At 39.0% G+C, this 72,089-nt stretch overlaps 2 protein-coding genes across 2 annotated transcripts; both read right to left on the reverse strand.

Annotated features, from left to right (window-relative positions):
• Positions 1-28,885: 28,885 nt before the first annotated feature.
• Positions 28,886-30,600, reverse strand: LOC149147629 (RING-H2 finger protein ATL52-like). Its single transcript, XM_089440508.1, has one exon. It carries the CDS (start codon positions 30,211-30,213, stop codon positions 29,200-29,202), a length of 1,014 nt encoding a protein of 337 aa, XP_089296634.1. The 5' UTR covers positions 30,214-30,600; the 3' UTR covers positions 28,886-29,199.
• A 6,421-nt stretch (positions 30,601-37,021) lies between these two features.
• On the reverse strand, positions 37,022-37,879 carry LOC149147630 (RING-H2 finger protein ATL52-like). The gene has a single exon (XM_089441900.1). It carries the CDS (start codon positions 37,877-37,879, stop codon positions 37,022-37,024), a length of 858 nt encoding a protein of 285 aa, XP_089298026.1.
• Between the last annotated feature and the right edge of the window lie 34,210 nt (positions 37,880-72,089).

A 72,089-nucleotide genomic window follows, 5' to 3' on the forward strand; every position in this document is an offset into this window, starting at 1 on the left:
GGCAAAGATTGGGTGTTGTTCCTCTTGACTCCCTCCACTAGCTCTTCCTCAATAATCAACAACCTTCCTCAAAATTCAAAATTTGAATGGAAAAACAATATTCTATAGTAAAAGTTAATAATTTATCTGAGTTCAAATTCCAAATTTAAAGCCAAGATTCTCAAAGAGTCGCATTATTCGTTGTTAGTCGGATATGTAGGATTCTTTAAAACCTACTATAATGCACACTAGTCATTTTTTTTGAAGGGAATGAATAATGATATTCAAAAATATGTAGCAGAATGTGATAAATGCCAGAGGAATAAAAATGAAAATATTATGACACCTGGACTACTTCATCCTTTAAATATCCCAAATCAGAAATGGGAGGAAATATCAATGGAATTAATTGAAGATTTACTTGTGTCTGATGGTAAAGATAAAATTATTGTAGTAGTCGTCAGATTCACCAAGTATGCTCACTTTATTGAAATGAGGAAATCAAACTCAGCGAAACAAATCTTTGAGATATTTTGCAATTGTTTTTACAAATTACATGGATTTCCCAAGGTCATTGTGAGCGATAGAGATGCCAAATTCAAGGGTAATTTTTGGAAGGAATTTTTCAAACATATAGGAACCTACCTCAACATGAGTTCAACCTACCATCCTCAAACAGATGGCCAAACAGAGGTTGTCAATAAATGTTTAGAAACCTACCTATGTTGTTATGCCATAGACAAACAAAATAAGTGGGATCAATGGTTACATCTCGCTGAATGGTGGTACAATTATACTTACCACAAATCAGCGAAAATGACTCCATTTCAAGCTCTGTACGGTTACAAACCTATAAAATGGAAGGATTTTTCTATCATCAAGATGAAACTTCCAACGGTTAAATACCAGTTAGAAGAAACCCAAAAAGTCATCCAAACTCTAAGAGAAAAACTAAATAACGCAAGAAATCGTATGAAGCAACAAGCTGATCAAAACATAATAGAGAGAGAATTTGAAGTTGGAGAATGGGTATTTGTTAAACTTCATCCTTACAAGCTGTTGCCCTTGAAATAGAAGGCAAAAACAAATTGGCACCAAGGTTTTATGGACCATACCAGATCAACAAAAAGATCAACCAAGTAGCATACAATTTAAGCCTTCCTGATAAAAGTCGCATTCAAAATTTTCCATGTATCCTGCCTTAAAAAGGTGCTTGGTGAACATCAATCAGCACAAACAACACTTTCAACTTTAGATGATGAAGAAAGGGTCATTCTAGAACCAGAAGGTATTATCTCCATCAAGGAAAAAAAGTTGTGATCACAAGTAATCAAAGAATACCTGATCAAGTGGAAGGACTTACCAGAAGAATAAGTTTCTTGGGAGACAAAAGCGTTTCATCAACGACACCCATTTTTACGTATGCTTTGAGGAAAAATCATCTTTTCAAGAGGAAGGCAATGTTATATAAAAATTAATCAAGTCTGTAATTATAATTAATCAGGCAAAGGGCATGATCCGTGTTGGCATTATGATACAGATGTTGTCCTTGATGACAACTCACTCAGATGACAATTCACAGTGCAGTGGACTAACAAGAAAAGATTACAGATCAAACTCCAAAGGATGAAGAAAGAGAGGTATACACAGGTTCACTTTGTCCAAGTAGTGTATACACGTGGGTTATAAAGAACAAAATGAGCGTATAACGTATACACGCACTTTCACAAGAGGGAAAGCGGTGTACATGTTGGAAAACTAAGTTTTTGGTCTAAGGTAATTGGTCCAAGGTATTTTGATCCAAGGTATTGGTCCAAGGTATTTGGTCTGAGGTATTGACCCTAGGTATTTGGTCCAAGGTATTGACCCTAGGTATTTGGTCCAAGGTATTGGTCCTAAGTAGTTTTGGTCCATGGTATTGAGAAAGGCCTAAAACTATATAAGGAGGAGAAGATCATTAGGCCAAGTGTGTGCAAGTATTGAATATCTGATGAAGTGTGAGATCTAGTAAGCAGGTTATCGACTTATGGTGCTTTGCTTGATCTAAACCAAGGATAAACCTTAACGGTTGATGAGGGATAAGACCTAATGATGAATCAGGATATTAAGGCTTGAAATGAATTATCATTATGTGGTTTGATCATGTATAGTCTAGATCTGAATACTGACACATGTGTTATTCTATAAATGATATGATCTGGGTATGACTGAAGTCTGGAATAGCTGCAAAATTATGAATTAATATCTGCAGATATGTATGCTGGTTGGCTTTGGTAAAAGCGCGTATACACGCTGGTTCAACACATCTAAGTAGCGTATACATTATGAAATATGATATTTGAAGTTGCAGTTGGATCTGGCTGTTGTTGCAGAGTTTTGGGTTTTGCTCTGGTGACTGTGTTTAGATGACAGTACTCTAAACGTTCAAATTGATTGATTGTGATTTGCTTCAGTGATGATGGGCATTCAGTGATTAAATTGTGGGTGATTTAGAGAGTGATGATTGAGTTTCAATGATTGGTTAATGCAGATGTATTTGATGGTTATATTGCAGTGGTGATTAATTTTGAGCTTCAATGTTGTTGATGGGTCCAGTATGAAAATTGGATGAAACGTGGCCTTCAGATTGTGGTGTTGTGTTCCAGGAGTATCCAGTCTGAAAATTTATGAAACGTGGTCCCTGGAGGAAGAGAGAAGGTCGTAGCCTTCTGTTGGTCGGCGCCTACTTAGTAGTAAACATATCGGCTGGTACAAGAGCTAGGGGGTTGTAGCTCCCTTCCAGTAGAAGTTGGAGAACAAGAGAAGGTTGTAGCCTTTTGCAGGTGGGTGCATGCGTACTGGTATGAGTCTGCACCAGTACAAGATTGTAAACAGGTTTTTCTTATATTAAAAGAAGACAACAGCAGGTGGTTTTTGTCCCGCATTGGGTTTCCACCTTAAATCTTGGTGTTCATGTGTGTTTCTTATGTGTGATGGTTTGTTCTGATATTACTGCACATGGTTACTGTTTATATGGTTAATGAAGTACTGATGCACTGATTAAAGATCAACATATGATGAATTAACTGAATCATAAGTTTGCTGGATATACGTTGGTTGCCTTAAATACAGTTGCGTGTACATGCGAGTTACATTCATTGAAGTAGCATATATAAATCAGAATATGAAAAGAAAAAATTATTGATTTGCTAATACTGATTCACCCCCCCCCTTAGTATTCTTTCCAACAATTGGTATCAGAGCAGGTCCTTCAGAAGAAGCTTGATCGCTTGAAGGGAGATCCATCATCATGAGTAATCAAGAAAGCGTGGGATCCATCAGAATGTCAATCTTTGATGGGAGCAACTTTGGTTATTGGAAAATAAGAACCACAACCTATCTACAATCACTTGGAACAGATGTCTGGGAAATTGTGGAAGGAGGATATACATTTCCAACATTAATTCCTACAGATACGGCAGGTAAAAAGCAATATGAAACCAATGCCAGACATGGAAAATTTTAGGGGTGAATGTTCGCCCTTTGGCGAAATTAAGGGGTTTTAAATTTTTAGTGGGCGAATATTTTGTATCATAGTACATTATTACAAATCACCTCAAATAGCCCACCTTATTTTAAGGGAGAGGGTAAAAAAGGTAAATTTAGCCCTTGAAATTAGAAGTTACAACCTTCCATTCGCCCTAATTTTCAAGAATAGGTTTTATTTAAGTGAATCCTATGGGCCAAATACCATATTTATAAAAGAGGTATGGTAAATTAATAAAAATATAAATAAATGAGAGGTATGGTATATATATATATATATATATATATATATATATATATATATATATATATATATATATATATATATATATATATATATATATTTTATTTACTCCATAAGTCACCTTATATACATGCAAGGGTGTAAACAAATAAAAATATAAATAAACTAGACGTATGGTAAATAAATAAAACCTCTTTTTATATTTAGTCCATAACCCTCGTTCTACTTATGAAGGCTCAAAAAAGAGGTTTTATTTAAGTGAATACTATGGGCCAAATACCATATTTGTAAAAGAGGTATGGTAAATTAATAAAAATATAAATAAATGAGAGGTATGGTAAACAAATAAAACATTTTTTTATATTTACTCCATAAGTCACCTTATATTTACGAACACTCAAAAAATGCGTTATATTTAGGTGAAACCTATGGGCAAAATACTATGGGACAAATACCATGGGCTAGATTATTATTAATACCATGCAAAAAACATTATTAACCCTAATATTAGTATTAATAAAAATAAAAATGGCACATGGTATTGACCCATGGTATTCACCAAAATAGCACATGGTATTGACCCATGGTATTCACCTAGAATGTAGCCTATTTAAAGGGGGGAAGTAAACCAGCATAGATCCATCTTTACTCTGGATCTACTAACCCTCGAGAGGGATCAAATATCGTGATATGCAAACTAGCATAGAGTGAAAAAATATTTGATCCCTCTCGGGGCTTGGTGGATGAAGAGTAAAAATGGATGTTGTAATTTAATGTATGTTAAACATTTTAGCTTGGTTAAAATAAAAATCAACTATTAATTTTATTAATTTTTATAAATTACTAATAGTAATTTTTAAGCTCCAGGTTTATGATAACCCATGGTATTGACCCATGGTAATACCATGGTATTCATGTGAGCATAGACTATTTAAAGGGGAAATTCTATCATCTTAGATCCATCTTAATTCTGGGTCTAGCAAGTGCTCAGAGGGATAAATAGATTTCATCCCCCTAAGAGTGGTAGATGTGGAGTTAAGATGGATATAGGTTGGTTTTTATGATAATGAAGATATTAAATAGACTTAGGAAATTATATTGTAAAAACATCTTAAGGTGAATGGTTAAAGCATAGACATTGGACAAGTATATTTGTATACTTCTATTTTTAAACTGAAACAAATCCAGGGATAAAAGGAATGGATTGATTGCACTAGTCATCCTTCTATAACTTTCCAACATAGGCTGGAGTAAACGGATTGATTGCACTAGTCATCCTTCTATAACTTTCCAACATAGGCTGGAGTAAACAGATTGTAATTTGGGTAATTTTTCTAACAGCAAACAGGGACATACTTGTGTATTGGCAGGGTGGTTACGAGGTCCCTAGAAGTGATGAATTTGAATTTTTCTTGGTTTTATATATAGTATTAGGTTTTTCCTCATGCTTTCTGTGAATGACACGGGTGAATTTTATCCTACACCCACTAGGTTATCGATATGTAATTTCGGTAATTTTGATTTCAAAAATATTTTAAAGAAATGCAATGATTGCATTTGTGTATTCAATAAACACAATATTCTAATGGAATTCTGCATTTGTGGTTTACCTATACAGATTCCATGGGGAAGTATTAGTGGTGTGACATCAATTGTCCTCAAGCAGAGGCTTTAGTTTTACTCTTTTCTAGAAGCAAATACTTTCTTCCAACATTTTTGAGTTCCATGAAAAATTTGAAAGTCCTAATAGTATTCAATTATGGGTTCAAGAGAGACATAGTATTCAATTATGGGTTAAAGAGATCCACACTGAATGATCTATCAGTCTTATCTTCACTTAGTTTAAGACTATTCACTTGGAGAGGTTGCATGTGCCCCCACTTCAAGAGCATAGTAAAGTCATGTAGAACTTAGAGAAGCTATCTTTAAGCTTTTAGTGAAGATTGGAAAAATGTCTGGGTTCAATAACATCCAGTCGAGCATTAAGCTTCCAATAATGCTAGATTTTAACTTGGAGCACTTTTATGATTTGGAGGAGATGCCCCCTCGTATTTGTGACACATCTTCAGTTGTGAATTGGACTATTACTAACTGTCATTTCCTTTGAAAGTTACCTGATGACTTGGGGAACCTCAACACTTTAAGAATTTTAAGGAAGGAAAGAAAGTACATTATGCTAAGTTCTCTTATGCTTTTCAAGTTTTTCTTGGATATCTACAACGTTTCAGGTAGGAAAGTACATTCTGTTAATGAAAATTTGTCTTGATAGAAAGGCCTAATTTCAAATTCTAATGCTTTCAAAAAGCATTGTATAACTGTAATGTTTCTAAAAGGAAAGCATATTTTTTCAATTTAAGTATCATGATCCCATATTCCAACTTATTTTTCAGTAACCCATTAGGCTTTGTAGCTTTGAATAAATCCATGTCTTTTGATAAGATCCTCTTCCAAATTAGTGCACAGTTTCCTTTTGGCAATAACCACATACAATGTCTTGATTTTTTTATTGAGAAAATAGAGGTTGTGAAACAAGCCTGTGCCATACAAGGACTTGATTCATTGATTATGTATCAATTATGGCTCTTTATGTAACAATGTCTTGATTTTGTTGCTTGAAAATAGAGGTTATGCTTTACTATTTCACGAAATTTCTTACAATCTTTCCATAAGTATTGATTTGTAATCTCAGTCACTGAGGGATGACAGTAATGACAAAGGTAATATTCCATGGTTTGAAGTTCCCCTCTTACTAAATATTTAAATATATCACCACAATTTAACTGTTAGTTAAAGGAGTTATATTTGATTTGTAAACAATTCGTTGCTTGATTTATAGATTTTGATTTTTTCCCTTTTTGATTTTTTTCTCAGATTTGGTATGAGATATCTTCCAAGATTTGGGTTCCCTAGTTTCCCCAACATAGCTACGAGGTTCAGATGCTATTATTAAATATTCTCGGAATATTACAACTTTTCCAGTAAGTGTGCTTTGAAACATTGTTGTTGCTTTTCCATGGTGTTAATGCAAATAAGCACTACAACTAGTGCCATTATTTAGATTAAGTGCCGAAATGTAGGTGGTCTTGTAATGATGGAGTGATTGTTTTCTAGCTACTAAGGCCATATGCAATTTATCTCTTATGTTGTCCTGAGATATTCAAATTCAGAATAAGAATTGAGGTCTTTTCCATTGTAGATTGCAATCAATTTCTTGAACATAATATATAGTAGATTATCTTTTACTAATCAACCATGGATGTGATCCCTCGCAGGAAAGGAAATTCAAAGTGACTTTGATTTCACATTGATTTGTCAAAACATCCACAAAGGAAAGGAGATTCAAAGTGACACTGATTTCACACTGATTTGTCAAAATGGAGGCAAGAGAAAAGGAAACTTTGTATTCAACAATGCTCTTAATTTCATATGTACATGCACAGACATATTAATAGAAAATATTGAAGGGTTGCCTAAGTAATATTTTCCATTCCACTACATTCTTTACAGCTTGTAAATAAATAACTTGGAGCAATTCATTACACTACTTGTTATTCTTTATTAATCAGTGGTTAAGATTTTGATATTGAACTGGCTAAGATTTTTCTTCCTTTTGTGAAATTGTGTTCTATAATGCTTCTTTTCCATTCACTATGTATAGCATATAAAGTGTGTCTAATGGAGTAGGAAGATTGGAAAGTCTTGTGATCCTTGAACTATGTTACAAGGCAGAAACCCAACGGGGCAGGGTAGGTGCATCCCCACAAAGGGGTCACAAATACCAAAGTTGGTATTGGCTAGTGCCTTGAGCTAGAAAATTTCCTTTACCCTTGGATTAATAGTGAATCTGGAGAGGATTCTAATATTATCTTTATAAGATTTATATCAGTTAAGATTGATGAATAAAATTCATGAGACATGAGCTAGGATGGCCTTGCAAGGTGGTTGTTGATTATTGGAAGCTATGATGGCCATTATGTTAGGCCAGGTGGTCGCACTCCCTTGATTGTGAGCACGATTGTGATCAAGATGGAAGACTTCATAGTCTAGATTGATTGTTTAGCAGTGATAGTTAGTGGGCTCATTCACAAAAGCTTCTATTTCATTAATCCTTTTTATAGAGTTGTCAGATTCAATTTCCAAAGGTTTTAATTACACTATAGAGTTGAGTTCTGAGAGAGTTGTGATTCACAGTGTTAAGTATAGCAACTATGACACTTGAATGAAGACAAGCATAGTAGAGGTATCCGACTCTGTTATAATCTTACCTGCATATTATAAGGGACTTGGTTGACTTTTTTATAATTTTATAAACAAGTTCCATGTCGTAGAAATGTGAAAAAGAAACAGTGTTATTGCCACCATGTGGCTTTTGTCATATATGGTTTTATACTTTTTCAAAAAATTCTCTAAGAGTTCACAATGCTAAGATTCACTAGGACTTTACAAAGTTTTATTATTTAGTGAAAGACTCGCCAAGATCTTACAAGATTTTATAATTGAGTAAAATATTTGCCATGCCCAGTGAGAGATTCGCCAAAAAATTATATATACATATTATATTATTGATTAAATCACCTTCCATTTTTTCTATATACCATGGAGATTCGCCCATTTATTATACATATAAATTTAGGGGGGGTTCTTAAAATTTTCCCTGATGCTAGAGCTGTCACTACTTTATTGGGAAGTTTGTCAAAATCAGAGTTTGTCAAAGTCATGCAGCTCAAATCAGCCAAAGAAATACGAGACAAAATCGTTCTAAGCTACGAAGGAGACTCTCAGGTAAAACGTGCTAAGCTTCAAACTCTTAGAATTCAGTACGAAACTCTTAAGATGCATAGTGATGAAATCATAGCTAGTTACTTCCTATGTATAGATGAGGTTGTCAATCGTATGAAGAATCTAGGTGAAGAAATTAAGGAAGTTACCTTAGTTGAGAAAGTTTTGAGATCCTTGTCTGCTAAATTTGAACCCAAAGTGTCTGCCATAGAAGAAAAAATAGGATCTACAGAATATCACTATGACGCAGCTTCACGGAATCTTAACTGCCTTTGAGATGCGAAAAGGAGGACCATCAGATATGAGAGAAGCCGCATTGAAAGCATCAGCAAAGGGAAAAGAAAAAGAAAAACACAATGAATCAGGATACATTTCAGAAGACAAAGCTGAGGTAAATTTTGTCAAGAAGCTTCAACGGGGTTTTGGAAGGTTCAAAGGTAAGCTACCTTTCAAATGCTTTTCTTGTGGTAGAGTTGGTCATTACGCTGCTAGATGCCCTCATGTCAAAGGAAAGATGTCTGAAGAAGGTAATAGAAGTTATTATACTCATGATGATAGTGATGGCTTGTCGAATAGTGATGAAGATGATCAAGAAATTAAACTACTCATGGCATATGAAAATAATGCCTTAGAATAGGAAAATTTCCTTAAAGAAATCAGTCAACTTAAAATCAGTTTGGCAGAAAAGGATACAGTCATAAACATAGTGACACATCAACTCATTGAAAAGGACAAACACAATGAAGTATTAGAATGTGAAGTAGTAAGTCTAAGAAAAGAACTTGAAAAGACAAAGACTCCGAATCTTAGATTTGCTAAAGGATCAAAAAAGTTAGATGAAATCATCAAAGTTCAGTGTTCGCCCATTATAAAGACTGGTCTTGGTTTTCATGAATCTGTTGAAGGTGAATCTAGCTCACAAGGTGAGGCAAGGAACTCTAATGCAAAATCTGAAATGCTCAACAAGGAGATGAGAGGTGAACCCCATCAACAACCAAGGAAAGAAATTCTTCAAAGAAAATCTTTTACTCCTAACTGTGGAAGTGATAGTCGGTTATTTCCTTCAATGAATGATGTTGAATGTTTTATATGTCATAATTTTGGACATGTTGCAGCCAGATGCAGAAGTAGAATGGTTCAAGACTGTCATACAGAAAGATCATCATGTTCCAGGTACTTTAAGGGATATTGTTTTGCTTGCAATATGTTTGGTCACAAGGCTATTGATTGCAATAAAAGGAATATGAAACATGTAAGATGCTATGCGTGTAACAAGTTTGGACATAAAGCAAAGGAATGCAGAAGCAAATTTCGGACACCAAACCAAAAGGAGCATACATCATCACAATCCAAGGTATTGAAGAAGATGGAATTATTGTTAGAAAGATGTGGCATAGCTCAGTTTACAGACATAACAGATCCAAGGGAAGTTGAAAGTGTAAAACTTCAGTATTCCAGTTTTCATACACAACTATTATGAAAAGAAGTTGCGTATATATGTGAGTTAGAAGCTGCACAGTGGCGTATATGGTGTTTTGAGGAAAAAGCAGCAGGACAGACTCAGGAAAAGGAGTCTGATATGGTTCAGTCACTTATCTGCTCTATTTGATGATGGTTACAATGTGCTGATGATTTGTAGAAATGTGTTGGTGCTAAAAAGTTGATGTATATCTTATTAATGATGATACCTTGATAACTCTCACTGATATTTGCAATGATCAGATCTGACAATGAACAATTGGCACAGGTTCAGGGGGAGCATATGATTCTAATAATGCATTGTTGGCATTATCTTAGAAGATCTTGGTACAGATCCACATAGTTGTTTTGATTTAAGTGACTCTTTTGATGATAGAAATATACAGGTTGTTGATCCTGATGCTGCTGATGGTGCAGATCATATATGGTGTATGATAGTTGCTGATGACTATCATGGTCTTGTTTAGATTGCTGGTCCTTGTTATAAATGTCATGTATATCATTTGATGTAAAGGTCATGAAAATACCTAATTTGTAACCCCACTTTGCATGGGAAGGATGATGTAATAATTTCTATTTTAGTCATGTATAAACATTTGGTATATCCCTACTTGGTTGGGTGGATGAGTCAAATTGGTGTATCCCCACTTGGTTGGGAGATTGATGTATGTATGAGTCATTGGTGATAGGAAGATCATACTCACTTAGTTGAGTTATAGAGTCATGTTATTCTTTTGAAAAATATTTTTCCAGACTCTGCATGTGCTCAGGGGAGCATGGACAGTTTTAGTGCATCTCAGCATGTACAAACAGGGAGCTCAATCAGAGAATATAGCATGTACTCAGGGGGAGCATGGACAACATAATGTATATCAAAGGGGGAGAACATCTTGGTCCGCCCTTTGCCCTTGATGTCAAAGGGGGAGAGTAACTTGGTGTTGTTGTTGTTGCCATCAAGTCCAAAGGGGGAGAATGTTGGCATTATGATACAAATGTTTTCCTCGATGACAACTCACTCAAATGACAGTTCACAGTGCAGTAGACTAACAAGCAAAGGATTACAGATCAGACTCCAAAGAATGAAGAAAGAGAGGTATACATAGGTTCACTTTGTCCAAGTAGCGTATACACGCGGGTTAATAGAACAAAATGAGCGTATAACATATACACGCACTTTCACAAGAGGGAAAGCGCGCAGATGTTGGAAAACTAAGTTTTTGGTACGAGGTATTTGGTCCAAGGTATTGGTCCTAAGTAGTTTTAGTCCATGGTATTGAGAAAGGCCTAAAACTATATAAGGAGGAGAAGATCGTTAGGCCAAGTGTGTGCAAGTATTGAATATCTGATGAAGTGTGAGATCTAGTATGCAGGTTATCGACTTATGGTGCTTTGCCTGATATGAACCAAGGATAAACCTTAACGGTTAATAAGGGATAAGATCTAATGATGAAGCAGGATCTTAAGGCTTGAAATGAATTATCATTATGTGATTTGATCATGTATAGTCTAGATCTGAATACTGATGCATGTGTTATTTTGTAAATGATATGATCTGGGTATGACTGAAGTCTGGAATAGCTGCAAAATTATGAATTAATATTTGCAGATATGTGTTATCACTCAGGTTGTCCTTAAGCTCCGGAAAAGGATACGGCCGAGGTAACCACAGACCAACTTTGGACTGCAGGTTCTAGCCAACCTGCAATCAGAGAGGGCTCTCTCTTTATGATTTAGCTTTGTTGAAAAGGATTTTAGGCTAGGTTTTGGGTTCAGAGGGTTTTGTTTTGTTTTTAGTGGGAAAATTGATGTTTTCAAATAGAGAGGCAAGGCATAGTCTGGAAGTTTCAAACCATTGGGTGTGGAGTCGAGGAGGAGAACTGCTGGTGCATTTCTTCGGTCACAAGAGAGGGAAAGTGGAGCAAGGTAGCTGCGCATGAAACAATATTTCAAGTTTAAATGATGGAAAGAATGTTAAGTAATGAGAGGAAGTTAAGAATCTCTCAAACAGCTTAACAGATGGAGGTAACAGAGCTCTACCTAGGGGCAGTGAAGAATCCCTAAATAATTGGCCAACACAACTGAATCGGGGTAAACATGAGCCAGGAGGAATTCATATTCATAACCAATTCAATCAGAGGAAAACATAAAGAAATAGCAGAAATTGAGCATAGAGTGTATTTAAACAAATTCTAAGCTATTCTTTCTTTCTGCTATTTAGATAGTGGTAAACATTAAACAGAGGTAAGATGCACTTATTGCTTCAGGCTGCAGCACAAGAATTCCATCTTCATATCTCCAAAAACATTCATTTACAACAGACAGTTTGCTCTCCAAGCTTTCAGCAATCTTTGATTATAGAAAAACTCAGGTATACAATGCGAGTCTCTAGTCAAAATTCTCAATTTTCCAACCCTTGAAACAATGTAGAGGGAGGTATATATAGGGAAAAACTCTCTACAACTGCTTATATTACAACTTGACCTAAACAGGTCTGAAAGAAAGATGATTACTTAACCTAATCCTATCCAGAAATAAATGAGAAAAATATCTCGGGCTGCGCTCAAGGCTGCCATACCAAAACTGAGTAAATGATGTAGTCCTTGGCGGCTTGGTGCAGTGTTTCCTGCAATAAATGTGTATGGGTTTCTGCTTTTTCGCTGTCTGTCTGCATTTAAAGCTTTAACTATGATTTGAGGGCAAGGATGGGCTTACGCCTCTTGATTTGACTTTCTGGGGGGCTCATCAATGTTCAGGTGCTTCGAGCCCCTAAAAAAAATCTTCGGCTGATACTCTTTGGCTCTTCTTCTTCCTCTGATACTCTTTGGCAATAAACCGATGTTGTTCTGACGTGCTATGGGTCTAATCACAAATTAATGGTTGTTGTTCGGCCTCTGTTTCCTTCAAAACTGTTTTCTGCTCCTTTCTGAGTGCTTCGCGAAGAAAAATGGTTCATTCGGCGCCTTTCGTGCTTCCTGGGGGCTGCAAAACGAAAAGATTCCCTGAAGATTCCCCATTATGGCCCAAAAAATCTAGCGATGGCGCAAATCGCTCATCAAAAACTGCCTCAGAAACTGATTCCGGGGCTCCGAAGTGCGATTTTTGCTCCTTCGCGCCAAAAAAGTGCTAATGACGTCAGCATGACGGGACGTTGTACGGCGGGTGACGTCAGCATGATGATGTGGCAAGATGACCTCAGCGGGTGATGTCTTCATGTATGGACGGTGACATGGCATGTACAGTGGCAGGGTACGGTGGCAGGAGGCCACGTGGCTGGTGACTCGGCGATACGGCGGCAGGGGGGGGTGACGTGGAAGGTGACGTGGGGCTTACGTCACAGGGGAGGGCGGTAAGAGGTTTTGGGCGCACCGCCTTAGCGCCTGGGCGGTTTTGGGGGGAGGGGCTCCGCCACACCCTAGAGCTTGATGTGTGGCGGGAGTACGGCGGGTAATACCGCCCATCTCCCAGACGCTAAGCTTTTGGCGGTTCGGGGATGTGACGACCCATCAGCCGTAGATCTGCGGGGCGGATGATCCAACGGCTGGCGGCGATGGTAAGTCGGCGGGGGTATACGGGCAGGGAATATGCGCGGGATATTCCAAATTTAATGCGGCGCAGCGGTAGGGTTTTAAAACTTAGGTTTAGTGGGTTTTATGGTTTTAAAATCAGCACGATTAAAGTATTTACAGTTGGGGCTTAGGGATAAGGGGTAAATCATGGTTTTTTGCGCGCGGGTTTAATGATTTATGCACAGAACTTTGGTTTAGGGGCGGAAAGAGGGTTTTTTTGAAGGTTTAGGGCTAGGGGAGAGGTTATTAATCTGGCCAGGTGTCAGATTAATCCCTGCTTGGACACCGATGGGCTAAAAGCAGCCCCAGATGGACTGTTCTTTCCCTGACTTAGAAAGAATATGGCTATATTGCCAGGGGGGGATATTTACATAGGGGAATTTTATATACAAAGTTTTAGTAGGGGAAAGGGGAAAACTGATAGGGAGTTATATAATACTGTTAGTAGTTAATATGAAGGTGATCAGCAGGCGCTAAGGTCAGGGACCTTAGGCTATTTTGGGGAAAAGACCTTGAAAAGAAATAAAATCCTTGAGTGAAGCAGATCTTCACCAAGGAAACTGATATGGATGATGATGAAACTAAGAGGAATCAAGCAGATCTTGACCTCTTTGGGAAGTTAGTAAGTGATTTAGGGAATTAGAAGAAAGGGGAGTTAGTGATGTCCACCTTTGAGCTCTTGTGAATGCAAAACTACCTGCACTGTGATCTGTAAAGATATAACACTTCAAAACACAAAATTTATCATAAATCACCATTCTGCAACCTCACAGCTACCTACCCGGCCTACTCACCTAACATTTTTTCTTCTTTTTGGTTTGGGTGCACTTAGACTTGCAGACCCAGATTTACAATTTTTCTTTTGAATGTTTCCTATCTAAATCTGCACTTATTTCTGCCAGGGCCCAGATTAAACAGTTGGGTCCCTATGATTCTCTACCTATCTACAAATCTTCCAAGATTAAACTGTTTGGACAGATATCATTTTCTATATTCTAAAACAGGAAATTGAAACCTAGGGAGACCAATATTAAACTGTTTGGACCTCCCTTAAATGAAAACTCTTCAAAACCAGAACAACTCATCAAAATTGGAATCAGTAGTGGCATTTGGACTAGCACACTTCATGGCTTTCTTCTTTGGTCTCTTCTAGAAATATGGAACATTGCAGCTTGCAAAGTATGACATATTTGGCATATAAAAATGTCAATCATGAAAAATGAAACCTTGTTGCAACAGGAGGCTAACAGTGGCTCCACTTGGGGATGGCTTTTCCTTGTGAAAAGCCAAGAACAGCAGGTCAGACTGCCTTGATCTTCTGTGGTTATTGTAGACTGGAAGCATTTGTTCTGGCTGCTAAAAATATAAACTTTGAACTATGAACAATCTCCTCCTCAATTGAATTACTGTGAACTGTACAGCATCGACTGCTTTCTTCTGCATGCTTGATAATTATGTACAATGCTGCTGGAACATGCCTTTGATTGCAGATAGTTCTTTTGTACCATGAATTGCTTGTGATGTGACAGTTTTCCTTTTACTGTTTTGTGCATTGGTGCAAAGACAAAGTTTTCAGAACTGGGGCACTTGCATCAGCGACGTCTTCACAGAATTTACTGCTGTTTTTTAAACAATCGGCTTTCTTATAAAAAAGAAAACAAAGTGTTGATATATACAAATAAGACTGTACAAAGATATATACAAAACTGCATTGTGTCCCTTTAAAAGGGGTCATGGTAATGCTTCAGCATACGGCCATTGACAGGGCCTTCTTCAGCAGAACAATCCTCTACAGATCTGAGAAAATAAGTGTTATTTCCCTGAACAACAGAAATAACCAATGGACCTCTCCATAGAAAATCAAACTTGGCATGTTTGCCCTTGTCTTCCCTTCTTGAGTCCCATCTTAGAACTTTGTCACCAACATTGAAATCCTCAGCCTTAGCTCTCTTATCAAACATCTTTTTGAGCTTTTCTTGCACAATTTGAGCTCTGTCATAAACTTGTTCTCTGGTTTGCTGCAGATGGATGGTCTGATTGATTCTTCTTTGAATGTCATTCGGTTCAGCCTGAATCTCTTGTAACGGCTTGATAGTAGGGATGCCCAAGGATGAAGGAAATCTGGCCTCCATGCCATATACTAGCTCATAAGGGCTCATCCCAATTGATCTTTTGCTTGAAAGTCTGTCTACCCATAGGGCATTTACCAGTTTTTTGTGCCAGTTCTTCTTGTTTTCTTCCAGCACTTTCTTTATGATGTTGATGAGGCTTTTGTTAGATGATTCGGCCAAGCCATTACCTTGAGGGTAATAGGTTGTGGAGTGGCCCAAGGTAATATGAAATCTGTGGCAAAAATTGATCATCTTTTTGGACTTAAAGGCAGTGGCATTGTCAGTGATGATTTTCTCAGGGCAACCAAATCTAGAAGGGATATTGCACTCAAGGAATTGGATAATGATGGTGTCATTGTCTTGTCTACAGGGAATGGCTTCAACCCACTTAGTGAAATAGTCGGTGGCTGTTAGGATCCATTTGTGCTGGCCTGAGGAAGAGGGATGGATTTCTCCAATGAAGTCAAGACCCCATTGTTGAAAAGGTTGGTTGGTTGAGATGGGCTTAAGGGGCAGGGGTAACAACTTTCTCTTGCCCTCAAAAATTTGGCATTTGTGACATGACATGGCAAACTTCTTTACATCTGCAAAAAGAGAGGGCCAATAGAAACCAGCCCTTAGAATTTTATCAGCAGTGGACTTCCAATATAGATGTCCTCCACAGTCACCTGCATGGAATTCTTTCATGACATTGTTAGTTTCATTCATGGCTAAACAATTAAGCAATATACCTTCATGATTTCTCCAAAATAATGCGCCATCTATAACACAAAACTTTAAAGCCTTCATTTTCAAAAGTCTTTTCTTGGTTCTGGACAATCCTGGGGGAGCACACAGGTTTAACAATACAAAGCATATATCAACGTACCATGGGGACTGTAAAAAGATTTCACTGATCTGTGGAGTCGCCAGCTCCGGTTCATTGTCCAGCTGGTTAATCTCTAAGGCTTGAAAATTTGTTTCGGACATCAGTTTAGCTAAACCTTGTCCCTTTATCAGCTTGGTTGGTTTTATTTCTATGTCATATTCAAGGATATTTGCAATCCACTTGCCTCTTTTGCCTTATAATCCCTCTTGAGTCAATATGTCCTTTACAACAGCATGTGGGACATAGGCAATCACGTGTGAATATAAAATGTACACTCTGAAATCCTTGATGGCCTTAACCAGTGCGTAGGCCTGTTTTTCCATGATTGGGTATTTCAAAGGGGCGTCTCTCAGAGCTCGGCTGAAAAAAGCGATTGGTTTTTCAGCTCCCTGTTCATCCTTTTGCAAAAGGACAACGGCTATAGTGTGATCAGATGCAACCGAAAATATGATAAAATCTTTATCAAACTGTGGGCTAGTTAGGACAGGGGTTTGTGTTAAGGTTGATTTGATACTCTCAAATGCTTGCTTGGTTTCAAGAGACCATTTTACCTTGGCATCCTTCTTTAACATGTTGCTTAACAATCTTATCAGCTCAGCTAGATTTGGAATAAATCTTCTCAAGAAGTTGATTTTTCCAAGGAATGCTTGTAGCTCTTTAATGTTTCTTGGAAATGGGATTTGTAGGATGGCTTGTATTCTTTCGGGATCAATTCTGATCCCATCCTTTGATATGATGTGGCCAAGTAATTTGCCTTCTTCGAGGCCAAACATAGACTTCTTGGGGTTCAAGGAAATGCCATATTTCCTACATGTCATGAAAATTTGCCTGAGATGCTTGAGGTGTTCTTCATCAGATTTGGAAAATGGGGTCAAGTCATCAAGGTAGACAACTAGAAAGTCATATATTTCTTTGGCAAAAGCAATATCCATTGCTCGTTGAAAGGTTGCACCAGCGTTTTTAAGACCGAATGGCATCTTTACATACTCAAATGTTCCCCACGGTGTAGTAAAGGCTGTTTTGTCTTGGTCGTCCGGGTGACCAAGTATTTGGTTAAAACCTGAAAAACCATCTAGCAAAGAGATTCTAGATGATCCCACTACTCTTTGCAAGATGTGGTCCATTTTAGGCAAAGGGTAATGGTCTTTTAAGGAGACTTGATTTAAATTTCTGAGATCTACACAAAGTCTGATTTCGCCTGTCTTTTTTCTGGTAGGAACAAGATTGGACACCCATTCAGAAAATTTGATGGGTGCTATGATGCCTGCTTCAAACATCCTCTTTACTTCCTTCTCAATCGGGGGAAGGAGCATAGGGTTAATTCTTCTAAGTTTCTTCTTGAAGGGTTTCTGGTTTGGTTTTAAAGGAATGGTGTGTTGGATCACCGAGGTGTCATAGGATTTCAAATCTTCATAGCTCCAAGCAAATACATCTTGGAACTCTTTGAATAAGTCAATATACTTGGGCTTCTGATCAGGCGGTAAATTTTTGGACAGTTTGATCATTTTTGGCTTTTTTGTTGTCCCAATGTTGTGTTCCTCTATATCAGTGTTTATAGGCTGCAATTTTGGCTTTCTTGGCACGTCATTAGCATCAAACATGTCTTCTAATGGGGTTAGGCCAGCAGGTAGAAAGTTATCCTTTAAGTCAATGATGTCTGCCTCTGTTTTGGCTATATCTTCCAAGTGTATTTGTTTCAGCTGTTCTATGTTTTCTTTGTCAAAAATAGTTGGTTCCAGGATTTTCTTGACTGTTGCAGCCGTTATATCTTGCTGATTTTCATTTGTTTGGTGTTGGGAGCCATTCATAGCATCCATGTCGATGTTAATATTCGAAAACTCATGCTCAAGGGTGAGGAAGTTATTAATCTGGGCATCATTTTCGAATACTTGCCAATCTTTAACGTTATTTGGGACAGTGGGCCTATGTTTTATTTCAGCTGTAAAGTGATGGTTTGGGTCAAAAGGAAGCTTGCATGTACTAGCAAAGGTGGCTAGGCTGTGTGCATGAATGTTGTGATTTCTGGAAATCTTGTCAAGCTTGAATTCAGTGAATGCCTGGAGTATATTAGTAGCAGCGGTCCTATAGGCTCTCATTCTGTTGTCATTGGTTACAAAATTGCCTTTCATCTGTTGTATTATTAAATCAGAGTCTCCTAAAATAGACACTTTTGCAGCTCCTAGAGCTTTGAGGAGTTTAAGGCCTAAAAGCAGAGCCTCATACTCTGCCATGTTATTTGTGCATTTGAAGTTCAGTCTGTAGGCATGGCCTTCTGCATGGTTGTTATATGTGTTGTGAATCCATACACCTGCCCCTGCTCCTAACTTGTTGACAGAGCCATCAAACTCTAAATACCATGTGATTTCCTGCTTGTGGTTGATGCCTAAAGTGTCAGTCAGCTTGGGATTGGGCAGATTCGAAACTTCTGTTTGGGGAACTTCTTTTGATAGGCTGGTTGCATCAACTGCTGTGACAGTTTCGTGGGTATGTGCAACCGACTCTTCGTTGATGTGTGCTTGTTGCTCTAGAGCGAAGGGCTCATTATCAATTGAAACATTTGTATCATCATTAAACAAAATAAAGGAATCCATATCAGAGTGGATTGAGTAAATGGGAAAATTTTCAGGCTTGCTCTCACTACTTACCACATATTTCATGAGAGTTTCTCTATACAGTCTCTTTGGTTGCCCAAAGACTGAAATGGTGGCATAGGAAAGGTCTAATTGAAGGGATCCTTGGAGCTTTGCTCCCCATGATCTTGACAGGAGCATACCATACTTTGGTGGAATGTCAGCAACCACTACATCCATGAGGATGGTCTTGTTGGGATATTGGACTAAGGAGACACACAAGTCTTTGATGAGGCCTAAATATTTCACTTGACTTGAGTCAAATGAGTACAGATCTTTGTAAGGTCTTGTAACATCAAGATTCAGTTTTTCCATAACTGCTTTGGGCATAAGATTGTGCGATGCCCCTAAGTCAAACATAGCGTTGTGCAAAACTTTGTCATGTATATGCAAACTGACATAAAAGGGTGGGACCGGTCCATGTGTTGATTTTCCGTTAACTTCTGGGCCAAATAGCAGCTCTGGGGTGTCGTCTAAAACATTTACATCATCCTTAACCTCTGGCATTTGAAGTGATCTTTGAATTTGCTGCCTATATACATCGTGTTTGGCAAGTTCTGAGAGGGGAATGGATATTTTTAACTTAGATATTTCTGTCTCTAAGTTAAATGGCTTTTCCAGTGGAGTCTTGGTGTTGATAATGGCAGTTTTTTTCTGTTTAATTTGAATTGTCTGCGTTTTGCTATTGTTTATCAGCGTTATGGGAAGTTTTTGCTTGCGGTTTTTCAACTTCAGGAAAGTTTTTTGGAACCCTGTTCGAGCTTTCTTTCGAGGAAGAAGGTGGCAAAGGCTGATCTATGGAAGGCTGTATTTATGTTATTTCTTCTACAGTCACTTAATGCGGGTTTGGAATAGGTATATCAGCTGGTTCTGTTATGACAGCCTTGCCTTTAGTCTTGTTGGGTTGTTTACCTTCCTTTGTTTTACTAGGTTCGGAAATGTCAATGGTCCTAGTTCTCAGCTTATATTGTTTGTGTACTTCATACACAGCGGTATCATAACCTTGTTTAAAATCAAAAGACTCGTCAGACCTAGTCTGAAACTGATTGTAATTGGGTTCATTTTGGTCTTCTTGGGACAGGACAGTTTGATGCTCGCCCTTTAGATCCATTAAGTTCATGTGAGTGTCCTCTATGGGTTCACTAGAAGTAGATCCTTCAACATAATTATCTTGGAAAGGGGGTCTTATATCATGGTCTTGGTTAGGCCTACCAGCATTTGTGTTCTGCGTTTTTCTAAAATTTGGGTTCCTTATGGTATTAGACTGTTGTCCTTCCCATGATGCTTTTCTCTCCACATTTTCTACTCTTTCTCCCAGCCTTTGCAGGCCACTGAAGATAGCATCAAGCTTTTGATCAAAAGCTGAGGGTTCTTCCTTAAAGGTGGTTCTTCTTTCCATTCTAGCTCTGTTTCTTTTGGCAATTAGATTGGCTTCTACGCTAACAGCAACATTTTGCATGTCCGCAAGGGTTTGAGGAGCTCTTTCTTTTAACTGGTATGCCATATCAGGGTCAAAACCATCAGGAAATTTGTACAAGGCCAGATCAGGGGGAGGCCTTAGGTTCTGTGGTATTGCGTTATACACATTATTGAATCTTGCACAGTACTCCAAAATAGTCTCTTGAGGACCTCATTTGATCGTATCATATTCAGCTAGTATGTGCAAGGGGTCTTTCTTTTTCTCCCATCTGTTGGTAAAGGATTGGTAAAGCTCATCTGGGGTGGTTATGGAATTTGCAGCAAGTGATCTGAACCAAGTTCTTACATCACCTGTTAAACTCTGAACAAAAATTCTCATTCTTACACTATCATCATCTATCTCGTAGTTTTCAAAATAGTCTTGCATCTTTTTGGTGTGCTGAAGGGCTGTGAAAGGACCGGTGCTGTCAAAATATGTGATTTTAGATTGGTACTCTTGAGGTAAAGCCCCAGCATTAGCAGGTAGTTGCAGGGGTGCATATCTATTAGCCATATTGGCAGGTATAAGTGGAACAACGGGGATAAATGGAACAACTGGAGTAACGGGGATCACAGGAGTAACTGGAACACTGGAAACAACAGTAGTGTTAGTATGTACAGTGAATGAAGGTGTGGAAGGAGTACTACGAGATGTAGATGATGAACTAAGGGAAATAGGGGTTGAACGGAACAAAACCTTGACAGGAGTCGGAATACTGCTAGGGTAAGTTGTTTCAGGGCTCAAATCAGCAAAATTTTCCTGTCTTTCTTGCTTCCTTAGGATTTTCGGGATTATGTAAGGGTTTTCAAAAACAGCTGGAGGGTTGGGATCTGGATTTGATCTAGTATATCGCGGATTTTTCTTGGGAGCCAGCTTCCGAATTGTTTTTTGGGTATTTTTCCTGGGAATGTTTTTATAATCGACAAGGGACTAATTAAAATATGGGACAGCTTGTTTGTAACTTAAAACTAGCATGAAGATTGACTGAAGCAGCATTTATTTACTCCTGTTGATGCAAAGCAAAAAACAGTTTCAAAGGCTTCCTAGCTGACGCTCAGGCTTCATCTGTAGTTTTAAGAGATAAACAGCAATTGGAAAGTTTGATTTATGGTCTCAGCGAAGCTTTCTTACCTTCTTTGTGAAACTATCTGAGGAAGTTCCCCAGTGGAGTCGCCATTATGTTATCACTCAGGTTGTCCTTAAGATCCAGAAAAGGATACGGCCGAGGTAACCACAGACCAACTTTGGACTGCAGGTTCTAGCCAACCTGCAATCAGAGAGGGCTCTCTCTTTATGATTTAACTTTGTTAAAAAGGATTTTAGGCTAGGTTTTGGGTTCAAAGGGTTTTGTTTTGTTTTTGGTGGGAAAATTGATGTTTTCAAACAGAGAGGCAAGGCATAGTCTGGAAGTTTCAAACCATTGGGTGTGGAGTTGAGGAGGAGAACTGCTGGTGCATTTCTTCGGTCACAAGAGAGGGAAAATGGAGCAAGATAGCTGCGCATGAAACAATATTTCAGGTTTAAATGATGGAAAGAATGTTAAGTAATGAGAGGCAGTTAAGAATCTCTCAATCAGCTTAACAGATGGAGGTAACAGAGCTCTACCTAGGGGCAGTGAAGAATCCCTAAATAATTGGCCAACACAACTGAATCGGGGTAAACATGAGCCAGGAGGAATTCATATTCATAACCAATTCAATCAGAGGAAAACATAAAGAAATAGAAGAAATTGAGCATAGAGTGTATTTAAACAAATTCTAAGCTATTCTTTCTTTCTGCTATTTAAATAGTGGTAAACATTAAACAGAGGTAAGATGCACTTATTGCTTCAGGCTGCAGCACAAGAATTCCATCTTCATATCTCCAAAAACATTCATTTACAACAGACAGTTTGCTCTCCAAGCTTTCAGCAATCTTTGATTATAGAAAAACTCAGTTATACAATGCGAGTCTCTAGTCAAAATTCTCAATTTTCCAACCCTTGAAACAATGTAGAGGGCGGTATATATAGGGAAAAACTCTCTACAACTGCTTTTATTACAACTTGACCTAAACAGGTCTGAAAGAAAGATGATTACTTAACCTAATCCTATCCAGAAATAAATGCAAAAATATCTCGGGCTGCGCTCAGGGCTGCCATATCAAAACTGAGTAAATGATGTAGTCCTTGGCGGCTTGGTGCAGTGTTTCCTGCAATAAATGTGTATGGGTTTCTGCTTTTTTGCTGTCTGTCTGCATTTAAAGCTTTAACTATGATTTGAGGGCAAGGATGGGCTTACGCCTCTTGATTTGACTTTCTGGGGGGCTCATCAATGTTCAGGTGCTTCGAGCCCCTAAAAAAAATCTTCGGCTGATACTCTTTGGCTCTTCTTCTTCCTCTGATACTCTTTGGCAATAAACCGATGCTGTTCTGACGTGCTGTGGGTCTAATCACAAATTAATGGCCGCTGTTCGGCCTCTGTTTCCTTCAAAACTGTTTTCTGCTCCTTTCTGAGTGCTTCGTGAAGAAAAATGGTTCATTCGGCGCCTTTCGGGCTTCCTGGGGGCTGCAAAACGAAAAGATTCCCTGAAGATTCCCCATTCTGGCCCAAAAAATCGCTCATCAAAAACTGTCTCAGAAACTGATTCCGGGGCTCCGAAGTGTGATTTTTGCTCCTTCGCACCAAAAAAGTGCTAATGACGTCAGTATGACAGGACGTTGTACGGCAGGTGACGTCACCATGATGATGTGGCAGGATGACGTCAGCGGGTGACGTCATCATGTACGGACAGTGACGTGGAATGTACAATCGCAGGGTACGGTGGCAGGAAGCCACGTGGCTGGTGACTCGGCGGTACGGTGGCAGGGGGGTGACGCGACAGGTGACGTGGGGCTTACGTCACAGGGGAGGGCGGTAAGCGGTTTTGGGCGCACCGCCTTAGCGCCTGGGTGGTTTTGGGGGGAGGGGCTCCGCCACACCCTAGAGCTTGATGCATGGCGGGAGTACGGCGGGTAATACCGCCCATCTCCCGGACGCTAAGCTTCGGGCGGTTCGGGGATGGGAGGACCTGTCAGCCGTAGATTTGCGGGGCGGATGACCCAACGGCTGGCGGCGATGGTAAGTCGGCAGGGGTATACGGGTAGGGAATATGCGCGGGATATTCCAAATTTAATGCGGCGCGGCGGTAGGGTTTTAAAACTTAGGTTTAGTGGGTTTTATGGGTTTAAAATGAGCGCGGTTAAAGTATTTACAGTTGGGGCTTAGGGATAAGGGATAAATCATGGTTTTTTGCGCGCGGGTTTAATGATTTATGCACAGAACTTTGGTTTAGGGGCGGAAAGAGGGTTTTTTTGAAGGTTTAGGGCTAGGGGAGAGGTTATTAATCTGGCTAGGTGTCAGATTAATCCCTGCTTGGACACGGATGGGCTAAAAGCAGCCCTAGATGGACTGTTCTTTCCCTGACTTAGAAAGAATATGGCTATATTGCCAGGGGGGGATATTTACATAGGGGAATTTTATATACAAAGTTTTAGTAGGGGAAAGGGGAAAACTGATAGGGAGTTATATAATACTGTTAGTAGTTAATATGAAGGTGATCAGCAGGCGCTAAGGTCAGGGACCTTAGGCTATTTTGGGGAAAAGACCTTGAAAAGAAATAAAATCCTTGAGTGAAGCAGATCTTCACCAAGGCAACTGATATGGATGATGATGAAACTAAGAGGAATCAAGCAGATCTTGACCTCTTTGGGAAGTTAGTAAGTGATTTAGGGAATTAGAAGAAAGGGGAGTTAGTGATGTCCACCTTTGAGCTCTTGTGAATGCAAAACTGCCTACACTGTGATCTGTAAAGATATAACACTTCAAAACACAAAATTTATCATAAATCACCATTCTGCAACCTCACAGCTAGCTACCCGGCCTACTCACCTAACATTTTTTCTTCTTTTTGGTTTGGGTGCACTTAGACTTGCAGACCCAGATTTACAATTTTTCTTTTGAATGTTTCCTATCTAAATCTGCACTTATTTTTGCCAGGGCCCAGATTAAACAGTTGGGTCCCTATGATTCTCTACCTATCTACAAATCTGCCAAGATTAAACTGTTTGGACAGATATCATTCTCTATATTCTAAAACAGGAAATTGAAACCTAGGGAGACCAAAATTAAACTGTTTGGACCTCCCTTAAATGAAAACTCTTCAAAACTGGAACAGCTCATCAAAATTGGAATCAGCAATGGCATTTGGACTAGCACACTTCATGGCTTTCTTCTTTGGTCTCTTCTGGAAATATGGAACACTACAGCTTGCAAAGTATGACATATTTGGCATGTAAAAATGTCAATCATGAAAAATGAAACACTGTTGCAATAGGAGGCTAACAATATGTACGTTGGTTGGCTTTGGTAAAAGCACGTATACACGCTGGTTCGACACATCTAAGTGGCATATACATTATGAAATATGATATTTTAAGTTGCAGTTGGTTCTGGCTGTTGTTGCAGAGTTCTGGGTTCTGCTCTGGTGACTGTGTTTTGATTACAGTACTCTGAATGTTCAGATTGATTAATTGTGATTTGCTTCAGTGATGATGGGCCTTCATTGATTCAGTTGTGGGTGATTCAAAGATTGATGATTGAGTTTCAATGATTGGTTAATGCAGATGTATTTGATGGTTGTATTGCAGTGGTGATTAATTTTGAGCTTCAATGTTGTTGATGGGTCCAATATGAAAATTAGATGAAACGTGGCCTTCAGATTGTGGTGTTGTGTTTCAGGAGTATCCAGTCTGAAAATTTATGAAACGTGGTCCCTGGAGGAAGAGAGAAGGTCGTAGCCTTCTGTAGGTCGGCGCCTACGTACTAGTAAACATATCATCTGGTACAAGAGCTAGGGGTTGTAGCTCCCTTCCAGTAGAAGCTGTAGAACGAGAGAATGTTGTAGCCTTCTGCAGGTGGGTGCTTGCGTACTGGTATGATTTTGCACCAGTATAAGATTGTAAACAAGTTTTTCTTATATTAAAAGAAGACAACAACAAGTGGTTTTTGTCTCGCATTGGGTTTCCCCTTAAATCTTGGTGTTCATGTGTGTTTCTTATGTGTGATGGTTTGTTCTGATATTACTGCACATGGTTACTGTTTATATGGTTAATGAAGTACTGATGCACTGATTAAAGATCAACATATGGTGAATTAACTAAATCATAAGTTTGCTGGATATACCCTGGTTGCTTGAAATACAGTTGCGTGTACACACGAGTTACATTCATTGAAGTAGCGTATATAAATATGAATATGAAAAGAAAAAGTTATTGATTTGCTAATACTGATTCACCCCCTCTCTCAGTATTATTTCCAACAGCCCATTCACCAAGAGACACCCAAGGTAGTATTTAAGCCAGGGTCTCCCACAATTGTAATCATCATTCAATTATTTAATAATAGATATGTGTGTGTGTGTGCGCTCCAGTTTAGTTAACAATTTTCAATGTGTTGATTTAGCCAAGAAATTTGTCAATATGAAATTTATCCAAAAAACCACAACATTGTAGATGAAAGTTTTCGTTACACTCAAATAATATAGATTCAACGCACTTTGATGTCGAGGAAATGTTATAGTCACTAGTGAGGCAAATGTAAAATATTCGTGATTTCTAATTTACAAACCGCTTTTTCTAATTATGACTATTAGATTACGAATTAAAGTTTATGTTCCTAGTTAAACTAAACTGCTCTCCCACACTGCTAAATATGTAAAAGTTTTAAATGGAAAAGAGTCTAAAATTAATTTCGTGCCTATGCAAAGAAGTTCCCTTTGCACCCCAGTTCTCCCCCACACACCCCATCCTCCGCACATTTTTCATTGCGCACATTCACAACTCTATGCAATTGTTCTCCCACACAGTTAAATATGTAAAAGTTTTAAATGGAAAACAACTTAATGAAATAATAAAATATAAACGCACTAGCAATACTTGTCTTGTTGTAAGTGTCACGCTACTAATTGAAGGAATGTCCCCCCTTCCTCCCTCGTTCTCCCTCACATATTTCATCCTCCACACATCCTTCATTCCGCACAGATTCATATCTCTATGCAACTACTCTCTCCGGCAGCTAAATCTATAAAAGTTTTAATGCAAAAGAGTTTAAAATTAATTTTGTGTTTGCACTAGCTCTATCGCACATACCCTGTTCTTTGCACATCGTTATGGATTTGCAATCTTTCAATTCTTTGCATAACATGGACTAATTTCATAATATGCACAGGAAGGAGAAACGACGTAGGTAGAAAGGGTGTGCCGGAAAGTGTATACGGTAGAGTTTTACATTTTCAGAAGTATAACGTTCCTGCCTTTTATATATCTTAATTAGGTAGATAATAGTATAGTTTAAGTATTAAGATATAATGTCCTTATATATCACGTTCAATGCACTCGACAAATGACTTAGTTCTTTGCACTAAATGTTGCAAATTGAAAGCTACTTGCCATGCATGTTCAACAATTAATGTTTTTACCGCATTAAAGATAATTGTTTTAATTTTATGCAGTGTCAAAGGGCATTGAACATTTTCATTATGCAGAGTACGAAAGCGGAATCGAAATTTTATTGACCGAAACAATCATACCTTAATCAATTTGTATATTAAGCAAATTTGTATGTATGTAATAGACAAATGTGAAATATTATTGTATGTAATAGACAAGTGTGAAATATTATTGTACATTGCAAATTAAAGTTTATGTTCATAGTTAAATTAATTACATGTCCACGGAATAAAATTCCCTCTGCATCCCTGTTCTCCCGCACTTCCTTCATTTGGTACAGATTCATAGATCTATGCAACTACTCTCTCACATAGCTAAATCTATAAAAGTTTCAAATGGAAAAGAGTTTAGAATTAATTTCGTCGCTGCGGAATAAAGTTCCCTTTGCACCCTCGTTCTCCTACACATACCTCGTCCTCTGTACAATTAAAGTACTGCACAAGGAAACATAATAATATTAATTGGAGATTTGTTTAGCGCCCCACTCCCCCCTATACAAAAGAACCTACGACCATGTCAATTATGGCATCATTGGGCATAACAATAACATAACGCCCTTAGTGTCAATGTGCACTCACCAACAAAATGACGACTCACGAAATTAGTTTTTTTTAATTATTATTTTAAAATGAATTGTTAGGCATTGACGAATAACGAAAAAAATGTCTTCCACCAAAGGAATTATGTTTCATTAGAGCTCACTCCATCAATTGAAAATTAAAAATAAGATTTGCAAATTTTTTTTTTTTTTTTTTTTTAATTTATAGGAAAATAGAGATATTAAACATTTTACCGAAACTTTTATTAAAATTACAAAAACACAATAAAATAATACTCAGTCAACGCACTTTGACCATGAAACAAAAACTATAATCCATCACGAGGCAAAGAGTAATAATAAAAAAACTAATTATTTACGTGATATGTGTTTTGAAATCAAATAAAAATATATATTGAATATATGACTTATGTGTACACGTGAAGGATACATATGGTACATGATTGCTTTTGAGAGGGATTCTATATGACCCAACTCTAACTCGCTCAAGTCTTTAAAGAAGTTATCGAGTGAACTTTTAAGATGATTTTAATAGTCATTAAATTTTAAAAATTAAAAATAAGTTCAGTGTTAATTTTTATTGTATTATTTTATATATAAATAATTTAAATATTTTTAATATAAAATTATAAAAAATGATTATAATAATAAGAGCTGAATTTTTTTTTAAGAATATCAATATATATATATATTAATAACATTATATTGAAATAGTTGTCTAGATGAGGGTGTTTCGAGCTTTATTACACCTAGGCAAATATATCTCTTGAAATTACACCGGAATGAAAAAGAGAACACAGTGAACACAAACACTCGAATTACTAAAAGGCAAGACATCTTTCCCAAAATATTATATAGCGTACATATATTAGATTAAATTTATGCTACATATTGTTACTCCCATTGAGTTGTGCACCATTGCATGTGCTAAGATTGAACAGTTCACACCTCACATATACTATTTCAATGGCAATCTCAAATAAATTGGTGGAATGCGTTGATCAAATAAACTGGTGGAATGCGTTGATCAATTAAACTAGAAAAATCTGGCAGAGTAAGTCAAATCCAATGTTTGTCAGACAAATTATGTCAAGAATCTGTAGGAAATACTTGTCATAATTAATTGCAGATAAGACAAGAAACAACAACTACTAAACATGTTGGCTGTGAGAAACTATATTGAGCTTATGGATTTTGTGTACAGATTTGAAGCATAGATGATTCAAGAATATAGAACAAAACCAGCATAGATGATACAAGAATATAGTACAAAACAACACAAACCCATCTGTTATCCTACTGAGAAAAGAAAAAAGGGAAAATTTCTCTATGCAGAACAACTTTACAACTCTCAGAAAACCATCAGTGTTCTGTTCTTCACATAAATTTTCCCCCAGCCAACTGAAATGCTCCTGATGACATCAATCCAAACATCTCACATCAATACTAATGGATTAGGAAACTGTTATGGTCATCATAGAGGAAGAATGGCATTTGATCTACCTCTGTTGTTCCCAAAGAACAAGAAGGACCTCTTTATCATATTACTTGAACCAGCACTAGTACCATACACCACTAGATCATCCTCATGGAGATCTATGCAATATCTATGAGATGATGAATCCATTGAGAATGATCTCCTCATTGCCTGCAATGGCTCTTCACACAACTGTTTTTTCTGATAAACACCTGATCTCTGCATATTGCCTGCAAAATCACTGACTGTTCTGTTGTGTTTTAAGCTTTTGGGCACTGGAGTTGGAGTTTTGTCTATCTCATTATCCTTCTGTTCCCTAATATTGATACTTATGCTTGTGCCAACATCCAGTGTAGTAGATTCGTTTCTAGATCCAGACTGGTTAGTATTAGCCATTTCTGCATTCACATTATTTTGCAGATCAGGGGAACTTATCAATATCTCGTTGCCTATGAATTGGGTATACTCAACTCCAGGATCCATGATATTAGCCCGACAGAGGGGGCAGTTGGAGTGGGATTCCAGCCATGAATCGACGCAGATAAGATGGAATGCATGATTGCATTTGGGCAGGAGCCGAAGGGGTTCCTCTTCCTCAAAATCATTCAAGCAGATTACACATTCTGTCCCTTCAATAAAACGCTCCTTCTCTGTGTAATTGAACATCGGGATTGATCGGATCACTGATGCATCGAGCCCATCGTCATTAAGATCCCATGGCTCTGTTAGAGAAAGCTCTGTATTGGGATCTTGTTGGCTAACCCAACTGGTGCAAAAGCTGCATTTGGCCACAATGGCGTAGTAGCTTATGACTAAAAATGCAGTGGCTAGTATGCCTAATATTGCTATCAACAGAATGGAGAAATCTGGGTTTGTTGTTGAATGGGATGGGGGGGAATTAATGGTATCTGCAAATGGCAGCATTAATGGCGGACAGGCAGGCCAGTCTGTATGGCACGACAAGCCATTCTTGCAGCACGGTGGAAACTGCCCATTTCCCTGCAAAGCCATCTGGGCCTTCTTCTTTATAGCTGCATATGGATATAAACAGGCCTTTAGTTCAATACCCAGTGGAGAATGTTGGGGTTCACAGCAATGGTGAAGTCAATGCTCATGAGCTAAAATTGGAACTGATCAGATCTGTGACTGGTACCAGTAAGAGCAATGTACATACAAGAACAGAGTGGAGCAGTGAGAAATAAGAGGGGCTTTCGATGCAGAAACCATTGATGTGAACATAGATTTCGGTTGACTGTATGAACACAGTTTTTTAAGGTCTCCATTTTCATGTGGGTGAGAGGCGGGGAAGTTGGCACAAGCGTACGGTAAAAGGTTTTCACATCGTGATTAAATTACGCCTGCAAACTTTATTTCCGCGTTTGACGCGCAAATACGTGGAGATTATTACGTGTGCTTCTTGGTTGTTGCACACCATGTGGAATGCTTGTTTGTTTTAAAAGGGGAGCTTCAAAGGGTCTCATTAGGGTTTTTCTTTTTCGTTTGGTCTATTTTAAAAGGAGAACTTCAAAGTGTCCCATTAGGGTTTTTCTTTTGAGAGGGCAGCTTCAAGGGTCCCATTAGGGTTTTTCTTTTTCGTTGGGTCAATTTTGGTAATCACATCTGCGTGTAGATCTTTTATGTTTTTATGCATTCACACATGTGGGTAATTTTCAAGTAACAAATACGTTTAATGTTTAAAGTCCCCTTATATTGCCTTTAATCATTAGTCTTTTAAGTAAAAGTTGCTTTCACGTAACTTTTTGAGCTTTGCATAAAAATTCTCAAATGGGATATAATTAGCATTTTCATCAAAAGTGCATGGTGTTTTTGGGTTGTTGGACGTGAGAATATATATATATATTTTGAAATAAAAGGTGAAAGGACTTGGTAATGAAAATCATAATCCTCTCACTAGAAGGATGAGTGGGCTCACCTACAAAATCATCATTGGTCTGAGAGATCTCTATGATATCATCAAATGGCCAAGGTATATATCAAATTAAAGTTGTAGTCTACTTGTTTGTAAATTCATGACCTATTCATATCATAAATCAAAATAATTGTAAATTGGTCTTTTTTAATAACATAATTTTGGAACAAAATTTATAATTTGATCAAGCTAGATCTATGACCTAGTCAAAGGAGCCTCAATTTTTTGAATTAGGCCCAGAGATCTTTGCATCATACATTTGAGGTTTTTTGGCCTACTGAGGCTTCTCCTGTGGTTTGAACTGAGGTTCGAATAGAGACTTGATCTGAGGTCAGAAATTCTTCAACATAATTTAGAATTCTGGCCTTCTCACAAAAGCATGAATGAGTCATGGTTCTCTTCCACCAATAACCGAAATGAAACTTTGGTCTTTGACCCTTCTACAAAGATTTGGATTAGGTCTTCTTGTGGCTTGGATTAGGGCTTATTTTTCCTTAAATTAGGGTTGCTCTTTCACCCAAGCTTTAATACCATGTTGATTTTTCAAGAGTCCTCTAATCTGATAATTTTTTCGTATGATTCTCTTAGATTGATATTTTTCTTATATTTATTCATCATAAAATATGCAACCATGATCTGACTCTTCAACTTGTCCTGACGATGAACCACACTGGTTGATTCGAAATGCGTCGACAAAGGTTTTCTACATGTGATTTACACTGAAACTCTTCTTAAAAATAAAATAATTACACAGAACTTCAATAGTAAAAGAAAAATGCTAGAGGATCATAAAGAGACAACCACACAAGAACACACGAGTTTACACTAGGAAAACTCACATCGGGAAAAACCCAACAACTTTTTCCTTAGAGAAATTCTTTATTTCCAATAGAGATACACCTACACATCCCAATCATATACAAGGTCAAAGTAATCATCAAAGAAACTTGGACAAACCTTGTCCAATAGCCTCCTAGTCAAGTTATCTACCCACAAAGTTTGTGTCTGATTAAGTCTACTTAGAATAAGGCCTTTTTCCTACCTCAAAATTTGGTTCTTCCACAGAGTAAGAATTCAGTTCTTCAACAAAATGTCAATCATGGAGATAAATCCTCAAGAATGTGGTCCTTCAACAAAAGTAGAGATGTATTCAACCTTCTTTCTTGTCCCCATCACAGAAGATACCAAGTCTTGATGAGATGATGTGAATTTCCCTTGAAGAAGACCGAGTCACACTTATTTATACAACTCTTGTTGGCAAAATGGGTGCCACAATGAAGCTAGGTCGGCTTGACATTTTAAGAGCCAAAATATTCAAATTCAAAAATTTAAATTCTTCTCTTTTACAACTTACATGAAGAACATGTCCTTTAATATTTTCCTTCTTAACTTTAGCATGAATAACATGGCTACAAATACATTAAGGATCAAAATATACATTATGAAGACCGACCATAATTACAAAATTCAACACGCCCTCCCCCTTTTAAGGAACATCGTCCTCGGTGTCTACTATATGTAGAACCATTCTATGTAGAAGAAGGGATATGTCACTTTCATATTAGCAATAATTTCCATGTCCTTAGTTTCCACTTCGAGAAATGCCATTCATTTTTCATGGTCTAGTTACCTCTAGACCTCTTAACATTCCAACGCATTCCTGCATGGTTATCCATTGCTTCATAAGGCTTCCATAGGGAACAAGTTTAGTGCATTATTTTCTTGGACACACCCAAATGCATTCATGATCTCAATGAGTATGTACATGAATCTTTCAAAATCAATCCATTCAAGTCTCACCTTCCTTGTAGTCACACACCTTTCAAGTTCAGGCATCATCTTCTCTACCTTCCCAATTCCTCGAGTGATCCATTCCTTGACAAGGCTTCCTCGCACAAGAAGAGTCTCGAGACTTATGGAGTCTTACAACCAAGGCATCCCTTTAGATTGCTCTAAATAACACAACACATTTGTCATAACATAACTCATGGTGATCAATGTATGTCATATGGTTCCAATGTTACCACAATGACCTTGTCCCTAGGATTTTCAGCTTCAAAACCATCATTTATACTTCTAGGATAGATCATCATCTCATTTGTATCACATGCATATGATTTCCATGAGATTAATCATAATAATTTAAATCAAGGATTCTTCCTTTTTCTTTTCTTTCCAAAACTCGCTTCATATAAGAATCATATTTCATAAATAAGAAATTCTTCTCATGATGTTTGACTCTTTCATATAATATTACTCAACCTTCATTAAATCATAATCAAGGCAATTTCAACTGCAATCTATACTTTCAGTCAACCAAGCAGTGATAAATGTTAATACATAAAATATTTTCATTGCAAGACTTATAGCATCTCCTGAAGTGATCTCAAAATTATTATACACGTAATAATTCAATCAATTTCAATTGATTTAAAACTATATTGAGATGAAGCTACCACTGCATTATGCATTTGCATCATAGGCATTCCAAACATTCCATAATGCATTCCAACATTTATTCCAACAACCAAATGGTCAAAACTGAAAGATACATATCTCTAAATTCATGACTAATTAGCATCCACTTTGCTTTGTAGAATGAGGGATTCATGCCACTCATTCCACTAATTAACAATCCCTCAAAATTATTAGAAGCTATTTATTTTCATGACATTCAATCATGCAGTTGATTGTATCATACAAGCTTGCATGTACTCAATGTTCCAAGCATATGTACCATCATGATTCATAATGAGTGTCATGACCAAATTTTGTCATGCATCACACAAATTCTAGCAAATTTTATACATTGAAGGCTTCTTGCCTTTCTCATAACCCACTAGGGGAGCATGATTCACTTTCCTATTCAATCGAGTAACCTTAAATGAGTAGTTCTTTGACATAATGATATCTTGACAAAACAATAAATAACTTTCTACCTCTATAAATATTTATCACTACGCAAACCCCAACCATTGCTAGTCCCATCATTATTGAGTGTCAACTACCTAATGGTCCTTATTCCATAAAGAAAACTCTTTAAATTAATTAGCTATACATGAACTACCTAGTAGGCCTTATTAAAAAATGATGACCCTCCACATTAGTTAAATAAATCATAAATACCCATAACCAGGAAGGTTAGGGTAGGACCTCAACATTCAATTTACCAATATGTTAGAAGTAACTCAATTATCCCTTCAAGATATATATAAAAGAGACACATGGGATTGAATTTTGATCATAAATGGATCATTATATAATTTGTCATCTATTTTGGTACTTTCTATAGTAAAAAATTGGAGCCATGGACTAATACAACCTAGCCGTATTTTGGTGATTTGGGGTTCCAAAAATTTTGAACTTTTTTCATATAATAAACGGTCATTTTAGCTCAAAACTTTGGAAACAAAGTTTGCAACCTTTTGAAATGATTCTATCCCTCAAGAGTTTTTTAATGGTCCAAATAGCACCTCAATAATAGTTTACCATCTATAATAAAATGTTAAATATTAAGACCCGAGGCAAAGAAAAATAAATATAAGAAAAGTAAATGAGTGAAAATTTTTTAGACATAAAAAGAAAAAGAAACAAAGAAAAACACCTTGTAACAACCATTCATATTAATGCTTATTATAACTTAAGTCAATCTTTCTCTGCCTCTTATAATTTAGGTCTAAAAATAAAGGAGAAACTACATCATATTCATTTGGTTTTCATTATATTTATGATGTATTTTTCAATTTGATTTACCTCACATAATTGCATACACAAAAATATATAAATTATTATTATGCAATTTTGAATATGTGTTCTTTTTTTCATGTAAACCTTGAGTAAATAAGTAGCGTTAATAAGTTGAATATAAAAGCTTTGTTACAATAAATCAATCATAAGTTTAAATGTTGTAGTGAATAGGTGTGGAGAAGAACTAACTAGTTTGGTATATGTGTGTTTTGAGATTAAATAAAGAAATATATTGAATTTTTGGATTTTTAGCTGAAAGTTTTTTGTTTCAAAGATGGATAAGGATTTGCTGATTTATTTTTTTAATTGATAGTCTAAATTGATTCTCAAGGGAATATGCTCAACATTTGCTTCAAGTGAATGCTTATTAATCATTGTAGTGTCATAGAGAGTTTGTTAGATCGCCTTGACTTTTAATTTCTTAGAGATTTTCAAAGCATACTTAATTTTAGACAAACTGCCTTATATCTTGGTTGTAAAGGATAGAAACTCTTCAACCCTTTTGTTTTTTATCAAAACAGATTTTTAAGGGTTAAGTAACATCAAAGTTCATAATAATATTTTTGTTGCAATAGTTATTTTTATATATATTTATCAATTGTAGATACAAATAATTTAATGTGGTTGTACTAGTATATACACATTTGAAATATATATGGTATATAATTGCTTTCGACAGAGATTCTATATGAGGCAACTCTCACTCTCACAAGTATTTGTAGATCTAAAAGTTGTAGTGCATAGTTGTTGAGAAGAACTAACTACTTGGGTACATGTTTGCTTTGAGATCAAATAAAGAAATATATTGAATTTATGAATTTTGTATACATATTTGAAACATATATGGTACACGATTGCTTTTTGAGAAACATTTTATATGAGGATTTGCTTTGACTAAATTCTTAAATGAACTTTTAAAATGATTATGGTGATAATATTTATTGATTTATTTATTATTTTATATATAAATAAAATACAAATTAAATATTTTAATAAAATATTATAAAAAAATTGTAATAATGAAATTATTTTTTTAAGAATATATAGGGAAGAGGTTGAATTGATATAGTTGTGTAAATAAAACTGTCTCAAGTTTTATTAAAAAAATAAATATGTCTTTTTGAAATTAAATCCAAATAAAAAAGAAATATTATATTAAAATAATTATATAAATAAAAATTTCTCAAATTTTATTTCAAATAATTTAATATTTCTTTTAAAATTTAAATAAAAATAAAGAAAAAATAAATTACAATCTAAACACTCGAACTACTCACCCAAAATATATTTCCCAAAATAATATATATAATTATTTAAATTTGTGCAAATATTGTTACTCATATGCACCATTGTATATGTCGAACAGGTCACACCTCACATATACTATTTCAATGGTAGTCTCAAATTTGGTGAAATGCGTTGATAAATTAACCTCCAAAACTCTGGCACGGTAAGTCAAATCCAATGTTTGTCAGACAAGTTAGGTCAAAAATCTGTACGAAATACTTGTTATAATTAATTGCAGATAAGATGAGAAATGAATGACAACTCTATGGTTAGATTATGTATTTGTTTAAATTTGACAGTATATAGTTTGATAATATCATTGGGCTTATAGACTGTGAAATATGTATATTCAAATTTTATGGATTTTGTATACAGATTTGAAACATAGATGTTGCAAGAATATATAAGAAACTCACAACACAAACTTATTAGTTATTTTATTGATAAAAAAAAAAGTAATTTTTTTTAATCCAGAATAACTTACAATTTTGGGGCAGTTCAATTAGTGATAAAATAATGTGAAATCTGTGAAAATTAAGAGATCCAAAGTTCAAATACTCCCATTTGTGATGGATTTAATACCAAAAAAACAAGGCACATGGGTTTAGTACAAAAAAACAAGGCACAAACCCGAAGAAATTTATTCCTTTGGATATTAAAAAAAACAAAACTTTACAACTCTCAGAAAACCATCAGTGTTCTTCACAGAAAATTTCCCTAGCCAATTGAAACGCTCCTGATTAAATCAGTCCAAGCATCTCACATCAATCCTAATGGATTAGGCAACTGTTATGATTATAGAGGAAGAATGGCATTTGATCTACCTCTGTTGTTCCCAAGCATCTCACATCAATACTAATGGATTAGGCAACTGTTATGATTATAGAGGAAGAATGGCATTTGATCTACCTCTGTTGTTCCCAAAGAACAGGACCTCTTTATAATATTGCTTGAACCAGCACTAGCACTGTACATCACTTCATCATGCTGATGAAGATCTATGCAATATCTATGAGATGATGAATCCATTGAGAATGATCTCCTCACTGCCTGCAATGGTTCTTCACACAACTGTTTTTCCTGATAAACTTCTGATCTCTGCATATTGCCTGCAAAATCACTGAATGTTCTGTTGTGTTTTAAGCTTTTGGGCACTGGAGTTGGAGTTTTGTCTATCTCATTATCCTTCTGCTCCCTAATATTGATACCCATGCTTGTGCCAACATCCAGTGTAGCAGATTCGTTTCCAGATCCAGACTGGTTAGCATACGCCATTTCTGCATTCATATTATTTTGCAGATCAGGGGAAGTTATCAAAATCTCGTTGCCTATGAAGTGGGTATATTCAATTCCAGGATCCATGATATTAGCCCGACAGAGGGGGCAGTTGGAGTGGGATTCTAGCCATGAATCGAGGCAGATAAGATGGAATGCATGGTTGCATTTGGGCACGAGCCGAAGGGGTTCCTCTTCCTCAAACTCATTCAAGCAGATCACACATTCAGTCCCTTCAATAAAACGCTCTTTCTCTATGTACCTGAAGACCGGAATTGATCGGATCACTGATTCATCCAGCCCATCGTCATTACGATCCCTTGGCTCTGTTAGGGGAAGCTGTGTATTGGGATCTTGATGGCTATCCCAACTGGTGCAAAAGCTGCATTTGGCCACAATGGCGTAATAGCTTATGACTAGAAAGGCAGTGGCTAACATGCCTAATATTACCATCAACAGAATCGAGAAATCGGGGCTTGTTGTTGAATGGGATGGGGTTGAATTAATGGGATCTGCGAATGGCAGCTTTAATGGCGGACAGGCGGGCCAATCGGGCTGGCACGACAAGCCATTCTTGCAGCACAGTGGAAACTGCCCATTTCCCTGCAAAGCCATCTGGGCTTTCTTCTTTATAGCTGCATATGGATATAAACAGGACTTTAGTTCAATAGCCAGTGGAGAAAGTTGGGGCACTGCAATGCAGTGGTGAAGTCAATGCTCATGAGCTAAAATTGGAACTTATCAGATCTGTGACTGGTACCAGTAAGAGCAATGGACACACAGGAGAAATTAGTGAGGCTTTCGATGCAGAAACCATTGATGTGAACATAGATTTCAGTTGACTACATCAACAGAGTTTTTTTACAAGTATTTTCATGCAGTAGAGTCGGTAAGTGGCCAAAATCTTAAGGTAGAGGTTTTCACACCGGCTTTACTAGATGTTTTGTTTAAGAAATTATTTTTAGGATATATCAGATCAATGATTTAGGGTCGATGTGTGTTTTTTTAACTTTTCGGAGGTGTGTTCTCTTAACTTTTCAGTGAAGTGTATTATCTGGACCAAAAATGGATAGTAAGATCAATTAATTACATAATTATAACAAAAATACAATTGTAAAATCTTAATATTCACTAACAATAAAGTATAAAAATATACTTATTACTAAATTTGAAATTAAATTTATATATTTATTTGTATTTTATTTTATTATTATTTTATACAACAAATTGTTTTATTAATATTATTTTTATTATCTAAGAAAAATAATTAATCAATTGATTAGAAACTTGTCAAAAGCAATAATAAAGCCAAAAAAATAACTATAAATTAATATTCTTATAAATCTTACAAAACTAAAAATATAAATATTTTAATTTAATAAATAATTTATAAAAGAAGATTCAATAATTTTTTTTTAAGATAATATTATATAAAAAATTAAAAGATGAATAAATAAATGAAATATAAAAAAGCACTTTTTATAAAACTATTAAAAATGAAGGCAAAAGAATGAATACAATAAACTATAATCAAAATCTAAGTTAAAGTAGAGAACTAAGAAAAGAATTTTATATTATAATAATAATAATTTAATTAAATTAAAATTAAAAAAGAAGAAGATTATAAAGGACCTAATAAAAATAAAAAGGAAAAAATCGAAACAAAGGTACATAAGTACACGAAAAAGAAAGCATGGGCGCGAGAAAAACAAAAAAGGAAGAGGCCTAGGAATAAAGGGATGATATCCAAGAACTATTGATCTTCCATCTATCATCCCTATTAAGCTTATTAGATCTTTTCTCTATCTCGATGGCTTCTCTCAATTTACGATGATGGAAATGATCAATCTTAGCAAGGACCTTAAACATATGTGGTGTTTTGTCTTTTCAGCACGTTCAACTAAAGCAGAGGAGCGAGCCCTATAATGTCTTAGGTCAATTGTGTGCTCTTGAATCCTTTGATATATGGAACGACCAGTTTCTCTAATGTATGGGGTTCCACGGGAACATGGAATCAAATAAACACTCTTTATGTTCTTAGGATCCACAGGGTTTTTGACTGATCTTAAGGAGCCACAAATAGTTTTCAAGGGTCCAAAGGTTGAAGAAACCTTGTGCATCCTACGAACCCGAGCAATCTTGTCCATAGTCCCTTGGATAAAGGGAAGCTAGACATTGGAGGCAGCTTCAAATGACTCTTTTTTAATCTTAGGATCTTGACTGGCTTTCAAAAAGACTTTGATACCTTGGTATTTATTGTAGCCATTCTTTTAAAAAACAATAAGGAGATAGGTTTTCTCATTCACAAGATAGTCTTTATTAGAAACCCTTAAAGCTTGAGTGGCTATAGTCTTGAGAACACCTAGCTTTTGAGCTGGAAAGTAATGGGAATTCACATGTAAATATTACTCAATGTGGGTTTTTTTACAAAAGCCCTGGTGAGAGAAACAACCATCATCTTTTTTTGAGATAAGTACATCAATGAAGGGATGCTACCGTCAACTTCAGATTCCATGGTAAACTGGATGGAATTTGATTGATTGTTGAGATGCTGAAAAAATAAATCTAATTTCTCATGACCATGGGGCCATAAGATGAAGGTATCATCAACAAACCTTTTTCACGTCATCGACTGAAATTGAGCAGAAGCTAAAGTTTTAGATTCAAAATCTTCCATGAACAAGTTAGCAATGACTAGAGAAAGAGGGGGAACCCATCGCTACCCCGCAAGTTTGTTCATAGAGTTCACCCTCAAAACTGAAGAAAGTAGAGGTAAGGCAAATCTCCACAAACTTGGTTGTATCGAGTTCAGTGATGTGATTGATTACATCAACAACCTCATTAATGGGGATGTTGGTGCAAAGAGAAACAACATCAAAACTAACCATAATATCACTTGGCTCAAATTTGACCTCTTTTAACTCATTTATGAAAGAGTAAGAGTCCTTAACAAAATAATCAGTACAACCAACCAAAGGCTTCAACTTCAGGGCTAAAAATTAATAATTATTGAATATTCTCTTTATACATTATTTATTAAATTAGAATATTTATATTTTTAGTTTTGTAAGATTTCTAAGAATATTAATTTACATTTATTATTGATACCTTTCTTTATTATTTTCTTTTTCGATTTATTATTGCTTTTGAAGGTTTTTAATCAATTAATTAATTTTTTTTCTTAGATAATAAGAATAATACTAATAACAACTTGTTGGCTTGAGGGGGCCTGAACCAGGTTCAGCATTAATTAGCCAAACAAATCCCTACACTATTGGCCCTTTCGGCATCAGCCCACAGAGTGCGGACCGAAGTCTCACCTGAAGCAGTATGGGGGGATGCTGGAACCAAGTTTCTGCACCCTGAGATGGTTGTGATGTTGTTTGATTTCTTCTATCCCTGCCTTTGTGCAGGTGATCCTGCTCTAGGGCTTGTAAGACAAACCCTCTATTCCGGCTTTCAATACCTTCGCGAAAGTATACGATCGACCTTCGTGCAGCCCTAACCTGTGGCTCAGGTACTTTTGCGCTGTTATGGCAATGTGTTGTGCAGATTCCTCAATTACCCTAAGTGATTTGCTTATTTTTCCGAATACTTAAATTTATCACCATGTAATCAGATATTCGTAATTGCGTTTAATTATTTAATGTAACTATATTCATTCGCGCATCATAGAAGCATAATAAAGGAAATTCATACACAAGATATCCAAACCCATCAACAAAACAAATACACAGAAATTTTAGAATAACTCCTTTTATTAATATCTTCCAAGTGTTACAGACTCTATTCACCCGGTGCACACAACTGCAGGGGTCGGCGCACTTAGTTGTGGACTTCTACCCTAGGCCTCTGTGCACTCAACTGCAGAGCCTCTATCTACACTACAACCCAAGACTTAGACTTCTTGCTCTAAAGCTATGACTCTCTTACATGTTCGATGCCTCTAACTACTTAGAGCTTAGCTCTTTTTATACAATCCCATGTTCTGCAGACCATGGGTAGGTCTCTTACAACCGACTTTACTTTACAAAATTAAGGGTGGACTACCCTTTATGACACATAACACCTTAGCGCTCTGTGACCACAAAATGCGGAGTCTTTACAATAATATTACAAAAATTGACTTAAACATGGGTTTTTAGCCCCAAAACTTCCTTTGGGGGATCCCGCTCCCAACAGGCCCCCAACACAAACATTGTGACTCACCCTTGAGTCACTCGGTAGGCGCGAAGATCTTTGCGCAAAGCCTGTCCAGCTTGTCACCCTGATGACCGCAACTTCGGCTGTGCACTGAGCTGCTTCCTGCTTCACATCTTCGATTGTCTTCTCGGTTAGTGCCTCAGCCTGAAGTTGTTGTTGCGTCGCTTGCAGAGTTGTAAGCTTGCCTTCAATGTGTCCTGTGACTGCGCAAGCTTCCTCCAGCCAGGATTTTAGTCGTGCCTTCAGAACTACTTCCTTGTGCAGCGCTGCGTCCATCTGTTCCTTCAGCTGCTTGGCTAACCTCTGTGTCAGCACGACGGTTCGTGTTGTGCCCTTAACTTCGTCATAGCGCTGTTGGAGTTCACGCGCTTCCTTCTCTAGCCTCTGGATGTTTGGGTCATCCTGCAAGCCAGTCAAGACCTCAAACGATTGTTCGAACAACTGTGTACATTCTGCTACTTCACTCTCCACTACCGCGACTGCTTCTATAATAGCGGTCGCTCGCTGTTCCTTTACCTTTGGTGGTGTTAAAGGCTGAGCCCTCAACTGGAGCTATGTAATCTGTAGGTTTAGCTCCAACTGAACACGTGCCATCTCCGTTCGAGTGTCACACACCCCTGTGGCCAATTTACAGATGCGGACCTCGACTGGCTCCTCCTCCAGAATGGCTGATTCTGAGACCACTCTGCAAGCCTCCTCCACGACCTGTATGATCTTCTTGCTCTAGCTGGTCGCCCCGGCCTCGGCGGCGATGACAACATTCCTCTGTAAGGTCATATGCTCATTGTTTATTTTCTGTTCACTGATCACTTGGAGGGTGCGGTGCTCGCGGGCCCTCAGCTCTGCAATTACTCCATCCTGCAAGAGGTGGAGTGCTTCATGTAGGAGCACTGCTAGGTTCAATCCCACTCCCTTCAAGGCACTGACAGTGGGCCTGTCAGCCTCATTTTCTGTTGTTAGTGCTCCATCCGGCAGCACTAGCGCACTGGAAGCCTTCATGCGCAGCATATCGGCAACCTCTGATGTGTCGATAGCCAAGCTGGTAGACACCGTACCAACTTGCGATGTGCGGGTTTGCAACTCCTGCAGTCCAGTCTGGATGGCCCCTAGGATGATCTGTTGCTACTTTTCGAATTGCTACAGGGCCTTTGCGGTGACATCTCTGACTATGTCACTAATGTCATATAAGTCACCCTCCGTTAGTGTGATAGGGTCCAGCGAGGTTTTGGTTGCCTTGGATTTCTTTCTGGACCCTCCCTTCTCCAGCTCTCTTGGGCGCTTAATGCAGGCGTACGTCTCCTGAGGGTCCGCGTTGTGCTGCTCTGTGTCCTCCTTTTCAGTTCCAGGTGAAGGAAACTGCGCGCCTTTGTTAGAGCCCCTCTCTGTGCCACCTGCCTTTTTTCTTGCCTCCTTTCCTGTCTGTTTTGCCTGGGCCTTCTTAGTGACCTCCTTCTCCTCTTTTCGACCAGCTACGCCATCTTCATCTTGAATTATTCCTTCTTCTTTTTTGCAGCAGACTTGCTTCCACCCGCCGCCAAGTCCGTGGTGGTATGCCACTCCACTGGCCATTTATCCAGCATTGCATCGATGGCATCATCTATAGCTAGGTATGGAAAATCGTACCACTTCTGCGCAGGGTCCTTTCGCGCCCTGATTGATATCCGATGGAAATCAGCTTTGAATTCGACATAGCTCTGCAAGTTAGCATATACTGTGGGCGACAATCGCGTCTTGCGATTGATAGCCATCCTGATATTCATTTCCATAAAGATCCAGAAGATCTTGTTGTCTTGAACGCGCTCTGCGTCCTTGGTCGCCCATAGCGAAGAGTACTTCACTGCTTCAGGGAGGTCCGGTGCAACCAAGGGGAATTGGCTCTCTTCTAGTAGCTCCCACGCTACGAGCACAATCGATAGCAAGAGCCACGCGTAGTGGAACGTCTTGCTTTTCTCTTTCGCTTCACAGCAGTTCGCTAGGAATTCTCCACAAAGGTAGTTAGACCAGTTAAACTGGACTCCTTCCGTGCATTGTTGTGAGAGCGTGACGACAAGCGTTGGTACCTCATCAGCGCGACACTTCCGCATCACCTTCCCTGTAAGGATCTGCATTGCCACCTTCACAACGGGGTCGCAGAAGCTGGAGATAGAGTACCCGTGCGACTTCTTCACCAATTTGAACTTCTCTTTCATTGATTCTACGAGCACCAACTCGCCACCCTTGCCACCAAATATCATTGCTAGAATTTCGCCTGTATACGACAGGCACGTTATGCAGTGAATCAACATATTGGTGATGGGTATCGGCTCCTCCCGCCACATACACCCATCATGCACCAAGCATAGCAGTTGCTTGATGACCAACACTATCACGGGGGTGTGGTTATAGTGTGGTACCCAGAGCAGGTTGAGTAATCCTTCCTTCTCTACTCCTCTGAGCCACTTTCGTGGCTCCAGTGCAGTCATCCCCGTATTTGTGTCTATGATGCGGTGCATCAACTGTTTGGTCGCCAGGTGCGGGAACTTCTCATGGTCCACCAAGTCCTAGTCTTCGAGCTTCAATATCGGCACCCGTGCCAAACGCAGACCGTCAAAAGTGATTTCATCTAGTAGCAGAGGGGTTTGTAGGGGAGTCTTACTTTCATCAATGTCCTTTGGGACCTTGGACTTAGGCTTGCGTGGAGGGACATACTTCGGAAACTGTGTAATAGGGTCCACACCTTAGGCTTCAACCTCCTCTATTTCCACTCCCACATCCTCATTGTCCATGGGGATGTCTTCGATATCCTCCTCTTTTGCCTCTACGTTTATAGCCTTGCCTTTCTCTTGGGCAGTGGGCTTTGGTGGGTTTCGTCTTGGCGACGCGCACACCGGTATGGCAGGATGCTTGCCCTTCTTGTCTTTCATGGTCTCCTTGGTTGGGGTTGGCTTCAGTCTCGGTGTTTTCGGGGATTTAGGGACCTTCGCCAATACTTCGGCTACTTTCGGGGCAGCTACTTCGGCCCCCATATCAATTTCCTACACATTTTCCTTGGCTGCCACTCCTTCGATGTTCATAGCTTCTGCGTGGGTTGACATGACGCTTTTCACTAGTGCTTGTGTCTCTTTTGACAATTGTTCAAACACCGGACTCGCTATCAGATCTTGAAAGAATTCACAGTTCATGTGCACCTGAAAGCGCAACAACTCAATTCTCAAAATGCCAAGTGTTTTTTGCTAGGCAGCCACTTGTAATTTATAGGGCATTTTGAATTCAAATCCGACCGTTCCCCCCAAAATTAGTTCATTAATGCCGGATTGGCGGCAGATTTTCAAGGATCTAAGCCATAAATTTCGTCTTAAATATCGGTCGCCCGCTCCATTTGGCCTTACTTCTGCCGTCTTTTCATGAATAGTGACTTTAACAGTCACTTTCTAGCTGACCTGTGCGATTTCTCCCTGGGTAGCGTAGCTCCCTCTGCACTTCCGCAGACCCAATGACATGTCCTCACTCCACACCATCTTCCAATCGTGCAGCTCCCCCACCTGGCCAGTGTAGTTTATAGTCCCGTGCCTCCTTTCAGCTGCTTGGAGTGCTAAGACTATGCTACTTTCATTTAGTCACATGACCGGACCGCCGATGTATGGCTTCAAGCGACTGCCATTCACCTTTCCTAGGAAGGGTTCTCCATTGAACTTGACCAGTTGTACCGCTCCTCCGTCGATAATCTCCTCAATAACATAAGGCCCTAACCAGTGCATCCTTAATTTCCCTGGAAATTTATCAAACTTACTACATATAACAAAACCAGGTCATTTACCCTAAATGTGCGCAGCTTGATGTGTCGATCAAGCCATGCCTTTTCACGCTGCTTTTGGACCTACTAGTGAAATCTAGCCAAAAATATTTCTTCTTCGAGCTCATATAACTGCACGAGCCTCTCTTCCAGGGCTCCGCGATCCGTTATACTTGTGAGTGCTGCTATGCGCAGACTAGGCACGATGTATTCCATGGGCATTGTGGCGTCCACACCATAGACAAGCCTAAAAGGGGTTTGTCCCGTCAACTTCTTGCATGTCGTTCGATAAGCCCACAGTACTGCAGATATACGTAGGTCCCAATCACTTCGCTGAGCATTACAAACCTTGGTCAGTGCGTTTTCAAGAACTTTGTTGAACGCCTCCACTGTCTCGTTAGCCTATGGGTGATAAGGTGTGCTCTTATGGTGATATACCTGAAATTCCTACATCAGTGTGCCGATCATCTCATTCAGGAAGTGCATACCACGATCACTCATTAAGATCCTTGGACACCCAAATCGCGTTAGTACATGCTCAAATAGGAACTTCACGGTCGTCGTGCCTGTGCAATCCTTCACCAGCTGCGCTTATGCCCAACGAGTCAAATACTTAGTCGCAGTGATAATGTACCTTTCTCTTGTCTTCCCTTGTGGTTGAATGGGTCCTACAAAATTTATCGCCCACTTCTCAAAGGGTTACAACATCATTTGTGGATTTAAAGGCATTTCATCCCTCCGCGATGGTCTGCCCGTTCTTTGACATGCATCACATGCCTTGCAATATGATTTTGAATCTTGATGAAGGGTTGGCCACCACAACCCTGCACGTAGAATCTTTTGTGTGGTTGTTCTCCCTGCATAATGTCCTCCCGCAACACCCCCATGAGCGTCTGCGAGGATGCTGCTTCTTTTGAACTTAGGTACATACCGTCGCAATATCTCATCAGTCCCCATCTTGTATAGATGCCCAACAATGACAGAGAAATCTGTCGTGCGCACCACTAATTCCTTCTTTTGTTGGACAGAGTATCCTTCTAGTGCAGTTCTTGTTGTTAGGAAGTGTATTATATCCTCAAAATGACCATCCGCGACACGCACTGCAAATAGTTGCGCGTCAGGCAATCCTTCTTCCAAGTTAGTAGGTTCCTCCCCTGTTTTGATGCGCGACAGATGGTCTGGTCCCACGTTCAATCGTCCAGGCTTCACAACAACTTCAAAATCATACTCCTGGAACAATAAGAGCCATCTGCAGATTCTCCCCCCCAACACAGGCTTATTGACCAGGTACTTTAGCATGGAGTGATCTGTATACATCTTAAAATGGCCTCCTAGCAAGTAGTGTCGATACTTCTGAAGCGCATAAACCATAGATAGCCCCTCGCGCTTAGTGGTAGAATAGTTCTTCTCAGGTTGGGTCTTTTCTCCATAAGCCTGCGTCCATTTGGCCAGATGCACGCGCGGATCATTTTTCCCATCATACTTGTCTGTCAGTTGTATCTTAGGCTTCCCAAATCGTGTTCTCATCATCCTCCTACATTCGTGCCAATCATCAAAGCTTCCCTTGTGCGTACCCCACCATCTTGCGGGCGTAGCGCGCAGTGCCTAGTCCAAGGCCTGGAAGTGCTGCTTTTCTGGTACCTCCCTTTCAAATGCATCCAAAAAGATATCTACCTCATTCAAACCATCATAAGTAGGCATATTTCTTACCTCTGACGACACACAACGCAGCGACTGGGTCATCATGTTGCAATTCAGCGTAGTTACTTCATGTAATCGATTCTGCCAATGTTCTATTTCTTTGTCGGAGTCTGAAGTGCAGGAACTCTTGCGATCCCATGTAATCCATCCATCTGCGGTGGGATTCACCCAATCTTGGTCTCGCGCTGTTATCTTATAGATACAGTCCAGGTCGTCATCACTCTCATAATCGCGGACAGGTTTAGTATAGCGCGATCCTTCAGCAGGATCGAGGGGTACTATTACGCGCAACGATTTCTTCTCAAAGATCATCTTTCACTTCTTCAGATTGATTACCCCATTCATATCAGTAGCCTAGTCAATTCCCAGGAGCGTAGGATAGGGATTGTTGTCATCCACTATCTCTATTACTTCAAAGTCAGCCAGTGCGCTCGCTCCCTCAATATCCACGGTCACCCCCTGTAGCTACCCCATGGGGATGATTTTCTGCTGATTCGCCATCCTTAGCTGAATTGAAGACCATTGCAACGCAGGTCTTCCCATTTTCTCCCAAGTCTGTTTTGGTAGGACATTCGCATCTGACCCCAGATCCAAAATGACCTGATCCATTTCATATTCTCCTATTTGTGCGGTCAGTCTCATCTCCTGTCCCATCTTAGTTATATGCTTGCCAATATTTCGTACTACGTGCAGTTCACCTGGCGCGGTTCCAGTGCATCTATTGATGAGTTCCTGTAACCCTTTCAAAACCTTACTATTGCGTAATAACTTCATACAGGTTTCCAAGAAAGTTGTGAGCATAGAGGGGTCCATTTCTGGCTCAGGCTTATCCTTTCTTCCTGAGGTGGAGGCCTTAGCAAAGCTCTTCTTAGCTTCCATGAAGCCTTCACGAGCGTGGTCCAAATCAAAATCAGCCTCTTTTTCCAGGGCTTTGCGAACCCATGTACTATCTTCTGGTTGTTTCCCCTTGTCATCTCCTGTCGCGATTCCACTTTTGAGCACTATATTTATGTTTGGATCTTCCTCGTGCGGCTCAAACCTCATCATCTACAGGTTCTGAGTCGACGGAGGTGGTAGCACCCCTTTATCATGTATCCTAGCTATCAGCGTAGGACAGTCTTCTATTTCATGATCAAACAACGTGCAATACTTGCATGATGGATTCGTTGGATTAGTGCAATCGTGGGCATAGTTTCCTAGTTCTCTGCAATTGTAGAAAATCAACTGTCCTCGATCTCTGCCATGTCCTTCTCCGCCTTGGCCTCATCCGCGCCCCTGAAATCCTGTCCATGCCATCCCTGCATTCTGGTCAAGGGGTCGCGTTTCGGCCTGAACCCTATAGGTGGGAGTTCTATCCATCATCAATTCATAGCTCCTGCAAGTATGCTCATCATGTCCTACCGACCTACAAAAGTTGCAGAACAGCTATTGCGGTGCTTGTACATACTTCTGTAGCAAGTGACAGTTATCTGTGGCATGTTTTTCGGCTACCTGATAGATATCACACCATAATGCATGCCCCGCGCTACGTCTTGCTTGAGCTTATGGCCTTAAAGGCATCAATCCTCCTCCTACAATGTAGTTTGAAAAGACCGGGAAATGGTCTTTGTCATGACCTTGACTCTTGCATTTCAAGCACCATACCTCCTCGCGTACCTCTGGTCGAATTGTCCTGTCCTGCTTCAGACTTTGCATCTCAAGGCACAGATTCTTCAGCTGTGCATGGATCTGTTGAACTCCTAGATTAGGATCTTGCATCAGAGTTTCATGTAGTCTCATGGCAATCTCTAAAGCCTCTCCCTGAGTTGTTATCTTCTGCTACGACAATGCATTTCTTAAGTGAGGTAGTAGCGAAGCCACAAACCACTCGCGATGTTGTCCATTTGTCAAATTCATGTTGGCTTCGCGGATTGTACATTTCAACCTCTGATCTAGTTCCCAAGGCATCTTGCCTGGTTGCATCATGATCTCTTTGAATCCCACAATCGACTGCGCCTCAGATTTAGGCCTACTAAATTCCCTATTTAGTGCTACCTGGATGTTTGCTACTCCAGCTTTCGGTTATCATTAGAGTACTTAATATACCAGGTTAGTGCGCGATCTTGCAGAGCACTAACCAGTGTCGCCTTCTTTATATGATCATCTGTAACACCTTGAGCTTCCCATACAACCCTCACAACGAACTAGAATTGGTCCGGGTCCTCATTTCCCAAGCCTTTGAACAAAGGCAACTTCACTGTATTTGCCATACTGAACCGCGATGGAGGTGGTACAGGCGAAGTTGGTGGTGAGGGTGGTGAAGTTGGAGGTGGTGTGGGCAAAGGTGGTATTCGCGGGGATCCTTGTCTTATTAATTGAATTCGCTATCCCTTCCTTATCACTTCGTAGAGGTGAAATCAAGGGGCTATACTTCGGACCCTTTTTTCCTTTGTTCCTGTAAGTTTTTCTGCTTCGCGTAGTCTCGAACATCAAGGTAGTTGCATAACTCGTTTTTTGCACAACAACATTTTAATCCAAGTATTCAAAGATTTTACGTACTTACCTCGCGGTCCTTTCAAAAAACGTCGCTCCGCCTCACTATAGCTAACTGAGGCGTCGACGGCGAATTTAGTCACAAATCCTCCTATGACGCGATCGAGTCCATGATCAATAGCACGGGCAATCTTATCCTCCGATGCTTCCAAACTTTGCACTAGCTCTGGGGTCCGCACAATGGGACCGTCAAGTTTCCACCTTCCTTGGCTATCTGCTAGCTTTGTGATCCACTCGTATAGCTCGATAAGGAAGGAGCAGAAAAATATCTCATGGATCTCTGTATATAGGTATCTGTCCAACCACTGTTCTTTTGTTAGTTGTGGGTTTCTGTTCTCTTGTGTTGTGAATTCGTGGATTTTTCTATCCAACCAATCTCCAATCTCCTTCTTAGTTGGATTCCAGTGATACGACATCACACATTTCTTATGCAGATTCTGGTCCTGACAACGGAACCATTTGTTGGCTTGAGGGGGCCTGACCCAGGTTCAACGTTAATTAGCCAAACAAATCCCTACACTACTGGCCCTTTTGGCATCAACCCGTGGAGTGTGGACCGAAGTCTCACCCGAAGCAGTATGGGGGGATGCTGGAACCAAGTTTCCACACCCTAAGATGGTTGTGATGTTGTTTGATTTCTTCTATCCCTGCCTTCGTGCAGGTGATCCTGCTCTAGGGCTTGTAAGACAAACCCTTTATTTCGGCTTTCAATACCTTCGTGAAAGTATACGATTGACCTTCGCGTAGCCCTAACCTGTGGCTCAGGTACTTTCGTGCTGTTATGGCAACATGTCGTGCAGATTCCTCAATTACCCTAAGTGATTTTCTTATTTTGTCGAATACTTAAAGTTATCACCGCGTAATCAGATATTCGTAATTGTGTTTAATTATTCAATGTAACTGTATTCATTCGCGCATCATAGAAGCATAATAAAGGAAATTCATACACAAAATATCCAAACCCATCAACAGAACAAATACATAGAAATTGCAGAATAACTCCTTTTATTAATATCTTCCAAGTGTTACAAACTTTGTTCACCCTGCGCACACAGTTGCAAGGGTCTGCGCACTCAGCTGCGGACTTCTACCCTAGGCCTCTGCACACTCAGCTGCAGAGCCTCTACCTACACTACAACCCAAGACTTAGACTTCTTGCTCTAAAGATATGACTCTCTTACATGTTCGATGCCTCTAACTACTTAGAGCTTAACTCTTTTTATACAATCCCATGGTTCGCGAACCATGGGTAGGTCTCTTACAGCCAACTTTACTTTACAAAACTAAGGGTGGACTACCCTTTATGACACATAACACCTTTGTGCTCCGCGACCACAAAATGCAGAGTCTTTACAATAATATTACAAAAAATGACTTAAACATGGGCTTTTAGCCCCAAAACTGCCCTTGGGGGATCCCGCTCCCAACAAAACTTTGTCTAGATCTTTCTTTAACACATAAATAATTTGTTGTAATAAAATAATAATAAAATTAAATAAAAATATCCTCGATCGGGGTGCGAGCTGACGGTAATAAGACCTCCATAGGAATAAGGTTGATAATCCCAAGGTGCCTCCTCGCCACCCTCTACATGCAAGAAGCACATGAAGCGGTGGCTCTTTGCATGTGAGGAGTTAATGCCATCCTCGAAGGTGGCAAGGGCATAAATGTGGATGGGATAACCAGTGTTTTCTGCGGTAAGTTTGGTAAGTTTCTTAATAGTGAACTATGTTTTCCTCAACTTTGGTCTGTGCGAAAAGGTGGCTTGGAGAAGGCTTTGCTGGTGCGTTTTCCCTAGGCGTGGGTTCAGTCGCGGCTGTTTCAAGCTCTGGTTCATGAGTACCGAATTCTCATGGCTCGTTCTGCCTTTGGAAAGGGCAAGGTTGCCCAGAGATCGTGCGACCGAAGGAAAAGCTCCAAGGAATCCCTTAGGGGTAACCAACCAAGCTCCTCTAGGGGTAGAGCTTGGGGCCGAAAGCTGGTTTCAAGCATCATCAATGACGTTGGAACAACGTATCATGAGGGCACCTAGGCCCAGGTTCCTCAGCTGATCAAGGAATGGGAAGAAGAGCTTAATAAAAAAGTAGGGATGATGGACATCGATTTGGATGACTAGCAAACATTAGTGCCCGATCCTGGTCATACTAGAGGCAGGGCAACTCAGTTCAAGCAAACATTGCACTTGTATTGGTTGATGAAGAGCCTCTTGGCCAAAGCATTAGATCATATTCCATCTGGTGGGGCTGCGGCCAATCACGGGTTTCCTGATTATAGTAAGGAATTCCAAAAAATTCAGTTTTAGTTACAGAAGCAGAATGGGCGCCTCAACTGTATTGAGCAACACATACCATGCATCCTTCAAACAGAGTTCCCTGGCTCTAGCGCGAAGGACCCTACTTCTGTCGAGTCTGCTGAAGATGATTAGCTTGGTGTTTGTCCCTCTGTCTTTCTTTTTATTGTATGCAACAATCCTATAATGTCCAGTATGTTTATAGTTATGTTTACAATTATTTAGATTCTAGGCAGTACAAAGACAATCAGACTTACTTGGCATGGATGATTAGACTTATCACATTTTGTTACTGGATGGCTTATGATGCCAGTAGGTGGCCAACATATTTGGTTTAGTTACGTTTACAGTTATTTAGATTCTAGGCAGTACAAAGACAATCAAACTTACTTGGCATGGATGATTAGGCTTATCACATTTTGTCACTGGATGGCTTATTAGGCTGTTAGGTGACCAACAGATCTGGTTTCCCTATGGGTGGGTTGAGGCCACCTAACCATATGGATATAGCTGTAACTTGCCCTATTTTAATGTTAATGAAAAAGAAAAGTCCTACCAAGTATATAAATTTAATTTTAAATTTACTATCACGTACATTTTTGTATTTTTTTGTCACTGTTAGCATTTTACCATTGCATATCTTCTATAATTATGTGATATGTTGATCTCACTATCCATTTTTGTCATGATAAACTTCAGTAAGGGTTAGAAACACATTGACCCTAAATCATTGATGTGATTTATTAGGAATAATTTTTCTTAAATTATGAATAGCAGAAGTCTCTTCATTCTGATTTTTTTTTACTTTTTAAAAATTAAGTTTTTAGCTTAAAAAATGTTTTGGAATTTTTGATTAAAATTTTAACCTTATAATTAGTTTTTAAAATAATTTTTAATATTTAAATTGAATTTTTAATTATATATATAGATTGAACACCGTTAGAAAAAACCATATAACACCTAATAATTCTAACCAATTATTTTGAATTATAAAAAATTCACACCTGATAATTCTAACCAATTATTTTGAAACAAATTTGAACTAAAAGTCTAACCAAAAACACTTCAAAACCTGTAACAGATATACTACGGCATTCACATCGGATATAAATTGTATGCCTGTAAACTTCATCTTATATGATATACACACATTAATATTTCCACATTTGACGTGCAAATACGTGGAGATTAATACGTGTGGTAGTTCCACACCATGTGGACTTCTTGCTTGTTTTAAAAAGGGTAGCTGCTTTTTCGTTAAGTCAAGTTTGGTAACCAGATCTGCAGTTAGACCTTTTATGCATTCACACATGTGGGTAATTTTCAGGTAACAAATATGTGTTTTTAATTATTAAAATCCTTGTAAATTGTTTTTAATTAAATCATTAGTGTCTTTTTACTTTTACTTTCACATAATTTTTTTGACAACTGCATCGAAATTCTCAAAATTCCATATAATACGGACATTTCTCTATGAGATTTTAAAGGAGTCGTCTACGGAGGTGGAAGAATTGCAATTGCAGATGGAGAAAAGTGATTGGAATTTGGGCAAAAATAATTTCAAACGGAGAAAAGTGACTGGAATCTGGGCAAAAAAAGTTTCAAAAAATCTTGTAGAGGCAGTATTTGAATTGTGTTTTTGATAGTGGAATTGGATTCAACACCATCAAAAATATCTAAAACACCTAAAAATTTGAAGTTTAACAACTATAACTTGGATTTATAAGAATCCTTGCCATATTTTCTCTAAATATAACTGGAATTACTATAACTTTCTAGACAATTCCTCCAATTAAACTACGAAAATTTTAAATACTAGTGAATTTTACTCATTAAACCTTTTTCATTAAAGTTGCGAATTCTCAAATGTAAAATAAATACAGACCGTGCAGATGAGATCTTCAAATTCCATTGAGTTGTGTTCATAAAATCAAAATTAAAGTTTGTGATTTTTATTAAAGCTCTTTTTAAATTGTTTTTAATCATTAAAGCCCTTTTAATTTGCAAAATTACAAGTTGCTTTTTATTATAGTGATAAGTTTATTAATTTTTCAGAAACATTGCTCCAATCAAACATGTTGTCCAGAGTTAGATGAATACATTGTTTTTATATACCCAAAATACTATGAGATGAGATTGTGATTATTTTACATTTTTAGAGGTTCTCACGACACACCATGTTTTCCTGGCATATGCACATTAAAGATAGCTAGCCTTTTTTTTCTTTTCTTTTGGGGTATTTTTGCCATCCCCTAGTTCAAGACAATTTTTTTAAAGTGACATGTATCAAGATTATTACTTCTTACTTTTAGTAAGGTTCTATAACAAATTTTCTAGCACAATGGACAAGTGCATTAAATAGCCCAAATCCTTTGTTAAATTCATCATAAAAGTGTTATTTTCAACTTCATACATTACTTCCTACTTTTAGTGAAGTTCCATAACAAACTTTCTAGCACAATGGATAAGTGCATTAAATAGCCCAAATCCTTTGTTAAATTCACCATAATAGAGTTATTTTCAACTTCAAATGGTAAGAGAAATGTTTCAAATTCACCATAATAGAGTTATTTTCAACTTCAAATGGTAAGAGAAATGTTTCAAGGCAATGTGAATCAATTATTTTAGTGCAAAGCTCTTTATCTTGAGCTTTTAGTTATGTTGACCATTGATAGAAATAGTTACTATTCATTGAGACCAACTTTGGTTTGTTAGACATTAAGAAAAATGGTAAGAAATTAATTGGTGTGCTTTGGAATCTTATTTTTATGCTAAAAAAGATTGGAGAGAAGCTTTTCTTTATAGTTTTGATAAGCTAACACATTAGGAATGTCAATATTGTCACAAATATTTTCAAACCGAGTGTTATGATTCTTGTTCCTTAACAATGGTAAGAAATCAATAATTACAGTCCACTCGAGGGAGGAACCTCCTTATACAATAAATACAATGAACATGACAATATTTGATGATCCTAAGACTAGGTCTCTTTAGTATATTTATGGCAGACAAAGGATACAATAATAAAATGGGACCATGAGGGATTCTGGCCTACATGACAATATAACAATAGAAATGCAATCACTCAATATCTAGGGCTTAATGAGGGTTTTTTGAGTTAACATGCGACTTATATAGGCTTAACATGCCCTTCTCCTTCAAAGAAGTGTTGTCCTCAACACTTGACTATCTGCGGGTGTTTCTGCATGAATCTCTCATCTTCACATGGCACTTCTTCTGCTGGTAGGTTCTTCAATTTGATGTGGTACTCAATAATTGCTTGATTTTGCAATTGCTTAGTCCTTATTTCCAAAATTGTTTCTAGTTCTTGTATTATTTTCCATTTTTCATTAATCTCTGGTAGAAGAGTTTGGACTGAGATCTTATAACTAATGACCTTCTTTAAGCAAGAAACATGGAAAACTAGATGTACATGCGAAGATGGGGGTAACTCCAATTTGTAGGACATACTTCCAATCCTATGCAACATCTTATAAAGGCCATAATACTGTGGAGCTAATTTATTTTCCTTCTTTTGCTACTTGAGGGACATTTGTTTATATGGTTGTAGTTTCACAAATACTCAATCCCCCACTTCAAATTCCCTTTCACGATGACATTGATTTGCTTGTTGTTTCATCTTATTTTGTGCCATAACCAAGTTATCATTCTATAGTTGGGGAACCTCTTGTTGGTGTTTTATTTGGTCCTATACTGCTTGAGCCTTTATAGTCCCTTTCAAGGGTGATGTGATGGATGGGGGATGATATCCATAAAGTCCCATAAATGATGACATTTTTTATGAAGTATGGAAGGATGTATTGTACCTCCATTCTACCAAGGGCAACAATTTGACCCATTTTGTATGTTTATAGATAGAAAACAACATAGATGGCCTTCTATTTTTTTTCATAATTTCAATTTTCCCATAAGATTGAGGATGGTAAGATAAGTTGAAAGCCAATTGAGTACCCAAACAAGAAAACAATCCAGGCCAAATATTTCCAGTGAAAATTGGATCTCTATCACTTATAATAATCTTTGGGATTCCATGTAGCTTTTGGGCTATTTTCATGAATCCTTCAGCCACAGTGCTTACTTTAAGAGGGTGAGAAAGAGAGAAAAAGTGAGCATACTTGGTCAATCAATCTAACACTACCATAATGACACACTTCCCTTCATATCTGGGTAAAACTATAATAAAATCGATTGAAACTTCTTCCCAATATTGGCTTGGTATGGCTAATAGATGAAAGAGCCCTAGGGCCTTGATAGTCTCTCCTTTATTTTGTTGGCATACCACACATTCCACCACAAATTTGTGCACATCTTCTTTAAGACCTTTCCTTTTTTTTTATTATCATATTGTATGTCTTCAAGAACCCTGTGTGATGCAGGAAAGTGTTCCCTCTGCGGACATAGGAAACCCCTCTAGCCCTAGAGTGGGTTTAGTCACAACAAGGACAAAACAACAATTAATTCCCTTAAATAGTCATCGTTGGAGGCCTACTTTAAACCGGTGGTCGATGAAGTTCCATTGTGCTGCTCCAGCGTCCGTTTCCTTCTCCTTAACGAGCGATCAACCTGAAACACCACAAAGAAACAACATAGCATGTAACCGAGAAACAACAATGATCTATTTACTCATAAAGTCAAGAAGTCGTGAGCTATCAAGTAAATTACATACAAGACATAGGAAATCATCATTGATTGTATTAATAACGAATCAAGAGTAAAGCTTACAACCAAGTCTTGACGTCGCAAACCTTCTCAGAGGGTCCAACCAGTGTGTTTCTTCAAGAATTCACTCTCAAAGATGGGTCTCCCAAATAGCAATATATATCTCTCTCTCACTCATTCACAAGCTTTACACAGGATTAAGGGCACTCCACACCTTCTTGCAAACGACAAAGCAATCCCACACTTGTCACACTCACACCAACTATCTATCAAACTCAAAAGCAGCAGCAGCATTGTACAACCAAAAGAACTAGCAGATGATAGCAATGGTGAGTGATTTTATAGGAGAAGGAGTCTCCATGAAATGAGGGAGAGGGAGCTTATCCTCAGGGCAAGAAACACAAAATATGGAACTACCATGCCAGAGGGAGGAGGGCGACCCAAACTGACCCAACAACCAGGTCCAGAGACATCCAAAAGGCCGACTGTTGGAACAAATTCGCCCAATCTGGATCGTCGCGAGTTCATAACTAAGCTTTAGCACTGACATCACTAGTAGGAAATGTATTCAGTCAAACCGTCGCTAAAGATAGCAAATAGCCTCGCACCGGAGCATGAAATCCGACCGTCGTGGGAATCAGATGTACTCCCGCGATGGAGGCACGACTGGACTGTTTATGACCACTGTCCGTTGTGTATATTTAGTGAATTCTTGTGACGAGGCAGAAAACTTAGGAAAAGTGGGTCAATTGGCAACATAAGAGAGCATTTGTTCAGTATGAGCATGTTTTACTGGACACATGACATAGTAGAAGGACTGGGGTGAAGGTAGTCTAGGCATGGGCGCAACCATCCAAAAGACATAGGAACTAGGTCTGTGGTATGGACGTAGCCATCCAGCTAGTAAGACGATGATAATGATAAAGGTATGGTCACAGCCATCCATGAAGACTCAGGTATGGTCGCAGCCATCCTTCAATCAGTCATGTAATCACGAACCAATCCACGCAGCCCGAACATGTGTAATCTGAGTTCGGGGTCTTGAAACCCAACCGATCATATTACAAATTCTACCATGCGAACAATGTGCTGAAGTCGAGCATGATATAAAGTCGCTTGTTTACCGGTCAATGATGAAAACCGTTAACAAGCGCAAGAGAAACCACCAATAATGCCAATGGCTCTCAAGGTAATGTTGGTGAAATAGAAGGAAAAATAGGAAAGAATTACACACATTCAGTTATATATTGACCAAGAAAACACCATAACTAACTGGAAACCAAACACATGCATAGAAACAGGATTTACGTGGTAAAACCTCAACAATGTGTCAAGGAAACATCCACGGGGAAAGGGATTGAAATATATTATTCAACAATGATTCTCCACTCATATACATTCCATGGGCATTCACCAGTTTTATATCATCGACCTCCGTTACATAACTGACAATTCGGTATAAAACTGACTAATTACATTTTACCCAAAATTACTAATTCGTTGTCAAACTAACAAACTCCACCTTGACAACAATTTTCCTAATCCCTTGCCCATGCCCATTCATCATCTTTTCTGTAAGCCAAGAGAGGCTAAACACCACCGTAGCTTCTCTATTGTAACTGGCTTTGTGAACATGTCTGCACAATTCTCTCGCGTATGGACCTTTTGAAGAGCTACTTTTCCGCCATCGATCACATGTCTCAGAAAATGATACCTTACATCAATGTGCTTGGTTCTGCTGTGATAAGCAGGATTTTTAGCCAAGTGAATAGCACTTTGACTGTCACAAAGTACATTCACTTTCTCCTGTGTCCTTCCAATCTCATCGAGCAGACCCTTTAACTAGATTGCTTCTTTACTGGCATCTGAAGCAGCTATATATTCAGCTTCGGTAGTGGACAACATAACTGTTTCTTGAAGCTTTGACATCCAACTAATTGCTCCACCCGCAAGAGTAAAGACATAACCTATAGTAGATCTTCTTTTGTCCAAATCACCTGCATAGTCAGCATCTACATATCCGCAGACTGATCCTTCACTACCATTAAAGACGATGCAATGGTCACTTGTGCCTCTTAGATATCGAAGCACCCATTTCACTGCTTGCCAATGTTCTTTACCTGGATTTGCCATGAACTTGCTGACATCCCCAACTGCATGTGAAATGTCAGGTCTTGTAGATACCATCGCATACATTAAGTTGCCTACAACATTTGCATATGGTACATGAGACATATACTGCTTTTATTCATCAGCTCTAGGACTCAAAACCGAAGAAAGCTTAAAATGGGAAGCTAGTTGAACATTAACAGGTTTCACATTGTTCATAGAGAACTTTTCAAGTACTTTCTCCACATAATTCTGCTGTGATAACCAAAGCTTACCATTTTTCCTGTCTCTATGTATCTCCATGCCCAAGATATGTTTTGCTGCTCCAAGATCCTTCATATCAAATGTCCTAGAGAGTTGAGCCTTTAACCTGTTGATTTATTCCATGCTTTTGCTTGCAATAAGCATATCGTCAACATACAAAGCTAAGATAATGAATATGCCATTGAAACTTTTGAAGTATACACAATGATCATACTCACTTCTTATAAAGTTCTGGCTCACCATGAAGGAATCAAACTTCTTGTACCATTGTCTGGGAGACTGCCTCAGACCATACAATGATTTCATGAGCTTGCAAACTAATCTTTTGCTGCGACCTCGTACAAAACCTTCTAGTTGTTCCATATATATCTCTTCGTTCAAATCACCATGTAGAAAATTTGTTTTAACATCTAACTGTTCTAACTCAAGATTAAGCAACGCAGTTAGTGCCAACACAGTACGTATAGAAACAAGTTTTACAACTGGAGAAAAAATCTCATGAAAGTCTATACCTTCAACTTGAGAATACCCTTTTGCTACAAGTCTCACCTTATACCTTTCAATACTTCCATCAACTTTCCGTTTCAGCTTGAAGACACATTTACATCCAACAACACTTCTCCCTTCAGGAAGCTCTACAAGATCACAGACTGCGGTAAAATTGGACACTTGAAGAAGGACTGTTGGAAACGAAAGGAATCCGAAAACCCGAAGAAGGAAGCGAATTAGGTCGATTCAGGTATGATGGAAAAAGTTTTATTTGCTGAAGAATTATGTATGATAGATGAAACTTCACCTGAATGTAATGTCTCTCAGGGTTTAGATAGCTGGCTGTTAGACTCTGGTGCTTCGCATCACATGTGCCCACATAGAAATTGGTTTACTTCATATAAAAATGTAAACGGTAGTTCTGTGTTTATGGGTAACAATGTGTCATGTCAGACTGTTGGGATGGGAAATATCAGGATTCAGATGTATGATAACACAGTTAGGACATTAACTAGTGTTAGACATGTACCTGATTTGAAGAAAAATTTGATTTCTTTGGGAGTGTTGAATTCAGATGGTTATAAGTTTACAGGTCAGGATGGCATCTTGAAAGTCTTTAAAGGAGCCCTTGTGGTTATGAAGGCAGAAAAGGTCGGAAATCTTTACAAGTTAAAAGGAAGTACTCAGGTCAGTGAAGCAGCGGTTGCATCAGAAAAGGAAGAAGCAGGTACTCGTCTATGGCATCAGCGATTGGGTCATATGAGCGAGAAAGGTATTCAGATACTGATGAAACGTAAATATCTTCTCGATCTGAAATCCTTGAACTTAGATTTCTGTAAACATTGTGTGTATGGAAAACAATGTAAACAGAGATTTAAAGTTGGAAATCATAATAGTAAAGATGTTTTAGACTATATTCATTCTGATCTGTGGGGACCATCCCCTGTTGTGTCATATGGAGGTGCATTGTATTTTTTAACGTTTATTGATGATTACTCCCGTAAAGTTTGGGTCTATATGCTAAAAAGGAAAGCTGATGTATTAAATGTCTTTAAACAATTTAAAGTAATGATAGAGAAAAGAACAGACAAATCTATTAAATGTCTAAGAACTGACAATGGTGGCGAGTTCACTTCAGTTGAATTTGAAAAATACTGTAAGGATGAGGGAATTGTTAGACACAAAACTGCTGTTTATACTCCTCAGCAAAATGGTGTTGCTGAGCGTATGAATCAGACTCTTATGGAAAGAGCCATAAGCATGATCAGAAATGCTAACTTGCAAAAGGAGTTGTGGGCAGAAGCAATATCTACTGCTTGTTATTTAGTTAACAGATCGCCTTCAGTAGCAATTGATTGTAAAATTCCTGAAGAAGTTTGGACAGGTCAGTCTTGTGACTATTCACATTTGAGGATATTTGGCTGTGATGCTTATTCTCTCATTCCGAAAAATCAGTGTTCAAAATTAGATCCAAAGTCGAAATGTTATGTCTTTGTTGGGTATGACTATGCAGTGAAAGGATATAGGTTGTGGGATCCTACATTGCGGAAGATAGTCATTAGTAGAGATGTAACATTTGATGAATCCTCTCTGTTAAAATCAAATGTTGAAAGAATTGAACAGGAACAGGTATCGTCGAATCAACGAGTTCAGTTGGAGGCTAGACCTTTCAGTGACAGTCGAAAGGAAGGAGAGACTTTTGGAGAAAAAGGTGTTGAAGACACAAAGGAAGCCGTTGAAGCTTCTGAACCAGTGCAAGTTTCTGAACCAGTTCAGCAATCAGTCGCTCTAAGAAGGTCTACAAGGGAAAGGAAAACTCCCAAAAGGTATGAAGATTCTGATTCATCTTTTGCTTTGATTACTGAAGATGGGGAACCTTCTTGTTATCAGGAAGCAGTAGATGATACAGATAGCGAGAAATGGAAAATGGCTATGGAAGAAGAAATGGACTCCTTAGCCAAGAACAATACCTGGGATCTTGTAGAGCTTCCTGAAGGGAAAAGTGTTGTTGGGTGTAAATGGGTCTTCAAGCTGAAACAGAAAGTTGATGGAAGTATCGAAAGGTATAAGGCGAGACTGGTAGCAAAAGGGTATTCTCAGGTTGAAGGTATAGACTTTCATGAGATTTTTTCTCCAGTTGTAAGACTTGTTTCTATACATACTGTGTTGGCACTAACTGCGTTGCTTAATCTTGAGTTAGAACAGTTAGATGTTAAAACAACTTTTCTACATGGTGATTTGAAACGAAAGGAATCCAACACTCCCAAAGAAATCAAATTTTTCTTCAAATCAGGTACATGTCTAACACTAGTTAATGTGCTAACTGTGTTATCATACATCTTAATCCTGATATCTCCCATCCCAATAGTCTGACATGACACATTGTTACCCATAAACATAGAACTACCGTTTACATTTTTATATGAAGTAAACCAATTTCTATGTGGGCACATGTGATGCAAAGCACCAGAGTCTAACAACCAACTATCTAAACCCTGAGAGACATTACATTCAAGTGAAGTTTCATCTATCATACATAATTCTTCAGCAGATAAAACTTCGTCCATCATACCTGAATCGACCTGATTCGCTTCCTTCTTCGGGTTTTCGGATTCCTTTTGTTTCCAACAGTCCTTCTTCAAGTGTACAATTTTTCCGTAGTTCCAACATTTTTCCTTACACTTCTTGCCCTTCGATTTCGACCTGGAAGACCCCCTTGGTTTTTCTTCTCTTTCCTTTGAGCGTCCTCTAGCGACCATGGCTTCTGATGCAGCTGTTTCAGTGCTGGATTTCCTTCGTACTTCTTCAGACAAGAGAGCTCCCACGACTGATTCAAACTTCAAAGAATCAGCAGTGCTCAAGCTGATTGAAGTTACGAAGTGATCCCACGATTCAGGCAGAGAACACAACAAGGTTATGGCTTTATCTTCTTCTTGTATTTTGACTTCCATATTTTTTAATTGACATATTAGTGTATTAAAAACATTCAAATGTTCTGCAACGTTTGAACCTTCTTTCATTCGAAGACTGTATAACTGTCTTTTCAGATAAATTCTGTTGGTTAATGACTTTGTCATATAGAGTTTTCCAAGTCTTTCCCACAATCCTGACGCTGTAGTCTCTTCAACAATGTTGAAGAGAACTTCATCTGCTAGGCATAACCGGATGGTACTGAGATCTCGGGCATCCAAGTCCTCCCAGTCTGAAGTAGTCATGGTTGCAGGTTTCTTAGTTGCCCCATCCAATGCCTTGTGCAACCCTTATTGCACAAGCAAATCCATAACCTTCAGTTTCCAAAGAGCAAAATTGCTCTTTCCGGTGAATTTCTCCACCTCGAATTTTGCATTCGACATCTTGGCCATTTTTCTAGGATTTCAATCTTCAGTCCTTAAACTAGGGTTTTTCCTTTTCAAAAAAATAATCTGCCTTTGAACTAGAGTTTATATTTGTCTTTCAAAAAATAATAACCTTTCTTTATTTATAGACCCTTTCTTACAAACCCCTTTGTTATTCAAACAAACAAAGAAACCCTTCCTTCCATTTTTTTTCTCCAATATTTGTATTAAAAACCACCCTTAAAAAAAACTTGACTTGATTTCAATCTGCTATCCTTGCTTAAAAAAAAATTTCTGCTGAAAATAAAAATTCTAGAAACTCTGATCAATACCTGGATTTAACAGCAACTTGATTTAGCCTGTAGAACCTCGCGCCTCTCCACTCCACGCAGGTCACACGGCTCCTTCACGCAACAAAGAAACGCCTCACGCAGGTCTCAGGGAGGTCACCTTTCACGCAGGTCTTCAGCCTCTTCAGCCTCACGCAGGTCTTTCCTCAAGCAAGTCTTCACACAGTCACGCAGGTCTTTCACACAGGCAATCATTCAACTCGCACTGCAGGTTCTCATTCGCTCGCCTTTTTCTAATACGCAACAAATCTGGCTCTTCACGCAGGGACATCATGTCTTCACACGGCTTCTCACGCAGGGACATCATGTCTTCACACGGCTTCTCACGCAGGGACAGGCTCTTTCATGAAAAAAAACGCCTCATGCAGGTTTCACGCTTCACGCAGGGACAACATCTCAACTGCTCCAACCGTTCGATAGCCACCAATCGACAGCTCCTCCTTGTCACGCAACGCACAGAGGTTCACGCATGGACAACTCCTCAACTGCTCCAACCGTTCGACAACCACCACGCCTTTTCTTCAATGCACAGCTGCCTTTTCTTCAACGCCCATGCTCAGAGCTCTGATACCACTTGTTGGTGAAATAGAAGGAAAAATAGGAAAGAATTACACACATTCAGTTATATATTGACCAAGAAAACACCATAACTAACTGGAAACCAAACACACACATAGAAACAAGATTTACATGGTAAAACCTAGACAATGTGTCAAGGAAACATCCACGGGGCAAGGGATTGGAATATATTATTCAACAATGATTCTCCACTCATATACATTCCATGGGCATTCACCAGTTTTATATCATCGACCTCCGTTACATAACTGAAAATTCGGTATAAAACTGACTAATTACATTTTACCCAAAATTACTAATTCGTTGTCAAACTAACAGGTACTGTCTAGTACAATCCACGAAGTGTGAAGAATGAGCTGAAGTCGAACACTCGTGGAATCACCCAATTGACGACCAATGATGAAAGTCGACCGTCAGGTGCGAAGAACTTGCCATTGAGGCATGCAAGCTCCAAGGTACCAAAGGGGATCTCTAGATCAGTCTCCTGGATAATGAGCTGACGTCAACAAGAGACGATCCGTCGCAGGAGGGCCATAATGTTTCCCCCATCAATGACACGAGATAGGGAACAAGTGGTAGATGGTGAAACAGAGTATCAGAGGAGGAGGTAAGGATGTGAACTGCAAAAGGATTATACTCTTGAACATGTTGGCGACACGACTTCGGAGGGTGGCAGCATTCAAGTACCAAGGAATCAGAGGCTGAATGGAGACAACATAGATTAGATGGAATGAGGCTAAATGGCGACCCAAAACCCCGAAGGCCAAAAGACAATGTATGGATATCCCAACCCAAAAAGAAGCAAAAATGTCGATGTTCAAGAGTGACTAGCTGCCGCAGGTAACCAATGACAACTTCCAAATTTCCCCCACCATTGCTGGCGAGTACCCCAATTATTTTTGAAAACAAGCTTGAAGGGGATAACATATGATTGTAATATAAGTTCGACCTTCGGCCAAATCCAGCCAAGTAATAGTTTAATGAGCCCTAGGGAGGAGAAGCTCAAGTCTCGTCATGGTGACGAGTCCAATGCTATCCGGGTTTAACGAGCCCGACATAGGTAAAACTCAGAGTCTTTTTCATGTTTTGAGAGTTTGAAAAAGACAAGGAAAAGAAAACTCTAGGGGGGTCATTTTTCGTAGATTTGTATCTCTCGAGCCCAAAAAAGTATAAAACAATACTTGAGAGAACCGCTTGACCATTACAATCAAGGAGTACTTTTCGTGATTAGTGACCTCGATCCGAAAGAGTAGAAAAGTGATCGAAACCACGTCGTTTCGTAACCAATAACGAACTTGAAATGACAAAAGCCCTGCAATCTTTTCGCTTTTATACGGTCGGAAAAGAGCTTAAAGAAGACCGCCTCTTATTTCATTTAACGAGTCAAAAGGGATAACTCAGCTATCTTTTCGTCTTTTAAGTTGGAAAAGAGCATTAAATAAGACTTTACGGATCAAGTGCATACAAAGTATGACATAACCTCGCCACCTGTATTTCTGCACAAAACACGTCAAACGTAAAACCCATTCGACATAAATGACTAATATATGTGGAAATACAGTTAAAAACCAAAAAACCCTAATTGAAAATGCAATAAAAAATGAGAAAACCCACATCCTAAAGTATAGTTTTTAATTTTTCAAAAAATTACTATAAAAAGGGTGGGGTAATTCATTTGTTTTTACCATTTACATTACACATTTTACCTTTGAGCATTTGGAGCACCAACCTGTGCAAATTTCTCAAGCTGATTCCGGCCTCGTCCGTCCATGGTTCGTCCTGAAACCTTTTCCAAGTAAGTACATTTCTCCTTGCGCTGCATTTTAGTAGTTTTTCCATGCAATTTAGTGTTAGGTAGGTGGGTTTAGGTGGATTTTCAAATCCGAGTCCGCCTCTCGGTCGTCGTGGAAAATCCGCTCAGGTCCGCGACGACCGAGCATGATTACACGCACCACCTCCGTGATTGTCATGAGAAACTAATGTACTCTCACGACGATTGCGGGAAAAATGAACTATTGACTCAGCGTCATTGCCGCTGTTTTGAAAACAATTGCGACGATGACGTGAAATTGAATTTTTGTGTAAATTATAAATTTAAATCTATAAAAGGAGCTCTAATTCATTTTTCTTGTAATGCAGGGCAACATGGCATTTATTTGGCATGAACGAATGCACGATGTCAATGATGAAGAAGCATTCAGTGATGCTAGGTGCCGAAACTATTTACGTGCTTGCGGGCTACTCAAATTTTTCCTTACTCCGCATCTTCGGGCTCAACCCGATTTGCTAGAGTTGGTAATTTGTGCTTGGAACCCAACAGACAAAAAATTCATTATCTGTGGCAGAGACATTGAGTTCGATGCTACGGACATATATTTCCTGACCGGATTGTCTCGTCGCAGCGAGAGGCCGATTCTAGAGGGCCAACGAACCGGGGGCGAATCACTAGACATGCTGATAGCACAAGTGTGCCCACGGGCATGCAAATAAAACAACGGGAAGGTGGCAATTCCCATGGTGGAAGACTTGGTTCCTCATGCAGTTCTATTCATGGTGACGAGGGCAATGGGCTCCCAAGCCCAACACGAGGCAACAAAGACCCAACTCCGGTTGGCTCTTACCGACCATGTACAACTGGGCGGAAGCAGTGACGATCAACATGAAGAGACAGCTCACAAAATGTCGTTGCGGGGAGGCGAAGCAATTTGGCTATGGGTCTATCTTGATCTCGCTCATGCTGGAGTGGGTGCCGACGCTTCAGTTGCAGGATATGGACTTGGATAGGCCCAGACCACAGGAGACTAGGATCACACGGTGGGCGCATGTTATGCCACGAAGGGGTGGCGGACGACCAGTGTCATGGGGGACAATATCTCGTGGGTGGTTGGATCGCCAGACGATCTTTGTCGAGGACAGGCTATATGTTGGTATGGACTTTTGTGGAGACCTTGACATGCAGCTACCCGTTGGCGAGCAATGGGACGATGGCGGTAAAAAACTTGATCACACTATTTTGGTATTTTGTCTTTTTATGATGTTTTTAGATTTTTTCATGCATATGTCCTAATGATGTATTCTATGGTACTTGCAGACGTGGGACCAAAGAGGCCTGTGGGACTAGCTCAAGAGGCACGGTGGTATCCACAGGGCATTAGAGAGCTGGCCTTGGTTCCCCTAGCTGGCAGTTCAGTGGAGACAATGGCCCACAATCTTGAGGGCTTGATGGAGGGGATCTCTGATTACAGGGGGATCGAGGATGTCCCCATAGAGTACCAGATACATACAGTAGGGGTGATACCCAGGGTGCATCGACTTTTTAGGCGAGTCGCACGAGCGGTGGTGTGCTATAGGGAGCATAATCCACTGCAATTAGACGCCTATATTTTATTTCCTACTGATTTTTTGAGAGACATGTGTCTCGGATGTACAAAGAGCACAGACTCTATTTGGACATATACACTTATTTTTTTGAGTGCCTTAGTGTGCCACACGATATATATATATATATATATATATATATATATATATATATATATATATATATATATATATATATATATATATATATATATATATATATATATATCTATATATATATATATATATATCTATATCTATACACACATATTCCTATGGTTCATTATTGTGTTTTGAATGCTTCTATATGTTGTTTTGATTACATGTTGCGTAAATGTCTGTCTAATACATGGTTTGCTAATGCATCAGTTAACGTGTTTAATCTTCTTGGAATGTGTTGATATGTAATAAAATCAAAATTTCTTTCTAACAATTTAACACGTAAATACAACCTTAAAATCCAATGATCTCTGACGGAATAACGCCCATTAAGCTGGTGGACAACAAGCTGAGAATCCAGATTCACAACCAATGTACGAATACTGAGGTTGATAGCCTCAGTCAGTAATTCAATAACAACACTATATTCAACGACATTGTTTGTGGTGCAACCCAAACAAACACCTTGAAGGTCTACTAACTCACTATGAGGATCGTAGATCACCCATGCTGCAGAAGAAAGATTTCGAGTACTGCGGAAGGCACCATCAACAAAACCAATGTAAGGTGTATCAAACATTTGCACAAGAAGCAAAAAGACACAATAAGTGGCAATTACGCCTACACACCAAGCCAGACATGAAAACATACACAACACACCTGCTGATAAGACACGTAGGTACAAATCAGATGCATGGGGTTCATGCATAATATTTTTTCAGATAGAGCCCATTTTGGGGCTTATCTAGAAGGTTCCCTTCCTAATCAATCAGATCATAGGCCCCCTTTTGCAAAACTCATTTTACAATATAAGGCCCATGCCACATAGGCTTGAATTTTCCTGCCCCTAGCTTATCATTTGCTTGATCATAAAGCAAGACTAAATCTCCTTCAACAAAAGAACAAGGATAGACAGTATGATCGAAGTGAGTTTTCACTCTCTTCTTCTGGGCTTCAATAGCTAGAGAGGCTAGTCGATGAGTCTCGTCTAGCCGCTCTAGGTAGAGAAGATGTTCTTCTATCAGAGTAGTGTTGGGGAGTAATTCGACGACTAATTTCAAAGAAGGGATCTCACACTCAATCAGAAGGGTAGCCTCCAGACCGTAAACCAATTGGAACGGGGTGAACCTGGTGGCATCCTTCACTGAAGTTTGGTAGGCCCATAAGGCGGAGAACAACATCAAATGCTAATTGGACTTGTGCATGCCAATGGTGCATTGAAGCATCATAACTAAAACTTTGTTGATGGCTTCCACTTGGCCATTGGCCTAAGGATAGTACGGTGTCGAGCTATCATGCCGCAAGCCTAGCTGGGTCATTAATTCAGTCATCATATGATTACAAAAATGTTTGCCGTGATCAATGATGATAGCCTGAGGGACTCCAAATCGTGAAATGACATGATTAAATAAAAATTGCGCCACTGTGTGACTGTCTTCGGATAGTGTAGGCATTGCCTTGGCCCATTTTGTGAAATAATCAACTGCAACGATGATATACCCATGCCCCCTGGTTGAGCGAGGGTTACAGGTCATATAATCAATTCCCCATTTGGAAAAAGGGCCGACAGTAACGACAAGGTGCAATGGAGTGGGAGGCGCGCCCATCTTTTGTTCGTAGATTTGGCACTCATGACAAGAGTGGACGGCAAGAATGCAATCCTTGAAGATAGAGGGCCAAAAATAACCAGCACAGAGGATCTTCTGAGCAGTAACATACCCAGACATATGACCACCACAGGCGCTAGAATGGTAGTCATTACAACTTGTTTGGCTTCCTCGAATGTTAAGCATCGACGGAGAACAGAGTCGGCGCAGAGACAGTACAGGATTTCCCCAATAATGTGATAAGGTTGAGAATGATGGCGAATTCTTCATCGAGCATCCTTGGACAAATCGGGATGAAAAGAGGATGTCTGGAGATAGACAATAATATCCCCGTACCAAGGATCGAGGGTACTAATCAGGAACAAAGTTTCATCCAGAATATGGTCCTCTAACCGAGAGGGCGCAGTAATAGATGGCAGAGAGCAAAGCAACTCAACAAAGATGAGGGACTTCTTAGACTTGGCGGTGGTGAACTCCAAGTTGAACTCTTGAAGGATGACAATCCACTTTGAGTATTTGCCCCCTAGTAACCGACGTGACAAGATGCACGTCATTGGGTTGCAATCAAAAATCACTGTCATGGTACGCAATAATATGTAGTGGCAGAAACGCTGGATGGCACAAACAACGACTAAATCCAACTTCTCGACATAGGTGTATCGAGTTTCCGTATCTAGTAAATTGCGGCTGAGATAGTAAACGACATGCTCAGTACCATCATCATCATCTTGAACTAGAACCATGCCAATAGTGGTATCAATGACTAAATAAAGAGTGTAGTCACGGTGATAGTTAGGGGGACGCAACAACGGAGTAGAAACAAGGAGGGCCTTGAGGTGCTCGAATGACTCTTGTGCAGTGGTATCCCAAAGAAAATGGGTGTCCCGCTTTAATAACCATGTATAGCCTTTGGCCACTTCAGCATAATTCAGAATAAATCGTCGTAAAAAATTCTCTTTACCCTGCAAACTCTGCAATTGCTGCAAAGAAGCAGGGGGAGGGAGATTCAGGATGGCTTTGACTTTAAGGGGATCGAGACGGATACCCTCCCGGGAGATGATGAACCTAAGATCTCTACCTGACTCAACGCAGAAGACACACTTATGCGGATTAAGTCGGATGCGATAGTGTCAACAACGGAGAAAAATTTCACGAAGGTGGGTTGGATGGTCCTGGCGCTTCGCTGAATGAGCCGGAAGGTCATCCAGGTAGGGCTGCTTAATATGTTAAAGATCATGATACACATAAGACATTGTGCGTTGGAAGGTGGCACCAACATTTCTTAAACCTAAGGGGAGCTTTTTTTAAGCGAAAGTGCCCCACAGATAGATAACGGCGGTCTTGAGTTAATCCGCAGGTGAAATATTAATTTGGTTATAACCAGAAAAGCCGTCCATAAATGAATATATCTCACTCCCGACACACTCATCAATGAGCTGGTCAATGAAGGGTGTAGGGTAGTTATCTTTGGGACAGGCATGATTAATGTCGTGATAATCAACACATACCCTAATAGTGCCCTGTTTTTTAGTCACAGGGACAATGTTAGAAACCCAATTTGTGAGTGGGGTGGGGTAAATGAAGCCAACCTTAAGAATCTTTTCAAATTTCGCTTTAATAGCTATAGCCTTTCGGGGGTGTACGGGGTGTAAACGCTGCTGAACAGGTTTGGCACCCGGATATGTAGGTATCTCATGCACCACGATGCTAGGATCGATGCTGGGCATCTCTTCGTAAGACCAAGCAAACACATCATGAAATTCGCGAAAAAGATCAGTATAAAGCTGAATCTCCTCCAGAGTACAAGTTACTCCAACATGGATGTGCTTGACAATCCTTGGTTTAACAGAGATGTCGATTGGTTGAGTTTGCATAATGTTCCCCATATTCCCTTCAGAAGACACTTGATGAATTTGGATGGGTGTCTGAAGGGGTTGGGAGGAGAGTCAAGGAGCAAACTGCTTGAGACAAGTAAACATTTCCCGATGGGCAGGGAAAAACGAAGAATGATGGTGATGATCAGACCAAGGGGGTTCCTCGAAAGACATGGTCTCAATAATTGCTTCATCAGTAGGAAAATTTTTCTTCAAAGGGTTTGAAGAAGCGACATCTCCAATCCAAGGGGATTGAGTGTACGAGTCGAGAGCTCTACTAGATGGAGCAGGTTCTGGGGATGGAGTCGATACGGAAACAATTTCAACGTAGTTGAGCTCGGTAGGACTCAACGGCATCTCATCGCCCCAGGATTCTATCTGATCAGGAGGAGGAAGAACCCAAGGATCAAAGTGAACATAAATCATATTAATGGGAGTGATGTTGGGAGGTGGGAGTGAAAAAACAGCTATAAGGGTAGGATCTTTAAAGAGTCCAGCACCCACACTCTCACATGGAACGAAGGTATGCTCCACAAAAGGCACGTTGCCATTGGAGGAGGAGGAGGCGAAGAAGGACAACTGGTCTACTATGACGATTTTCCCCTGATGAGGAAAACTAATAACACGAAATAGAGATGAAGCCACAGCTCGCATGGCATATGTCCAGCTTCGTCCTAAAAGGAGGTTGTAAGTTAAATTGGCATCAACAACTTCGACCTCCACTTTGATCGTCTTCCCTTCCAGAGTAATAGGAAAGTGTTGGAGTATACCATAAGGACGAGACTCTCTCCCATCAAAGGCTTCCAAGGTCGTAGGAGACTGGCTCAGAGTCGGAGAACCGATAGCCTTCCAACAAGCAACAGACATTATGCAAGTAGAAGCACCTTCATCAATGATGGTACGATGAATCATTTTAGAATTGATGATGACCTGGATAAGGAAGGCAATTTGGTGAGGCAATCTCGGTATATGACTATCTAGGTCAAAAGTGATCAGGTTTGAGTCGGCCGGGTCAATGCCACCGATAGCCAATAGCAAGGACTTCCTCTGAGAGGGGCAACTCTAGAGGACTTCTAATGCGGACATAGCTGATGGAGCCTAGGCTAAGTCCTCAACGATGCTGTAGTGCTGAGCAACACGAGCATTAGGGTTGTAAGAAGACTTCCGGAGCACGCCTTTAGGAGGAGGTCGGATGACCGCTTCAGTTCTAGGTCGCTCGATATGAAGGGGACCAGAATTGGATGGAGGAGCACTAGAGGGGACCTCAGTTTCCTTCCCAACAGGTGACAGATACTATTTTTCCCTAGTACTAATGTGGAAGGGAATCGTCCCAGCCATAAATACCTG

Source organism: Pinus tabuliformis, chromosome 9 (genome assembly GCF_031772625.1).
Source record: "Pinus tabuliformis cultivar Carrire ecotype Pingquan chromosome 9, CPIR1, whole genome shotgun sequence".
Taxonomy (NCBI): domain Eukaryota; kingdom Viridiplantae; phylum Streptophyta; class Pinopsida; order Pinales; family Pinaceae; genus Pinus; species Pinus tabuliformis.

Bases quoted from the DNA above. Each gene is read 5' to 3' on its own strand.
- LOC149147629 (XM_089440508.1), bottom strand. From the start codon at position 30,213: ATGGCTTTGCAGGGAAATGGGCAGTTTCCACCGTGCTGCAAGAATGGC.
- LOC149147630 (XM_089441900.1), bottom strand. From the start codon at position 37,879: ATGTTAGCCACTGCCTTTCTAGTCATAAGCTATTACGCCATTGTGGCC.